The 72,089-nt window shown below is 41.6% G+C and overlaps 3 protein-coding genes across 4 annotated transcripts; 2 read left to right on the top strand and 1 right to left on the bottom strand.

Moving 5' to 3' along the window:
* The first annotated feature begins 41,956 nt into the window (after positions 1-41,956).
* LOC148027086 (annexin D5-like) lies at positions 41,957-42,878 on the top strand. The gene has a single exon (XM_087690572.1). It carries the CDS (start codon positions 42,491-42,493, stop codon positions 42,728-42,730), a length of 240 nt encoding a protein of 79 aa, XP_087546698.1. The 5' UTR covers positions 41,957-42,490; the 3' UTR covers positions 42,731-42,878.
* Positions 42,879-47,991: 5,113 nt separating this feature from the next.
* LOC148027085 (pentatricopeptide repeat-containing protein At2g33680-like) lies at positions 47,992-54,006 on the top strand. Of its 2 annotated transcripts, none has more exons than XR_015692935.1 (2): positions 47,992-52,950; positions 53,531-54,006. XR_015692935.1 is itself a non-coding variant. In XM_087691621.1 (2 exons), the coding sequence occupies exon 1, from the start codon at positions 48,329-48,331 to the stop codon at positions 51,122-51,124; it is 2,796 nt and encodes a 931-aa protein (XP_087547747.1). In that variant the 5' UTR covers positions 47,992-48,328; the 3' UTR covers positions 51,125-51,128; positions 53,518-53,659. The 2 variants fall into 2 exon arrangements, 1 of the variants encoding a protein (XP_087547747.1); XM_087691621.1 differs by having other exon boundaries at positions 47,992-51,128; positions 53,518-53,659.
* Positions 54,007-54,104: 98 nt separating this feature from the next.
* Positions 54,105-58,043, bottom strand: LOC148027084 (pentatricopeptide repeat-containing protein At3g09040, mitochondrial-like). Its single transcript, XM_087691620.1, has one exon. It carries the CDS (start codon positions 57,689-57,691, stop codon positions 54,497-54,499), a length of 3,195 nt encoding a protein of 1,064 aa, XP_087547746.1. The 5' UTR covers positions 57,692-58,043; the 3' UTR covers positions 54,105-54,496.
* Positions 58,044-72,089: the final 14,046 nt, after the last annotated feature.

The raw sequence follows: 72,089 nt of genomic DNA, 5'->3' as shown, positions 1-72,089 counted from the left end.
CCGAAGTTGGTGTTATCAAGATAATGGCACTATGACGATCCTCAGAAGAATGAGCTTTGATACCTTCAGAACTAAATATCTTCCACTTTGCAGTGGAATGAAAGCTAAATTTAGAGACGTTGAGAAGAAGAAAGTAGTAGAAATGTTGGCAAGAGAGTCCTCCAGAGATTGAAGTCTTTCTGATTTTGTTCTATTGAGTATAGACAAACTAGGTGGAGCTAACTCCCTGATGAATGAAGCAATTAAGAGGTGAGCACTAGAACGAGTCCAAACATATGTGAGAAGAAATCAAAGCTGAGAACAAGCTAGTAGTAGAAGACTCCTTTGATGCCCTTGTGGCACTCTTTATAGAAGTTCCCATGGCAACTCAAGGTCCCCTTCCTAGTCAGATCCATCCTAGAAATATTGATGATAGGCCAACGAATGTATTCTCCTTGCCCATCTTTAAGGGAAAGTATAATGACGAACCTGATCTTCATGTAGTTGACTTCATGATAGCATGTGTAGCCAACAATGCTAGGACCCTCAAGCATTGGTTTTGACGATATTCTTTGCCACTTTTAAAGGCACAACATTTTAGTGGTATGAGAGACAAGTAACATGAACTTTTGGCACATGGGACGACCTTACTCACTAAATTTAGGTGTGAAGGTTTTGAAGAGCGAATGTGAGAGGAGTTCATGAACTTAAGGCAGTCCTCTGGTGATTGGGTGGAACCATATATCTCTAGAACGGAATCCATACTAAAGAGATGGATCAACCATCACTTGGATGAAGACATCTAGAAGGGAGTTTTTCTTAGAGGCCTACAACCAGAAGTTTGTGGAATTGAGAGGACCAGACAACTTGCAAGGTGCAAGGCTGTAAGATAAAGTTGAAGGATGGCTACCAATGACCTTAGGAAGAGGAGTCTTATCTCCTCCCATGCCAAAAACGGTATACCCGCCAAATACAATCCTAGGGACTATTCCCTATCCCTACCCTCAGATGCACATAGTGGCGTAGTACAATGCACTAAATCCATAGTGACCACAAATAATAATACCTCAAATAATGGTTCAACCTTAATAACAGTGGCCTCAAATAGTTATCCCCAATGGTGACTTAACAATAATAGTGGAACCCTACCAATTGGAATCAACAACCACTAGACTCAACACGAGCTCCGAACCAGAATCAAAACAGAGGACCCTTTGGATCAACCGAACTATTCTATGCAGCGATTACAAAGGCTTCCCAATATCCTATTGCAAGTACTCTAAGAGGAGAAAATTTGAAGGGCTATGTGTACAATTTAGTTGCAAGCATCAAGAAAGAGTTGATGGATATGATTTTATAGAACAGTTGTTGACACTAAAGGTGAATACTGCCAACATATATAGTCCTGCATGAGGTGGAAGAGATGTGATATGATCTAATACATGGTGCAAAAAGTGCCATTAGGCAGGACATGTGGCCACCACTGAATATACTCAAAAACCAACTATCTCTTGGACCTTCTATTCGTACTATTTAAGGAAGAACCATACAAAAGATATTTGTTTTGTGAAGGAGATGCATAAAAAAAGGAAGAAAGAAGAGGAAGCAAGATTCAACTTGTTGGAATCCAAGATGACGACCTAGGATATAGGACCAAAGCCTAGAGAGTTCGGTCCTAATTTTGGCCCAAGAAGGTTTCCCTCTCAAAGTTATAGAGGATGACAATTTAGTGGTGGCCAGAGATCAGAAGTGGAGAAAAGGGACATATTTCACCAAATTGTCCAAATCCTCGAAGGTCCATGGACTACAAATCCTTATGCAGTTGATGCAAAGGAGAAGGCTACACTACAAAAGACTGTCACAGTCCAGCTTTTGTGAAAGCTACCACCACTGATAACCAACAGAAGACCCAAGAACCTGCCTCCAACTTGGTGAAATTGAAAGTTGCCATGATAACACATGACGAGAAAAGAGAATCCATAGTTCCAAAAGACAACGTTCGCTCTACCGAAATAGTGAAGTTCAATCTTTCAAAAGAGAAATAGAACAATATAGAATAGAATGGTATAGTACAGAGCAATCTAGTACTACAAAAGAATACAGAGACAATTACAAAGATAGGATGAGAGGTCCAAGAGATAGAGGATGTAGAAGTAACCCCAGTAATAGAAGAAGTATAGATGCTGCAACTTCTAGAGGAAATAGGAAATATAAAATGGGTGTTGTCCCACTTCCTAGCCAATTGGAGAAGCCTGTGGATCCTATCAAAGAGTATGATGGTCAAAGACCTAGACACCTTCAAACCAAACCTAACATTTCAATAGTTGCTAATGTTGTCCCTCACCTACTAAAAGAAATTTAAAAGCATATTGACAAGAATATGTGGCTTAAGGATTGCTCCTATAGCTACCACTAAGTTTAATAAAGCCCCAGAGAGAGTGTGAAAGAAGTGGATGTGGCTTATGCCTTCCTATATCCTGGTACCCCAGAGATTAGCATTTGGATTGAATGATATTTTATTCTGAATGCATTGATTGATGGAGATTCATTAGTGAATGTAATGGCGGATGTGACAATGAAGGATCTAGGTCTACAAGATATGCACCTTACACAATGGCTTATTAGACTCACAAAACAAAAAAAAATGCCAAGACAAACTCTGCCAAAGACAAGGATGAAAGTCAAGATGAAGGCAATGTAAGTGATATGGAAGAAGCTATACAACTAGAAGAGAATAATAATGAGGAGGAACTCCCAGAAGCACTTGAAGCTGAAGATTCCATTTTGTGGGATAGGATGACTCCAGTATCTTTTGGATTAGTAAATGAATCGCATCATAGGAAAAATATCCATAAGAAATGGATTAAGCAAGATAAGACTTTCTTTAGTAGTAGCTCTTGTCGCCCTAATTTACCCTTCTCAAGAAAGAATGATGATGATGCACCTTGCTAACAAACCCTAATCCTACAGTCTAAGTAGAACTCAGATGATTCCTAATATGTGATGTTCCTTGAGGCATCCTCAAAAGATGAGTCCTTGAATCAAGAGATAATGAACCCTCCCATAACATACAATCCATCAAATGAAAGATATCAACTAGATGAGAATGATTATAAGTTGTTTAATGACTTTCTCAAGTGTGTTGAGTAATCACGTGCGTGCTCAAAGTAAGCGATTTCAATTTGGAACAAGCTTTGTATTTTCTTTCTAAATAAGCTTGTTACGCTTTTTATAGTTCTTTTTCCTGTAGGAAATGGATCTTCAAGCTAGCACCTCACAAGGCTAGGACATACTCTTTGCAACTGAAGTATTGCTAGTAAAGGGTTTTTTGAAAGCTCTTCAAACTAGTCTTATGGTAAGGTACTAGGTTGACTGAAGTATGCTTTTGTTGCTAAAGTATTAAGGTGATGTATTGGGATTACATCATGGCCAAACTATATTGTATATAGTCTTTGTACTGTCTAGTCTTCTTTTGATTTTAGCTACATACTTTGTATGTGTTGTTGATGAGTGCTTGACTCAAGAGATTTGCATTTGTCTTGCATTCAGAATAATTTTGTGGCATTTTGATCTTTTGGGATTCTCCAACAACATTATGCATGGAGATAAATAGTGATGAAAGCAATGGGAGACAATATACTTATGTTCGCTTCTTTTATAGAGTGTGTTATTTTTGCGAGCTTTTGATTTCATGCTTTTGTAATTGAAATTGATTTTTCAAGCTTTTTCAAGCTTGCACAAGATGTATACTATCCAGAATTGAGGAAGCTACGGTACAAAATTCTAGAAATTTTCCAAGATTGCTACACCCAAAACTTTTGCATCACCGAAAAAGAGTGCAATATCTAGAAAGAGTATGGCAACCTTCCTCTAGTGAGAAATAATGGAGAACTTTTGTATCTCCAAAAAGAGTATATCTAGAAAATTTCCAAGATTGCTACGCCCTAATCTTCTTGCAATAAAAAAGGGCATGCCACACCCTACTGATGTGAGCATGATGAACAAGTGGGCTAAAACAATGAATGAGTTATGCTTAATTTTGGGCTTTCCACATGACAAGGTATATCTTACTAGGTGATTGTCCTAACACAAAGGCAAGGTCAAGTGGGAGTTAGTGCATATTGATGTATAACCATGTGCTCCTTAGGTCGAATGCCAAGTATATGCATGTACACATAATACATATGTTTGCAAGCAAGAAATGCCTTTTGGGTAGATTCCGTTCTTTGAAAATTAGGACAAGTGTACCTAGGATCTTCTTTGATGTGCACATCATAACAACTCTCTGTCAAGACTCAAAATACTGAATGCTGCTTCTCAAGTTTCACTATCTCCTCCAAGAAGGTTGCAACCATGCAAGCAACTGCCTCTATTCTCTTTTGCGCATCTTTGGAAATTCCATGCCTTCACTTTTGTCTCCTCCCACTTGAACCATCCTCTACAAAAGTAAAAGGTTTTCTCTTCTCATTCTATGATGGTGTTGCAAAGTAGGAAAACTTGAAACCAGCATGTTTTAGATTGCTACGCTCTTCCTTTGATATATTTGCCCCTATATTAAGTGGCCACAAAAAAGGAACTATTGGTGATACTATCACTTATTTCTACACAACATTTGTATGCATGACGTCATGATTGCAAAACCATATTCATTGTGCAATGGTCTTGTTCTTATAGGCTCTCTTGGACCAAAATCATGGTGCGACTAGCCCCACTTGCTGACTTTGTAACTTGTTGCTACAACTCTTTCTACCCTCCATGCCAAAACATTTTCTCACACAGCTAGGTGGCATCCTTCATAAAGCCCACTTCTCCTGTGCCACTTCTACCTCTTCTACATAAGTCGATGTTCCTGCATTTGGCACATTTACTCCACTTTCCAAGGGCTTGACTAGTATCTCTTCATTCTCCTCAGCATCCTGAATATATATCTCTTCCAACTCACCATCATCAAAGTGTATACTTCATGGCCTGCCCCTATTTTTTCGTTGCCTTGACTCAATCACATATCTTGACTTGTGGGAACTTGCAGCTCCCTCCTTTTTTATATGCACAGTCTCCCTATCACCTTGCATTGTAGGCTCCTCATACAAAGGACTACCAACTACAACGCCTTGCAATGCATGCACAACAGATGTAGGATTTGGGGATTTCCTTTTGCTAGCATTAGCCACCATCAAAGAGTCCATTGAAGGCCCAAATCCAATATACCTACTCCTAATATAGCCCAATCTCTTTGCACATTGGATATATGCATTCAAAACATCACTAACACATGCATAATAGAGTGATATATTTCATTTTCCACCTTCACCTGCTAACCAGCTAGCATGGTTGCTTTTCGACAAGTTTGTGCTTGGATTCTGAGCACATTACTAGGGACTTTTGTTATCCTATAGAGTCAAATCCAAGAACAAAGTTAGTAGCTCTCCATTGTGTAGCAATTCTTTTAATGAGCTAAGAAAAACATAAGACCTACATGAGATTCAATTCCTCCCCAATGGGCAATTCTTTGCTACCACCATTTTAACCACCTATCCAAAGCCTTAGTGTTATCCTTGTTTACTTTTTATGCCCATCAATCTCGGATATAGCAGAGGCATGAAGCGATGCTTGTTGACTTGTTGTTGCTAGCCTTCATGCTTCACACATTTCAATGTGATGCATTTGTTTATCTATAGTGGCTAATTTATTGGTATACATTTGTAAACTTTGCTCCCAATGAAAAAGACAAGAGCGCTCTCTCCCTTTCATTATGTTATGCGATCCTCCATTGTATACATCCCTTACTGCCAACCAATTTGCACTTGCCTCATTAGACATGAATCTAGCAAAGTCAAGAGGATCATGACCACATCGAACCATGATGAAATTCAAAGTTTCCCAAAACAAGATTTGAGACTCTTCATCCTTCTCTTTAAATTTGTTGGGGGTAAAGGTGCCTCCGCCTAGCCGCCCGTGTATTACTACACTGACAATCACCACCACTGCACACTGTAGGTGGCGGGCACCCATCACCATCACTTTATTCTTTATTCTTTTAGTGACAATTTGAATAAAGGAAGGCCCGGTCACACATTGTGACTGTTGGAGTTCCCATTTCTTATCTCTCTCTTTCTTGCTCTTGCTGTCCCGCCATAGCTCTTGAGTTGCAAGCTTCGATCCTTCTCACCTTTCAACTGGTATCAGAGCACGGCTTCCAACTCTTGAGCTTGGCTCGTGGCATTCTTAGCTTCCCATCGACTCCCCACTCACATTGGGTCTCCTTCCCAATAGCCATAGCTCATTCTCTTGAGCTCTCGTCACTCCCCGGCTTCCCGGGCTTCTTCCCACCCTATTGAGGCACCATCAAGGCATTGACATTGAGGTATTGCTTCATTATTTCAAAGATTTATCTCAGTCCATAGGTCTAGGTAAACAGGGCAGCCACCATTGAAGCTTCCAACCTTCATATCTCTTTGCCACTGGTTGTGGGCTGCTAAAGGCTTGTTCCCAGGCCTCTTTGGCTCATGTTTGAGCCCTCCAACCTCTCCAGACCTGCCACATGGATCAATAGGAGCAATAGCAACATCACACAAATCTGTGCCAGATTTTGGACAGCCACCATTCAACCACTTCAACTCCAGCTCCAGCTTGGCATTAAGCACTTGTTCGGGCTCCATTTCGGGCTTCTTGCACATGTATTGATACTTGGCATTGATCCTTTGAGATTAGGCATTGATTTGGTGGCTGAAAATAGTATTTCAAGACTGTTATAAACAGTCCACAGACATTTAATGCTAGTGCTACATTCACAGTTTATTCCTATGCTTGTTTGGGCATGACTACATAACCGGTTTGATGCCTATTGCATCTCGATTGATTTGGGGATTGAAGCTACATGTCATGCTATGATTTTGGCCTGATTGTGGGACTGGAAATACACTGTTTATAACAGTAAATGCATGCTGAATACTCTTGGGCTGAAGTTATCTTTCATGCTTTGACATATGCCTATTGGTTCCGGGTGTATGTCTTGGGTTATGCTATGATGTATTGATCATCGAGGGACGACTTCGAGCTTGTCATTGGATCCAGATGCTTTTGGAAGCTTGAGCTTATTTTAGCTTGCACTTATTGACATCGGTTTATGCTTGAAAATGGTCAGAGCTTTGACAGCTATATGCTCTTTGGGTACATGCTTACCCGACACCTACGGCTTGATGCATTTGTCTTGGCACAGTGTACCATGTATTTGTTGAGCTTTAGCGCTCTCTAAAGACTTGGCTTGGATTCTCATTTGCTATTCCGAAATTTTGCGTTGGATGTCATTTTGGTTGTCAGAGATCTTTATTGGGATGTATGTCTTGCTCATGGATGCTACCTACAGTTGCTTTGTAGCTCTCATGCTCTTGGGATGCTATTGAGGCATTGTCTTGGTTACCTGTCTTTGGTACTTTGACTTGGTTTGCTTGAGATGTTGAGCTCGTTTATCTGCCTTTTGAGTCAGTGGGAGCATCTTATATGCTTGACCGACATTGAGCAGGAGGTTTATGCTATTTGAGCATTTTGCAGATACTTGAGACTTTGGGATCTCTTACACTTACATGTTGCATGGTTCATGCACTGATATCTTGGAGTTGCTTTTGACCTGAGCTTGGTCTTTGCACTCTTGTGAGCATACACCTATTGGTGTCAGGTCTTGCCGATGTTATGTATACTTTGCCCTACTATCCAGGGGGTATGCCTACTCATCACTGTCAGATGCTTTGGTGACATGTTTGGGTGTTTGCTCAGGGTCTTGATGATTGTTTGGTGCTAATTTCTGCCCGTTTATGGTTGGTCATGTCTTGATTGTCATTTATTGACTTGGCGCAGTGATTTGGTCAGCAATTAACTCTCACAGTACCCTGCTGTCATTTATTACAGCTAGCATATAACTCGAGGCTGACATGGATTTTTCATGCTGAAATATTCTGAAATGATGTACTTTCACTAGTACTTGGTGGGCATCAGCTTTGGTTACACTTTTCTCGCCATTTTCTCTCGATTTTGGTTTTTTGGTCATTTTTTCCAATAAACATCAAGTAGTTTTAAACTATCTACAGTCTTCCAGCCTACATTAAGTCAAGTTTGTCCTTTGATCATGCTATTTTCAACATCACTAAGCTTGATGGTATGAATTACTCTTATTGGAAGAGCCAAATTTGGAAGGTGTTGGTGCAGAAATCGCAGATCAAACCTTTGAGGTTGAGCTGGCATCCACCTGCAACTATGCCAGATGAGGAATGGCTTGAGCTTGATGAGTTATGCAAGTCCACTATTGTATTATCTCTCACAGAACATGTTCATTACAATGTATTTGAGGAAGAACAAAGTGCATCGCAATTGTGGGATAAAATCAAGAATCTCTATGACAAGAAAAGTCCAGCGAGTCAAATGTATCGGTTGAAGCAACTTATGGATCTGCGCATGAAGGAGAATGTGACTATGTCTGCTCACTTGAGCCAATTCCATGCTATACTCAAGAACTTGACTTCGCAGGACATCACTTTTACAGAGGATGTCTCTCCTCTTTTCTTTCTTGGTACTCTTAATGAGTCATGGGATGTATTTTGCACTGCATTATGTGCCTCTACTGCTACCTTGAAATTATCTAATGTTGAGAGTGCTCTTTTGCAGGAAGAGGTTAACTGTAAGAATTTGGATGCCTCTCGTGTGTCGCATGCTATGACAGTTAGAGGCAGGAATGATGGATAGGGAAAGCATGGCAGTGGGGCAGTGGCCGTGGATGGGATTCTCAGAAATCTCGGTCCAAGTCTCGTGGGAAGTCACGTAGCAAATCCCATGGCAGGAATGCAGATGTTACTTGTCACCACTGTGGGAAAAAGGGACATATTAGACCACAATGCCATGAATTTCACAATGAAAGGCACAAAGATAAGGGGAAAGACAAAGTGCAAGATGAGTCTTCTGATCGCAGCATAGTGCCTGCAAAGTCTAGTGTTAAAATTGAAGAGATCAATGTTATGCAACCTGAGGATGTTGATGATGATTATATCCTTGCAGCTTCTTCTAGTGCTTCGCAGTTGACAGAGATACACTCTATGTACGCATAGTGTTGGCTCTTGGACTCAAGTGCGTCCTTTCATGTGACACCTTGCCGAGAGTGGTTTACTGTTTCGGGTTCGGTGCGCTTGGGTGATGACAGCTTTCTTGATGTTGTGGGCATTGGTGATGTTAGGCTATAGTTTCCTTCTGGCAATAGTTTTGTTATGTAAGATGTACGTCATGTACCTGCTTTGACATGCAGTATCATGTCAACTGGACAACTTGATGACGCAGGTTATCATGTCTCTTTTGGAGACTCTGCATGGAAGATCACTCGTGGCAGACTTGTGATTGCGAGAGGTGCCAAGGCTGGTAGCCTCTATCTCTTGATTCTATCCACTTCTTCCCTTGATCATGTTTTTTCTGTCGATTCTATCCCACATGTATCTCTTTGGCATGCCCATTTGGGCCATATGTCTTTGAAGGGAATGAAAATGCTTTCTGGTTTGCAGTACTTACCGCCCCTTGATTATGCATGTTTTGATTTATGTGAGCATTGTCTTTATGGTAGGCAGACTAGGTCTATGCATAAGAAGTTTGGTAGGCCACACATGAGCGCCCTTGGCATTGGTACATTCGGATGTCTGTGGGCCTATGCCTTGTCAGTCTATGGGTGGTGCAAAATATTTTTTTACTTTCACGAATGATTTTTCACAGAAAGTTTGGGCTTATCCAATTAAGCTGAAATTCGATGTCTTGGCTGTGTTTCAGAGATGGCTTGCATTGGTTGAGAACCAGTCTGGGTATAGGCTAAAATGCCTAAGGATAGATAATGGGGGTGAGTATGTCTCACGTGCTTTTGAGTAGTTATGTGATGAGAGGGATATTAAGTGTCACTTGACCACCCCCTACACCTCCCCAAAATGGTTTGGCTGAGCGGATGAATAGAACCATCCAGGAGCATGTACGGAGTATGCTTAGCCATGCAGGCCTACCACAAAGCTTTTGGGCTAAGACAATTAGTACAGCTGTGCATATCATAAATAGATCACCTTCTACTAGTTTGAATTTCTAGGTTGTAGAGGAGGTATGGATTGGAAAACCTCCCTCTTATGCGCATCTCTGTGTCTTTGGATGTGAGGCATTTGCCATGTGCCCAAGGACAAGAGAAGTAAGCTAGATCCTAAGAGTGTCAAATGAATTTTCCTTGGTTATGGGGATGCAGGCGAGATGGGTTGCCGTCTTTGGGATCCACAGGTGCGGAAAGTCATCCGTAGTCATGATGTAGTCTTCCATGAAGACAAGATGCATAGGTAGCTTGAGAGAGTTGTTGAGATCTGCAGGGTCATATTTTAGGAGGAGTCGAGAGCTCCCGCACAGCCAGTTGGACAGCCTACAGCTGCAACAGATGCTCATGGTTAGGGTGTTGGACAGGCAGTTGGGAAAGCAGCAGAGCCTACCATGAGACGGTCTACTAGAGACAGACGTCCACCTGATAGATTTTAGCCCTCGATGCATTATGTCTTGGTTACAAATGCAGGAGAGCCTTTCACTTATGATGAGACTATGCACAGGGTGACAATCACTCCTGGGAGAGGGCTATGCATTCTGAGATAGACTCCTTACATAAGAATGAGACTTGGGATTTGGTTTCCTTACCTAAGGGCAAGAAGGCTTTGCCATGCAAGTGGGTGTACAAGCTGAAAAGTACCCCTGGACACCCCAATCTGGCATACAAGGCTAGATTGGTAGCAAAGGGTTTTAAGTAGGAGCATAGTGTGGACTTTGATGAGGTCTTTTCTCCTATGGCTAAGATGACCACCCTGTGCTTAGTCTTGCCTTTGGTTGCTTAGCTTGACTTGGATTTATACCAGATGGATGTCAAGACGGCATTCTTACATGGGGACTTGCATGATGAGATTTATGTGGAGCAGCCTAAGGGCTTTGCAGAACCTGGCAGGGAGCACCTAGTGTGCAAATCGAAGAAAAGTCTTTATGGATTGAAATAGGCACCTAGGGAGTGGTATCATAAGTTTGATGCCTTTATGCAGTCACAGGGCTACAATAGGAGTGCTATGGATCCGTGTTTTTACAAGAAGAAAGCCCGTGATGGTTCTTTATTGATTTTGGTATTCTATGTGGATGATATGCGGATAGCAGGGAAAGCTCATGACGAGCTAGATGCTCTTAAGGCTTAGCTCAAGAAGAGCTTTGAGATGAAAGATCTGGGACAGGCCTCTCACATACTTGGTATGCGCATTAGACGCGACATGCATCAGGGACTCCTCTACTTGTCATAGAGGGAGTACATTCATAAAGTCCTTGAACACTTCCGCATGTAGGACGTAAAGCCTATTGGCTGTCCATTGCCTTCTTATGTGAAGGTATCACAAGCCGATTGTCCACAGACAAATGAGCATAGGGCCGAGATGGCCAAGATCCCCTATGCATCCGCAGTGGGCAGTCTTATGTATGCCATGATAGCCACTCATCCAGATATTGCCTTTGTAGTTGGTGTTGTGGTACACTATATGGCTACACCTAGCAAGAAGCATTGGGATGCTGTGAAGAGTATCATGAGGTACCTAAAGGGCATTGCAGATCTGTGCATATGCTATGGTAGCCAAGATACAGTAGTCATGGGGTACACTGACTCTGATTATGCAAGACATGTAGATAGTAGGAAGTAGGAAGTCCACTTCCGGGTATGTATTCACCTATGTTGGAGGTGCTATTTCTTGGATGTCCAGGGTGCATAAATGCTCGGTCCTTTCTACTACAAATGCCGAGTATGTTGCAGCCACTGAGGCTTGGAAGGAGGCCATTTGGTTGGGTCGTTTGGTTGCTGACCTTGGTATTGATGCTATCCCTACACTGCATTCAGATTCTATGAGTGCTATTCAACTAGCCAAGAATTCAGTCTTCCATGCAAAGATGAAACACATTGAGGTGAGGTATCACTTTATACGTGGGGTCATTGAGGACAAGTCTCTTGACCTTGTCAAGATCTCGATTGACCAGAATCCTACAGATCTGCTCACGAAAAGCCTCTCTACAGAGCGCTTTGCCTTCCTTAGGAGGTTGATGGGTGTGGGATGAGATGACGTCTTTCCTCATCCTGTTGTACATGTGTACATGTTGTACTGTCTTTTTTTTTCTTTTTTCTTTTCACTCCTCACTAGGGCAGACTCACCTTTAAGTGGGAGGTTGTTGGGGGTAAAGGCGCCTCCGCCTAGCTGCCCGTGTATTACTACACTGACAATAACTGCCATTGCACACTACAGGTGGCGGGTGCCCATTACGATCACTTTATTCTTTATTCTTTTAGTGACAGTTTGAATAAAGGAAGGCTCAGTCACACATTGTGATTGTTGGAGTTCCCATTTCTTGTCTCTCTCTTTCTTGCTCTTGCTCTCCCGCCATAGCTCTCAAGTTGCAAGCTTCGATCCTTCTCATCTTTCAAAATTCACATATTGCAATCATCTATCATGCTCTCATGCTAGTTGAAGATTGATACTTTAGCATAGTATTTGCTAGCAACAATTCAATTTTAATGTAAGCTATAATAATGTTATGTCATACCCAGGATCATAAATAGAACAAGACATTGTTGCCCATTCATCAACCCTATGGGTGTGATTGAAGTGCACCCATGCACTTTGTAGATCTCTGGTTCCTATTCGGCTCATACGATTCACTAAGTCCACCCTTGATGCTAGTCCCTTAGTGGACATTTTAAACAAGAAGCACTTCTCCTTAGCATCACCTTGCCCAAGAAATCTACTTCCATGGAAAAATGGAAAGGCACGATGTCTTTGCAAAAGAACTATGTTGTCATACCCATCACCAATGACCTGAACTTGATTAGCTCTCTCTTGTGAAACAATACCTTTGAACCTATGTGTTTGCTATATGGTTATTTCAAATCCAAGGCATACAACATTAGTACAAAGTAATGATACACAAGCTTACCCTTTATTTTGCACCAGTGGCATCATTTCTTCTAAAAAATGATTAAGATCCACCTTAGTCGCATGTGATTCATCTTCTTTTGTCAAAGATTCAAACAACATCTGGTGAGCAACTAGCATATGTATTTTTCGTGTGACTCCCTTTTCAATTTTAGGACTATGCTAACAAGGCTCCATATCTTTTCAATGGTTGCCCCCTTTGTGCCCTGTTGAACATCATAGGAAGACACATCCTTGCTTTGGCAACCCACATGCAACTCCTCCTCAATATTTGTGTCTGCATCCGTGTGTGCACACCTCTGTCATTGTATTTAGCTTTTGACATTATCACTTGGTCAATATCCTTGATATCATCTAAGGGTATATCAAGATACACTAGAGTTGACTTGCTACCAATACCACCTTTTATTGACTCAATACTATCATATTCATACACACAATTGTTTGAGTGCATGATGGAGTAGGTGGCTGATAGTGTGCTACTAATCATGTAGTGCGCATGCCCTTCATGATCCCATCTTGGAGACACATTGACCTTGTTTGCTCCACCTTCATGCTCTACGACGGCTTGCAACCCCTGAAATATTTGTGTTGGAGGAAATAGATTATGCAAGTAGTTCTCACTCAGAACAAGCTCTCCATTTCTTAATGAAACCATGTGCTCTATGTAATTACAAGCTATTCTCCAAGACAAAATGGCAAAACTTGACATGTTGTGCTCTCTGTTGGGTTGGAAGTTGATGAAAAATAAGGAAACTCTATATTGAGCTTACAATGTCGATTTGTTAAAGAGAAGGCAATAGCTCTCAAATTAAGGAAAGTGCAAAGGAAAATGGGCATCATAGAGGAAGTCTTGAGAGGGTTTGAATAACCTAAAATTTGTAGTGGTGGCTGGTCGTCATTGTAACTTGAGAAGACTAATTAATGAATTAGTAGAATCATCAAAATTTAAGAGCCACAAAAGGACTATCCATTTGTGACACATCATAGAGAATGTTTAGTAGTGATGGCTCAATAACTCTAAAACATCATTAGATTGAGTGAGAGACTTGCATGAGAGATGTAATAAAAATGACACAGAAGGACATTTGGGCTATTTGTTGGGACATTTTACACACGCATTAGTATGACCCTCTAGGACTAGTAATATAATCTCTAGAGTCACCACCAACTACCTTGGTAGTAAGAGCCCGGTATAATCCTCCTTAAGAATGTTGCTTTGCCAAAGAAGACGTCTTTCAACATGAACTCTTGATTTTTCAATGTCTTACTCTCACTGTCACTCTCACAAACCTTGTGTCTCCCCCCCTCTCTCTCTTTCTCAAACCTTAACTAATTCAATCCAAGAGACACTCTCCCCCCTCTCTCTCTCTCTCTCTCTCTCTCTCTCTCTCTCTCTCAACCTCTATGTATGTATTTCTCTCTCACTCAAGATCGTGAAGCATTGGGTCATCAAGCTGCGAGTCATCATCCTCAAGATTGTAAAGCAGTCAGGTCGACCGCGCACACGTAGATCACAGGGGAGGTGTACAGGTGAACTCACTAAGGATATTGTCCTTTGCATATGCTTCCTACCATCATTTTTGTGCACGGAGAGGATGGGTGTGGGAGCTTTCACTCAACCGCCAAGACCCACGGACTACTTATTGTTTCAAGCGTTCCAAGCCGAGCACTAATGGCTACCTCTCACATAGCCGACGTGCCATCCATACCTACGGGTGTAGTGAGCTTACCTCTGTGCCATTCGAGTTACCTCCTCTCCCGCACACTCCGGTAGCTCCATGATCCAAGTGCAAGCTTCAAGCAAGCTCAATCCTCCCGCTCCAAGCTCCATTGCCGTGAGCAAGAGAAGAGAAGAGAAGAGAAGAGAAGAAGAGAGGAGACGATGGAGAGCTTCTCCTCCTCGGTCCCTCACCCTCACACACTCACTCCCTCACACTCTCACACTCCCTCTCTCATGCACAAGCTCAAGCAAGCAACAAGAAGAAGAAGAAGAAGAAGAGGAGAGCTACTTTTGGCCACACACAAGAATGAGCTTCTCATTCACTTTTCAACTTTATATACAAAACCCTAAATCCCTTTTGGGCGGTTATCCCCCTTTTTCCCTTTTTACATGGCCGGCCATAGCCTAGGCCCTTTTTCCCATTGTCCTTCTATCTTCCTAGCTTCCTTTCCACCACCCGTCTACATTTACAAATTGCACGGGTGAGAGCCCGGCGCTCTTTTACAAGATTTCAAGGTGCGCCTTTTTATTTTAAAATGCGCCTTTCCCCTTTTGCCTTTGCCTTGGACTTTTAAGGTTGCCCTTGTGCTTTTGTCCTTTTCTCCTTTTCTTTCTTCAGTCGGGCTACCTTTTTTCCGCCTTTGCCCTGCGTCTTTTCCACTTCTTTTTTCTTTCTTCATGTTGGGGTTAACATTACCCCCTCCTAGACGAGTGCCAGTCCCATGGCACTCACCGTCATAGGTAGCACGCTGTAGCATGCACCGAAGACGTGGGTGACAAGGACGCCTATGGTTTCCGTGGGGGAGTGTTGGTGGTGGTGTGGCAGAAGGTCCTGGGGGCCTGTTGGTGGTCAAGGTGGCTGGTGGAAGGTTGTTTGAGTTGGTGGTAGGGCTATGCTGTGTTGGGGATTGCATTGATGGTCAGCACAAGTGTTGGTTTGTTGGGGATTCTGCGCATGACGATTCCTTGCAGGCTTGTCAGATGGTAAGGGACGAGAATTCAAAGTTGAGTGTTGATAGGGAGCGATTGGAATTTCGTTGGAGGCTTCAATTCCTGCAATTTGAAAACCTCTCGTGTGATCTCTCCCTAAGGGGTAGTGCTAGTCTTCTTTTTGTGCACAAGACATATTTGATTAGTTTGGGAGACAGGTCGAACTCTAAGCAAGCTGAGAGTATTGTCCTGCACTTGAGGACCCAAACTGTGCATATAGTTTGATGCAAATATTATGTGAGTGCTCATGCATACGTAGATATTACATAGTTAGAAGACTGTGGGCTAGTTGCTCATAACAATTCGTGGATGAAGCAAAGTTGTCCATGTGGAGAAGGAGTACGCGTGAAGTCGTATGAGACATCCTTTGCATTGTGACTGCATGATGTAGCATAATGGAATACAAGGATACCGCACTCTCAGTAGCTGGAAACCATTGGACTTGCTTGATGAGTACGGTGTACTTTTCATGGTCAATCGTGCAGTGCTTATCACCACTGATTGCAATGGTACGAAGGCAGAGTGCAAAAGAAAATTGTGCAAGTGGGTCAGGGTGACAGGTCTAACCCTAGGCGAGACAAGCTCCCCAGGTATGTCTTGCCCTTCATGTGCCCTAAACAATTGTGGGTGAGTGTAAGGGGCTAGGGGACTAGGGACGAAGCCGGTCGACCAAGGTCACCAGACGTACCTAATTTGAGGACCCCTAGGTGATGTGCTGTGATCGTGGGTGCTTCTTATTTTTCCATTCATTTCTTTTTTCTTTTTCTTTTTTTTTTTGCCTGAGTACAACCATTACAATCTGTTGAGGCTATCAGCCTTCCAATGGGTTGGAAAATGTCAAGCTTCGAAGGCTTAGAAAATGAATAGTACAATGATGATGGTGCCCTAGCCTCATTGTTAGAGAAGCAGTTGGCGAAAGGGGGAGATACACTTGAGATATTGCAACCCTCCTTGCAGCACATGCGATGTGGGTACAATTGAGGTAACGACTGCCGTGAGCCAACTATAGAGCTTGACCCAGAAAGGGGCGTGGCCCAGGAATGTTTTGTGGGCCATGCAATGTGGGCGATTGGCAAGGGTGCTTTCGGCAGCGTGGCTTTGCCGCGGCTCATTGTGGAGTTGTGGGTGTTGCGGTGATTTGGGCATTGAACATTTTCGCACAAGGACCTGTATTATCATGCATCCACTTGTCGCTTCATGAGAGCATATGCATTGTGTATGCCACAACTATAATAAACCAGTGCAATGCAAGGAGACTTCACTTATTTGAATTCTATGGTGTTGACTAGACATTTATCACTTGCACTTGATTAGCTTTTTTTCTTTTGCTAAAGACGTAGCATATATTAAACGCAGATATGATAAGTTCATACAAGTCAGGAACATGTCAACACTTAACAAGTCGGGAACACTTAACCATTTAAAAACAAAAAATCCTGGCCAGTCATCATGTGATAAGCCCTTCATGCATTATGGGCTACTCGATCTGTACGAGGCGGGGCGATTCTGGATGGCTGGGTGACTGGGGCTCTGCTGGTGTGGAGCTCCCACGGGGGTGAGCAGGGAACATGTCGGCCGAGGCATGAATGGTGTAATCCCGGTCCGCTACCATCTCCAGAATATCTTTGAATAACTCATTAAATTCTTCTCTTTCCCGAGCTGCCCTTTCTGCCTTTGAGTATCTGGGGCCCGAGCGGGAGCTGGGAGTGCGCACCACTAGTGCTGCCACCTATTGCGCGTTTCGAGTCTCGACTTTCTTGACTCGAGGATTCTTCGGCCTTCGCCCTGGGCAATGTCGCTTAGGGCCTCGCTTCTTGGCATACCTCCTGATGGTGGGCACATAGCGCTCTGGTGGAGGGGCGTGTGCCACATGCTCCCGCCTTGTGCGCAAAGCGTCTTTGCATGCTAGATCTCCATGATCCTCCATGCGTTCCGCCACAAAAGGAAACCTGCAAGACGCACTTCAAGGGTTAAACCTTGATACAGGGTACAACTATTTGCATGGAAGGGATTTTAGTGCGGTTTATCAAGCGCATATGACAAGAAGGGGAGGGGTGAGGCATGAGGTGTTTGTTATAGAGGAATGGCCCCCATGCTGATGTTCGCGTGGCCTCCAATCATTAGCGGATATTAGTTTATGCTAAGTTGCATGGACTGGTTGTCGTGGAGTGGGATAGGGCACATCCTCGACAGAATAGACCAAATAGGGAAGCAGGTGTGTTGGAAAGGACTACACCCTGTCTATACCATCAGAGTTGTTGGTCAAGGCCTCCTATGGCAGCAATATGGGTTGCATGCCTTTCACTTGGAGGTGGGGCTGGTCACACGACTTTCAAAAGTGTGATGAGAGGAGGACCTGAGGAGCTTAGCCTGTCCAACCCGACTCTTCTCCCTGCCCTTGACTATCATTGCTTGTGTGTGTTGATATTGTTTATACACGGTGACACAAAAATCAGTGTTTATTTATATACATATCTATGAATCCATGTCACATCACGAGGATAAGAACCAAGTGTAGAACTTGGGGTTGTACCGGAGTGTTGCACATGCATCTAGTATTCGTGGTAGCTGACTTAATACTGATAGATATTTTGCCACATCGAGTAGCATGGAACCTTGACCGAGTCTACTGGCAATATGTAACTCCTCCTCAGTGAGAACCTTATCAATCAAAGGGCCCTGAAGCCTAGTTCCAGCTAAGTCCGTACCCCGAATGTCAGTGAGTACTCGAAGGGAAGTTGGTGCCACATAGGTTGGGTCCAAGCTTAGCCTCCAACTCAGTTAAGCATTCTGCGACACTTCTATGTTCAACGCGGGCTTGCTCGGTTGCTATCTCATGCAAAGTTCTAAGAGTTTCCTTAGGCTTTAGCATGGCTGGGGGCTCAGGCCTAGATGAGCAAGATTGGTCAATGCTAGGATTTCTTATGCTCTTGGGGTTCTCACGTTTCTCCTGAGGTTTTGCTGCTATTTCGTCATGGTTCTTCTCGGATGTGACTGGTATAGATTTGTCACCCTATTGTGACAGCATTGTATCCACTCTTGATTGATCAATGTGAGTTCTATTGTCAGTGGATAGAGTGTTGCAAGCAACTATTGATGGCAACGGTTGCTTTGGTTTCTTAGAACACACAGATGTGTCTGGGGTTTCACCGCTATTAGGAGAGGCATCAGTGGGTTCATTGGTGGATGGACTCGATGCTTTATTCATCAGCTCTCCAGTGCCCTTCGTCTTAATGTTCTTTGGGTCCACAACCACCTGCATCTGTTGTTGTTTTCTCTGCTTTCTCCTCTTTTTCTTAGTCAATGAAGGTGCCTCTTTCAACAACTCAGGACCCTAGGCTATATCGACCGTTGATGTGCTTAGTCGGGCCTCAGCATTTCCCTTCTCTAGTGTGTCCTTGTGGGACATAGCCGTGGTTTGCTGAATAGCCTTGCCCGATTGTGAGGGCACAACTGCTGCCCTTTTCAGAGAGTCTATCTTTTCAACTAACTCCCCTGTGTTTAACTCCCCCGTCCTAGGCTTTAGGCACTTTGAAGGTGCTGGAGTTGTCGAGGGATTTGGTTGCGACATCTCCTCCACAGGTAAACTACTAAGGACACGTTCCACAAGGGGCATTGTCACAGCCAAGGACTGTGACTGCTGTGGTCCTTGATTGGAAATAGTAGCAGCTAGTTTAGTGGGCTGGCTACCCTTGGTGGATTGCGGTGTCAAGTCCCTAGGGCGATCAGAAGTGGTTATGTCTTTTGTTGGCCTTTGAGCACTCATCTGTGTAGATCAAACATGAGCTGATCTAGTCGCATTAGGTAGCTCAGGCATATCCTTGGGTCGAGAGCTACAGATGGCATCATGTCCCACCTCTTTGACGATTGGAAGCTTAGATGGAGATAGAGATTGGAATTGAGCAGTCGCCCTTGACAATTGCTGTGGTGCTTCCTGTGTCTGTTTGGGAGAAGAGGGCATAAGAGATCTAGGACTCTTGGGTGGACTTGGCACTCCTGAATGATCTGCTCGAGGTTACTAGACGATTGTGCCATTTGCTTTGTTGAGCGATCAGCCTTGCCTTGAGCAATGTTGTGCCTATGATGTTTGTTCTCCCCTTGGAAAATCAAAGGCTCATTGGGCACTGATGACTTTTGTGCACGCTCAATGGTTACATATGACATCTGCTTATTAAGCATGCTAGGTTGAGGCTCTTTCTTTCGAACACTCATGTCTGGTTTCTTACCTCGAGACCTAGAGTTTCTCTTAGATTTCCTCCTGTGCTTCGTTGCTTTTGATGCACTCTGGTCTTCAGTCGACCAGGGAGGTTTAGCAAGGGGTTTTGGCACCCAAATCCATCGGTTGCCTGCATAATACCCTTGAGCCCGAAGCAACGCCTTGGATACCATCGTGGCGTTTTGCTGGCTCTCCATTGACGCCTCCGTCTATAAGGCTTGGGCTTCTTTTGGGGTCTTCTACGATATTTGTAAGTCCAAAGCCCGTCCTTGGCATTGTCTCTTGACCTTCTTGTTTCCGGCATGGCCTCACTCACTGGTTCTCGTTGTTCGACCTGTGCTTGTATCAACTCTTCCAACAAGTCCTTGCCCTCGTTTGTAGGCTTGACTGTTATGTCATCACCTTCCTTGCCTTTCCCTTGAGGTTCGATGAGGTCACCCTTGCCAAAGGTGGTGACTATCCTCACACCCGGTAGTGTCAGGTGTATCCTCTGTGCTACATAGTTAGCCTCACATTTGGTTGCCCTTTTGAAGGGTCTTCCTAGGAGGGTTTCTTTCCTGTAGCTAGCACTTTTTGGAGGAACATGAAATAGGATAGGCAAGCTTTCCGTTTCAATTGTTGCAAGGATTTTGCACTTCCCTACGAGTGCTTGTGGGTGTCCCCCATAAGGGTTAAGAGTTGCACTAGTCGGTGTGAGCTCTGGTTGGCCTAGTAGGGTCCATGATTCATAGGTCAAGATGTTAAAATCTGCTCCTTCATCAATCAGAGCATCGATAGTATGCTCTCTTTTCGCAGTGAGTTTGACCCTAAGATAAGCAGGTGGTACTATGTCTTCATCTTCCGGGTCCGAGCTTGTAAATTTAAGCCTTCTGACAGATGCCCATGAGTTCTCGACTGCACGACCAGATGTGGATTCTCCACTGCTGTCTTGGATCGTCAGTGCAGTGCTATTCAAGGTACATCTCTCGTCAAGAGTGTCATGTCTAGTCATCTTCGCATTTGTAGCTTGCTGAAGTTGCATTTTGCTTTGACTAGACATGGTTTGAACACAATGTACATGTGTTCTTGTGGTGTGGCCTTTTTGCCCTGGATGGCTAGATTGGCCCGCTGAGGCTCTAGGGTCTCTGTTTCTCTCTGTCCGGGTATGGGCTTTTGGTTGCTCTTTTGCAAGTGAGAATCCATGCTCGTGTAGAGCCATTACTACACTAGGGCCCAATTTGGAGGACCTGTCACGGTGCGCATTTTCTCTCCAACCTACTCGGGGGAGGTGTGGAGCTGCGGGGGTCCGGGGGGGAGTCTCCCCCGGCTTGCAGGGCCGTTACGGTAGACGCCATATGCAATTTGGAGGACTGTTTATAGCCAAATTTTGAACTAAGTGCTCTAAATTTTAGCCCGGTTATGGATCTATGATGTGCCTTTAGCTCTACGTAGTCTTGGGGTCAATTTCGGGGTTTAGATGCATCAGAATTTGTGTTCTGGATACTTGTTCGATTTGACTTTTTTTTTTGTCCGATTATAAGATGTCCGATTTTTAGGAGTCCGATTTTGGGTTGGTCCAATCGGACCAGTGGTCCGATTTTGGTCACGTCCGATTCTAGGAGTCGGATCAAAAGTGGTCCGATTTTAAAGTGGTCCGATTCTGGGAATCGGATCGGACAAGGTGGTTCGATTCTGGCTGGTCCGAGTTTGGGACTCGGACGGCCTGGTCCGATTGTGAGTGGTCCGATTATGGACTCGTCCGAGTGTCCGAGTCAGACGGGTTGGTCCGAGCGTCCGATTCTCAAAATCGGATGGGTTGGTCCGAGTGCCACGTGACACGTCCGATTCCGAGCTAGTCCGATTCTGGGAATCGGATCAAACTAGTCCGACTCACTCACAGTTGGGCAGTCTGATTCTGGAAATCGGACGGTCCGACTCCAGAACTCGGGTGGTCCGATTCTGGGAATCGGACTACTGCGAGTTGGTCCGAGTGCGTCGGCGGGCGGGCGCGATTCCCGCGCGTTTGACCCCTCCTCACTGTCTGGTGCACACAATCACCACAGACTTTCTAGATCTGATCAGGGCACTTGTTGGAAAACACCAGACTCACTTGGAGCAGCACGAATCACTGGCGCCTAGTATTCGGGGCAGCGCTTCCTCGTCCTGTGAACCAGAAGTTCTCTCTCTCTCTCTCTCTCTCTCTCTCACACAAGGCAAACCAAGGAAATGAGGTCTGTCCTGGCCTCCCAAGCCTCTTAAGGTCCTTTCCCAACACTGCAGAACCTTACAGCTAGTTTCTTGTCCCTATCTTATCCAGAATCTTGAATCTGGTCCCCTGTTTCCTTGTTTTAGCCTGTTATACAACAACAAAAAACCCTACTGTTTGCTTTTTTTTTCTTCTTTTTTCTTTGTTTTTTCCTACCCTAAATGCATCCAAATCACAAAATAAATACCTATACTACTCCATTCCACAACATAAATCCCAGAAAGCAAAAAACCTACTTGCCAAGGAGATTGAATACCATCTTCAACCCCCTCACTTCCTACCTATCTACCTCAAGCACCGGTTCGGGGGAAACCCCTTACTTTGATGCTCGATTCGAAGCGCGCAAGCTCTCAAGGCTTGAATCCGTTGGTCCCAGCAAATGGAACCAAAATGTGGGAGCTTTCACTCAACCGCCAAGACCCACAGACCGCTTATTGTTTCAAGCATTCCAAGCCGAGCACTAATGGCTACCTCTCACATAGTCGACGCGGCATCCATACCTACGGGTGTAGTGAGCTTACCTCCGTGCCGTTCGAGTTACCTCCTCTCCCGCGCACTCCGGTAGCTCCATGATCCAAGTGCAAGCTTCAAGCAAACTCAATCCTCCCGCTCCAAGCTCCATTGCCGTGAGCAAGACAAGAGAAAAGAAGAGAAGAGAAGAAGAGAGGAGACGATGGAGAGCTTCTCCTCCTCGGTCCCTCACCCTCACACACTCACTCCCTCACACTCTCACACTCCCTCTCTCATGCACAAGCTCAAGCAAGCAACAAGAAGAAGAAGAAGAAGAAGAGGAGAGCTACTTTTGGCCACACACAAGAATGAGCTTCTCATTCACTTTTCAACTTTATATACAAAACCCTAAATCCCTTTTGGGCGGTCATCCCCTTTTTCCCTTTTTATATGGCCGGCCATAGCCTAGGCCCTTTTTCCCATTGTCTTTCTATCTTCCTAGCTTCCTTTCCACCACCCGTCTACATTTACAAATTGCATGGGTGAGAGCCCGGCGCTCTTTTACAAGATTTCAGGGTGCGCCTTTTTATTTTAAAATGCGCCTTTCCCCTTTTGCCTTTGCCTTGGACTTTTAAGATTGCCCTTGTGCTTTTGGCCTTTTCTCCTTTTCTTTCTTCAGTCGGGCTACCTTTTTTCCGCCTTTGCCCTGCATCTTTTCCACTTCTTTTTGCTTTCTTCGTGTTGGGGTTAACAATGGGGGATTGCCAACATTCATTTTTTGCACATTATGATCACATAACCATTTTAGATTAGACAATTGGCACATAGGCTAGGATACGAGAGAGAGTGTGTGTGTATGTGTATGTGTGTGCACATGTGAGTAGACATGTTTTGCTGCGGAGGATAGAATCCATTGTAAAACAATGAGGATAGACTCTTGTTGTAATAGAGAAATGTATAGAGCACGCATGATTGGGTGTAGTCCACCTTGGCCTAGATTACTCTAAATAGCATTAAATCCACCCTATCCTAGATTACTCCAAATAGCAATATCCAATTGCAAAAGCATCAGTCCACATGCACATATCCTAGGTATAAAGGAAGTTCAAGGTAGCATTAGCTTTCTATAAAAAAATAATTGTTGTATTAGCTTTCTATAAAAAATAATTGTTCAAGGTAGTTATCAGTTCTACCTTTCTATAAAAAATAGTTATATGAAGGTCATTTAATGTTCAAGGGTAAGAAAAACCAAATCATTGCTTTTAGGAACTCAAATTGGATGACCGAATGAATTTGGAGTTGCAAATTGGATGAATTTCAAGACGTGTCGTCGATTGAATGAATTTTGACCTAGATGAATTGACCACAATATCAATCAATCAAATTTGAATCTAGAGATCTTTAACTAGAATCAATCAATATGAATCACAATTAGGTTAATCTAGAGATCTTCAACTAGATGAATTTTCCATTAGACAAATTTGGATGAATTCTAATTGGAAAATTGCATTTGGAGAATCGCCAAATTTAATGGTCTTGATGGCCTTTAAGATGGACAATCAATAACTTTTCTAGCACCATGGACAATCAAATGAATTTGGAAGAGAAAGGCACACGATTGATTGTAGGTAATGAAATCTTAATGGGGTGAATATAATTGCACATTAGTCTTCTTAAGGCCTTATGGCCTCAAATGTCATAAGTGTGGGCAAGCCCTAAGGCCTTATTATTTGGTAGGTCAACTTTTGAAAGGCAAGGGCTTTTGATTATTTGATTCTTGTGAGAGAATGTGCAGAAGCAAGTGTAGGTTCATATTAAATTGACCATAGGAGCCACCAAATTATCTGTGTGGACGCAAACCAGAAGTGAGCTTAGCTCCTTGCACTCATCAGGTAATCTTGTGTTTAACTCTGGTCATTCCTGGTCATTCATTGTAAGTAAAAGGAGAAACAAATGCAAATATTACTGTCAATGCACCATACAACTGTCAGTGCACTATACAATAGGCTACGAGAGGCTACGAGAGAAACAAATGCAAATACAGATGTTACTACGGCTATGGATCAAGAGGTGTCACTGCAACATACAATAGGCTACGACAGGATCAAGAGGCATTGTGGATTGAGAGGCATCTACACCATACGACAGGTTGAGAGGCGTCCGTGCACACGGGAGAGGTGATGTGGATTGAGAGGCATCTACACAACACTTAGTTGATTTGGAAACCTCGTATCAGCCAGACAAGGCTATCAAAATCAAACTATATAATTTTGAAGCATTGTCGGGCCGATATAATTTTGAACAAGGATTGAGAGGCATATCAAGGCTATATAATCAAACATTATATCCGTAGTGGCCTTCCTGGATGCCAAAGAAGCATTGTTTCCTTGACAATCAAGGGGCTCCATGAACCTCAACCCATGCCTTGGGTTGGAAAATCCTATTGCACATAAGATACTCCTAGTGTGGACACCCTAGATGGCCCTAGTGCATGTTAATTTGTCAAGTGCATTCATCCTGTTGCCCTACTAGCCACTAGTACAAGCCATTAGATTGTGTGCATTGTAATGGCACATGTTACTGTGAAGTTTTGCAGGTACCACACCACCACAAATTTAGGCCACAATTGACTGCTGTCAAGTGGCTTAAACTATTACACTTGGATTACCATAAGGTCTTCATAGTAGATTTGCAAGTACCATTTAATGATTTATTGATGTTATCCTTTATCTTAGGGCTTCTTCCCATCATCTTCATCTAAATTCTCCTTGTCTCACTAATGCTATCATCTTTTGGGTTTGTATCCAAATTCAAGTCACTGCCTTAAGACTTTCGACCTTTTTAAGGGGATTCAAAAGATTTCTTTGACTTCTTGCTAGAACCAACCATCAAGGTTTGTTCCACTGTTAGTAGCTAGAGCCACTGACAAAGTGTGAGAGAAACCTAGAACATAAATAGAATACAATATTTTTCCAATAGGCTTAGTATTGGTAATCTTGTGGAGAAAAATGATTGTGTACATCTATATGGAATTGTTGTGTGATTTTTTATATGTGCTCACTTTTTACTATGCTAAAACAGGATTTCAACAACATTAAGCAGTACACATAATGGCATCATGAATTTTAATTTTCTTTGCGGTTTATGAGCTCAGATTGCATATTATGGCACCAAAAAGAGTGCATGGCAAGAGAAAGGAATATGTCTCACGTCATAGTAACCATCAAGTCAGCATGAAGCTATGTTTGGGATGTGCTACGTTAGCATGAAGCTACGTCAGCATGAATCATCACGTGTGAGACCTTTGGACACTCCTCCAAAGAAGAAACGATGTGGTTCAAAAATATCTATGTTCATTGACGAAAAAGCACAAGTAGATGGGGACTCATATGTTCATTTCATTTATATATCATTGACGAGATTGGTGAGCAGACATGTAGTCACTTATATGTTCATTTCATTTATATATCATTGTTGTTGTTACTCATTGTTGTTTATCATTATATATATATAATTTCTTTGCTACTATTGTTTTTTCTTGTTTTTTATTAACATCTGTGTTTATAGAGACCAATGTGCACCATGAGGATCTGAACAATAATGAAAAGATGAGTGGTGATAATGCTCAAGGGGAGGCTGAGGATGGAAAACAACAAAAGCACTCAAGGCATATGGGCAAGCAAGTCTCTCTAGGCTTGATAAAGGATGTATTGAGCCAATTTTATGTTAAGAAGAGGACGTTGCCCTACTGTGCCTCTTTGTAGATTGGTGGCTCATGAGGCAGTTAGATTTGCCACAGACGATGCTTAATGGTTGATTCCTTCCTTTGATTCTACTGGTTATCTAGAGACTATGGGACACTTCCTTGTGTTAGTTGCGGATCCTAGAGGGGAGACCATATGTGATAGCCAACAATCGAGATGACTGGGGTCCGATTTGGTGTCAAATAAATGAGGAGTTTAAGATGGCTCTTGGGAGAGAATGGCAAGATCTTAGGGGCAAGAAGTTCCTAGTTTGGGATGAAAACCATAGGCTAAAAACATGGTGGAGACACATCAAAGAAAGTAATTAATCATTTATACTTTGTCCATTATACATGTAGGCATTGAATATATGTATCCTATTCTTATGTTATTTGATTTTCAATTATAGAGTACTCCGACAATGCTCAATTTCATATTTGTGTACAGTATCAATTCATTGAGGTGTCAATGGAGAAGGAAGTAGAGCTACTACTCGCATTGGATACCACCAATGCATAAGTCTTCTTCCTTAAACTATGCTTCTCATTTGGTCATATTTATGATTGCATTGTCATATTATGCTTATGTTTGTTTCCAATAGTATTTCTACGGCACATGTTACTTCAAATATTTCTCATGAGGTGTACATGTTCCAAAATCTTGGTCTTGCAAACAAAGAATCCATTCTAGATAGATTGAGTCAAGGCATGAAGGCATTATCATGGTGCCGCTCCATGGTATAACTCTCCTTGCAGTCTAATATCTCACCTTGTATGGAAGGTGCTTTTCTATCTCTAGCTCTCTTATATGGAATGTGATTTTCTATCTTTGGTTATAATTTTATTTTTGTTTTGGCATGATAGGATGAATTCCATGCCTTTATCTCAAAAGAAACTATGAGGATTGAGGCTCTTGGTATAGATGAGGTAGAGAGGAAGAAACGATTAGATAAGTCTACAAGAACAGAAGAGAATTGCCTCAAAGATAGGGGTTACAAGTACTTATGCATCGCCAATCCCCAAAATGGGGATGATTTCTTTAAGTTGTTATTTAGCCTAAGGTGGGATGATATGAACATGCTCAAAATAACAAGAGACAAGTTGTCTTGTCTTACAAGTTCAAAAATCTCTCTGAAAATGTAATTTGTATTTACAAAGCAAGTTGCATGTGTTTTGCCTTTTTTCTTCAATGCTTTCTATTCATGCATGCTGTTGTGCTACATAGGAAAAAAATATTACTACATCTTATGAGTCTTATGAAGTCTAAAGATCCCCAATACCCTCACTTTGGTGGTTACAAGCTCTTTCGAGTTTACATGAAGAAATAGACATATTGGGATCATTTGCATTTGGAGGCCATGCTACAAATCCAAAGGATACAAGTAGAAGGTCCACAATTGCCGACTTATTTGAGGAGTCCTTCAAACTTAACTTGAAGAATCATGTCATGCAGGTTGACACAACACAATACATCCATATTGCTTTCTTGACCTTTTTATTCATGTATGTGTTAATATTAAGTTTTTGTAAAATGTTTATAGGCTTTTGTATGTCTCATGGATGGAGTGAAGTCTTTAGACACTGTAGAGAAGATGCCACTGCTTGTGCATTCATCCAAATGCATGATTTATAGGTTTATTTTGATTGTTGTGCATGAGAAGTGATCATTTCATCTCTTATGGTAAGTGCTTTGATCATTATGGAGTCATTTGGATCGAGAATGTTGCAGATGGATACTACAGTGTGTAGAAAAAAAGACATTGGATGCAACTTCAGAATTCACAAGAGAGTGGATTGATATCCATGATGAGAATACTATGTATTATCCAACATTATGTGAGAAGAACTCAAAGGCATGGGAGGCAAATGTTTGTCCTTGGTGGCTTGATTACCTTGTGAGAGTTATCCCTAAGCAAGAGAAAGATTTGCATAAGAGTAAGTACTTCAAGCCATGTAAAGCACCTTGCTACTTTTTTAGAATTACTTTTTATTCTCATGCATGAGGGTTTAAAGGTTGAATCATGCTTGTAGGGTTCATGGAGGAGGTTCTTGCTCATGATTCACTTGCCACGCCCATTGCTATAAAGGAGCAAGCAACTATAGGTATTGAGGGTGTAGAAGGAAGTACTCAGGCCATTGAATCTCACAACAATACTACACAAGCCACCCAATGTACTCATGATAATGTGCAGGCTACTCAAGCTACCATTGGGGCCATCAATTGCAAATCAATATGGAGGAACTTAAAACTCCTCATATGTTTGTAAGCTTTTCCTATAATTGGCTTTTCAATCGAGCGCGGTGCAACTGCACTTTGGAACAAAAACCAATTAATTTTTAATACAACGAATCACACTCCTTCATATACATTGGGAGTCCATTGATGAAAAGGGACCACCTACTACACCTCTTGCTAGCCTCGTTGGCAATAGAGGCAAAGGGCTTATGAGCCAACCAAGCACATCCATAGATCCATAGAGAAAAAATGTGATGCAATCATTTATGGCACTCAGCACCTCCTTTATTGTAGAGTCATCTCTTGGCTGAGAGAGTTGGGAGAGGCGACCCATAACTCGTTTAAATGAGAAGCTCTTATATCAACTTGAAATTCATTTCCTTTGTTTGGCACCCATGAGGAAGACTTACATATATTATAATTAAAAATATATTACTTGAAATAATTATTGCAAGGTTCCAATATCAAACGTACATTGATGCTTTGCTAGTGGATGTGACTTAGATTGATAGATTTGCACTTGATAGGTAAACATGGTAAGCATGTTTTGCAAGAACCTCAATTTATCTGTTGCATGTAGCATTGCATCATTGTGTACTTGGCATCAATGTCTATGTGTTTTTTTTTGAATAGCATCAACAAGTTTTTTGCAAATAGAAGACACATCTTTATAGTAAAGATGGCATTCCATGTCGAGAGATAGCTCAATTGATATTTGCAGATTTTCCTATGAGCTTGCTTGTGGATGCTCTAGGTCTCGCTTCATTGGGTAAGCTACATTCTCTCTCATACAAGGTTTACATCAAAATCACTTGCCATATGTTATGACCCTTGTGTTTCTTTTAGAGGGCATGACTATTCCCAAGTGGAATACATTCTCAAAGGGTTTGGTTACGAGTTGTATGGATCTTGCTCATGAGTATCTGGCTGACGAGGGATTCCTGGTCAGTATGTGCTTGGCAGAGCATATAGGTGAGTTCATTGTGGATGCAGCGAGAGTGGGGCTTGTGCTTCACCACACTTGGATACTCATGTGTAATTCCAAGGCTTATTGGCACCCTATTACTAGAGAGGTAGTAAGATAACAAAGTTGGATGCTCTAAACATATTGTTATATGTTGCAAACAAGGTTTGTGTTGCAAAGAAGATTTGATCACTTATTCTATTTCCACTCATGAATAGGTACTTGATCTTACAATGTGTCTTTGGCATCGTGCCGGTCATGTTGTACCTTGCTCGATAGAGGGGGTAGGGAGAAGATTTCAGAGAGGTTGTTTATCGTAGCTACATGCTTGATGATTGTGTCTTTCCCACAAATATTGATGGTGCCATTCTTAGAGGTGGGGTAGAGAGGTCTCATCTTTTTTATTGGTAAGTATTTTTGTATGTTTTTTGCTCTCAGGTTTCCTTGTATAGTTATTTCATTGTTTCTACTTGCATGGTTGCAAACATTTTGTATCTTAATTTGTGATATGGTTAGGTGGTTATTGGATACATTTACAAAGCGCTACAACTATGTTTTGGATGTATTTGTGGTGAGTTGTGGTTTGGCACATGCGAGTGCAGAGGAGATGAGACACTGCATGTGTCTAGAGCTAAATGATGTGCTCTATGGGGAATGTTTATCCACCCTTGTATCGGTACTGTGTTGAGGGAGAGAGGGGTTTTTGAGAGTCTCTAGACATCTCATTTTGTTGCTATATTTAGATGTTTATTATGTACTTCGTTGTGTGATTATGCTTTGATCTTTGAGTATGCCATGTGACTTTATGGTTGGTGGGAGTGTGCCATGCAAACTTATTACATTGTTTAGTTTGACATTATGCTTTGTGATTGGTTGTGTTGACACCATATCATTCAACTATATTGTTGGCATGTGACTATATTGGTTTTTCTTTCCCTATCATTACTTTACCCAAGGGCTCACATGCATTAGGATATTTGATTTGGTTGGTTATGTTGAGAATATGCCACATTGGTCTTGTTTTCTTGATGTGTGTTCATGTAAATACAAATTGTCATACTATTTTAGTAATAATGAAGAATTACAATTTTATTTTTATGTCACTTCATGTCTATAGTTTGTATGATTATGAATTAGTAATCGTGCTATGAATGTATGTATGCAAACCATGTATGATCGGTATGCTGCACGAAAAAGCTCGAAAAAAAGAGATTGATTGCAAAAGAACGGAAATGAAAGCTCGCAAAAATAAAATCCCTGGTTTTAAAGTCACATATGAAGATGAACCCTATAATGGTTCTAAATATTTATAAAAATTTTCAAGTGGTAGGATTGACAACGTCAAGTGCTAGGTAGTGTGAGAGTCCCACATAGGTGGGGAAAAAATTTTAGATTGTGATTTAGATGCCGAACATAGAGGAGATGCTAGGTGCCTAAGTGGGGAAGAAGAAAACAAGTATTAGAGGTTTTTTAAATGGTTGGGATTGTGGCTTGTGGTGTCACAACCCCCAAAAAATTTTCATGTGGGAGGGCTATTTTTTCAATCGAAAAAAAGGAGGAAGAAGGGGGAGTGCCAACATGAGGTGATTAAGCGAAGGAGGTAAGAGAGGCTATGGAGCATCAACATACTGATATCAATCAATCACATCATGATTATTCTCCAATTATTCACTCTCCATCACTACATGTAGATCCACAAATGGTGGCCTAATAAAAAATTTCCACTTCTAGTATTTCTCTCTCATCCCTCTCTCTCCTTTTGTGGTCTGTTGTTCTTGTGGGAATGATCAAGAGAAGATTGGGATGAGATATGGTTATTCAACTTAAACTAGATGAAGACGAGATGATGCTAATGCTGAGATGTAATGACTAGCACTGAGAATAGACCCCAAATTTAAGCCAAATTTCTAGCCATGTATGCAACTAAGAAAATATAAAAGATAAGAAATCCTAATAAGTCTCATTTTTCATGAAATTTTGGTTCTTTTTTATGTTTGATATTGGTAATGATGCATATATGGCATAAAATTTGATATGAGTGTAGTATGTGATGTGTTTAAGTGCTGCCATAAAGAAAATGTAGAATTTGACATCACATTAATAGGAAATTAATTATCCAAAATATGAAAAACACACAAAATGAAGTAGTTTTGATAATAATTGATAAAAATAGTTGAAAAAAAGTTATATGTGGATAAAATAGTGTATGCTAATTGGCATGGTTGTTCTTTGCTATCATGTGATAAAAAATTACAAAATAATGAGTATTTCTAGTAGAAATAATTAAGGAAAATTAATTAAAAATAGTACAAAATTAGAAAAAATGATTTTTAAATCCAAAAAAGAGAAAGATAGGGAGAAATGTCCAGATGTATGGTGGGCTATAGGGCATGAGTTTTAGCCTCAGTCTACATCCATTTGCATGTTAAAATGCATGTAGCAACAAGTCTTGCCTTATAAGCCGGATTGGGGTTTCCAAGCACATTCCCATCCATTTTTACATTGACTTCTCCCAGGGCTAGTAGAATTTCCAATGAGGTTAGGCCTTGAAACACATGGGACACATTGATCTCAATATTGGACTTGATTGCTGTGAGGTGCCCGCCCATCGGCGTTCCAGGCACTCTTTTAGCGGTCTATCGAGAAACAAATCTAAGCGTCGCTGCCCGGCACTCCCAAGGAATGTTCCGAGTTTTGTCGCCTAGGGTTTCCCGAATCCGCCTCGCAACGGAACGTTCACGACCGAACCCACTAGGATCGACCTGAAATTCGGGTTCTTAGTTGTCAAGGTCTCCTATTAGCATTCTAGCATCGGGTTTTGGACATCCTACTTTACGCAGAGACATCCAGTCCGAAGCAAACCCATGCCGCACTTGGTTCAAAGAGAATGGGAAACGAGAGGGATGCGCTGCTCAACCTCTCTGCCCATAGGGCATAGTCCCATTCCGGTCCCCTAAAACGGCATGAATCGGGTTCTAACCTATCAATACCTAAAGGTCGAATGACGATAAAAAAAACTTGTGAGAAGCCTCCCAATTCTCTGGGACCACCCTGCCATAGGACGGACCCGTCGGGGGTTCCGCCCACCCGCTTCCCTTAATAGCTTTAGTTTTCTAATTAGGTCCTATCACATTTATGTGTGACACTTAAAATCAGCTTCATTAATTAAGCCTTTTAGGGAACAGGGTTCGTTCGCGTAAATTATAGCACAGACACGAAAACAGGGCAAAGCAATCTATTGACAAACAAGATCAAACAAGTTCCTTAACTTATCTTCAAGTTAATCTTTGTCTCCCGCCCATACAGGAGAAATTATGTTTCGCTTCTGTCCAACAGAAGTATCCCTTCTGCCATGCAGAAGTAACTGGTCCAATTCACATGGCACCAAAAACTCAATCCTTTATCTAGAATAGGATCTCCCAACATACCCAGATGTTAGGGGCCACGGAGGTCTTCAACTCCATTCTTGACCTAGCAAGGGGTGTCCAGAGCTCCAACTGACCCACAAGCTGTCTAGGAGCGAAACATCATACCCGTGGTTGGCCTTTTCACCACTCGACCTTCGGCCCATGAATCGAGCAGTGCCCTCTCGGGTTACTACGCGGTGCGACCATGGAGGTGATCCACCCGTACAATATATCCTTCCTTAATTAAATCCTTTAAGAATCAAGCACAAACAAGGCAATCAGCCTAATATCATTTTCCAAGAAAACATTCCTTTAATCCCATGGCGACTTGTCATCACAGACCCTTGCCATGCATTTGCCATAAATCACAAGCACTTGGAATAATCATCCAAACAATAACTAACAACCAATTGAATGTAAAAACATTTAGGATGTTGTTCGATCAATCAACAAAACCAGTTGCATTCTTTCCAAACAATGCAAGAATAGACGATATAACATTTCCATCGTATATTTGCTCTCTCCCTTGGGATCTAAGAGCAATACCATGCAAACATATTCTTAACACTTCCTTCCTTCGGCTAGGGCATATGTTAAGGGTTCAAACACTATTCATGATGTAAGTTCTATAGGTCACTTACCTTGATTGATAACCCAACCTTGAATTTGGATTGGCAAAAGCCATCGTTATCCCACAGATCTCAAGACATCCTAGCTTTAACCCTTATGATCAATTTCTTGTACTAGCTCTTAGTCAAGTCATGAGGTAACTAGAAAATTATCCTCATATATCAAACATGTCATAGGCATAACGTATAAATACTTGATAAGATAAGTGTGAGATTATCTCAAGTAATTACACTTTAACATGCCTTGCCGTGAGCTAGAATATAATTCTTCTTGTAATTGCTCTATTAGCAAATAAGTCATATGTAACTAGGTGCAATTATCTTCCCTTGATATATGCACTTCACAAACTCCATCTTCCGAGTAAGCGAGATGAAATTTATCTTTTCCCATGACCTATACTCGTACAATAGTATGAGGCCTAACGTATCTCATACAAGAATCAAAGCAAGCATCTATCAAATTGAAAATACATTACTTACAACCGGAACCGCAGTTGGATTGATGGTGATGCCTTTGCTCGAAGCCTTGTTGCTAGTTGCAGGATTGTCATCCGCACGCGACATTCTTTGCTTGGAGGCCATCGTCCGCAGGTAGACTCAAGAGATTAAGAAGGTAGAATAGATTCAAGATGATAGAGGGAATTGAGCTAATTCTCTTCCTTGCAGCCTCTCGGGGTGACTCTTCTCTCTCTCTCTCTCTCTCTCAAGATCTCTTTCAAGCTCTTCCTCACAATCTCTTGGAGGAGTATCCTCCTCTCTACCTCTCTCTCGCAGCCTCTCGGGGTCTCCTTATGCTTCCTATGCCTCTCCCATGCCTCATATTTATAGTGAATTAGAGAAGAGGGCTTGTGGTTGAGGAGTGGAGCTCTTTGTGGAGGGGGATCTTGGAAAGATCAGTGATCTGATGCTCAGATCATAAATCTGATGGTTCCATTGGCTCCGAAAGGGGGGTAAAACCCCAAGACGCTTGGTTAGAAAGCTCTCAGTTCACTCCTTCTTCTTTTCTCTGTTCGAAGTGCTGTCTACTGCCTGTAAACTGCGATCGCGGCGCGCGCGATTTCGCCAGTCACTTCTCTTTATTTTTCTTTTTATAAAATCTTCAAATTAACTAAAATATCACTTGTCTTTTCTTTTTAAATGACATCCAGTTCTAAAAATCTCCATATCTTTTTCTTTTAGGATAATATCTAAAATATACTAGCTTTGCCCAAAATCTAATATTTTTGGACCTTTCAAACTATACACATGAACTTAGTGATTAATATAACTCATAAGTCTCATTCACGTTGTAATTTACGTGAAGGGCAGCTACGGTCTTTGCCAATTCGAGAAAAACATCGAATTTACGACTCTTGATTTTTCTAAATAAAATATTTGAAATTAAATAAAAATTATCAATAATTAATGTTAGTTAGTTTTTACCTTAGTTAGTCTTTAGTTAGTAATCTTACTAACTTATTAATTGACTAACTAACTTACGAACCAACCAACTAACTTTTATTGTGCGGAGATATTACAATTGCACCTAGAGCCACCACAATCACATTTGCCCCAAATGGTTTCAACTCCATCCAATTTCATACAAAATCTATTCTTCTCAACACTGCTATTGTGGTCAACTTTAAACCTTCTTGCATTGCATTCAAAACTTCATAATAATTTTGTATATCCTCACTCTAGGTCGAATCAACATATCCATCACTCTACATAGTGTCAGCCATAATTAGAAATATATCTTGTGCTTACTTAAGTTCAAAACACATGCCACATGCTCAATCACTCGAAAGCAAACTTCTTGTGACCAACTTGGTAGCTTGTGTGTGCTTGCTCCACTTCAACAAGATGACATTTCCAACTTGTTTGAGGTAGATTCTATTTTTGAAAAAATGCATGACAACGCAAGTAGGTAACAAGAGCCTATGTGAAACCTAAGGAAGATTTAGACACCCTAGGCACCTACAAGATTCCATTAGGCAAGAAGTAACTAAATGACAAGGAAAACCAGGGCCCTGACAAATAGAACTACAATTAGATGGCTTCTTCTTGCTTGTTAGACATCTCTATTTTTTGCTCATGTACCCAAGGTGCTTAGGTAAAATCCGGCATGCTACAGTAGAGTTGAGGCAAGGATGTGCTTGTGACTCTGACAACATGCATCAAGCAACTGATTGTTGAACCTAAACAGAAGCCATCCCATGTGTCCAACTTGAGAGAGAGAGAGAGAGAGAGAGAGAGGAGACACACACAAGGGGGAGATTATGTAGGGTACATGGGTATATCAAGTGATAGGGTCCTAAAGAGTGACAATATAAAGCAGCATGATATACATGGGCTGATTATGTGTAGGGAGGTGGGGGTCTCAGGGGGGTCACTCATGAATATATGTATATATAACGTGAGTTCAAAATAAGGGGTTTTTAAAACACCATTTTTATACATTTTTTACATACAAAAGGGTGTCATATAAAGGGGTTACTTACAGATTGAATAGAAAATCTTTGTGTTTTATACAAGAAAAATTCACAGATCAGTATTTTTATAAATAGGCCATGAACGCATGTTATATGGAGAATATATATATAGTAAACCCCCCGAGGTGGGGGTTAATGGGTAATGTGGAGATCAAACGTAGCATTCCCATTGTTTACCATCGATTCATAACCCACCACTCTTTTGGCTTGCCCAACCAAATATTTTAAAGCTCTTCATCATTCTTTCAATGTGATAGCTCACACAAGCATATCAAACATCACCATTTTTCTTTTGTATGCCAAGGGGGACTATGCGTTGCACATTTTTGCTTCGATAGCTCACACAAGCGCATCAAACATTACCATTTTTTGTCTATGTTCCAAGGGGACTCTGCGGCATTCTATTGGCCCCTCTCTCCTATTTATGAAAAGTGAGGTTGGTTACACACCGCCATTGCCTGCCCAATCTGCGCGCCCAGTTGGTGGGCACAAGAAAAGTTGTCTTGGGCGGTCACTTGTCTACCACCTGCTTACACACCAGGCAGCGGACATGTTTCGTAGTCAATGTGTCCGCTGTCGTCCTTGATCGTTTACACATGGGCCACCATCTATGCACCGAACACTTCCCAAATCACATGTGAATGAAGGGACGCTTTGGATCTTGATCATTATTAACATACTAATTATTATTTGAATGCTCGATTAAACACAATCATTGATGCTAGATTTTTTTAAGCGACTAATAAACTTTACAAAAGTGACTAATAAAACTAAAAAGCATTACAATACTTTTTTTAAAAAAACGTCTAATAAAACATACACAAATTAGTAATGAAAAAGAGAGCAGGGGAGTTCAGCCCCTTCACCATGCTATTAAGGCATGGCTCTACCCAACTCTCTATGGAAAGGTGGAAAGAGGGAAAATTATTCGCACACCACCCCTCTTTCGACCTTTCCACCTACAATGCAAATGCTACATAAATTTATGCACCATTGTCTTCATCATCAATCTCCTCCGTAGAGTCAGAATCACCAAAGATTGTTCTTACATTTGCATTCTCCCTCTCTCAAAACATGGCTTAAGCAATGTTGTCTCTTCGAGATGCTCCCTTAGTATGGCTTTTTCCCCCGGTGTTGGCTCTGCTCATTGAGCTCTTTATATTGCTTGTGCAGTACCTTTGTTTGTTAGCATAGCAACCTCTATTGATCCATTCCTCAAACTATTTTGCTAGTCCATATCTTGACAATGTGCATTATTTTCTCTCTCAAGTTTCACTATTGCTTCATGTATCCATGCATCATCAAAACTATCTCCATGCACAATGCATATATTATGTAGAACAAGGCATGCTTCCACCATCTTTGGGACATTTTGTAAAAGCATGTCACATCTCTTCAACAATATACAAAATCGAGCTTTAAGGATGTCGAATGCTGTTTCAACTGGCATACGAGTACTTGATTGTATATAATTCCAATAATAACATTCTAGAGTGTAACGTGCCCGCCTATCAGCTCTCCAAGCATGTTTTTAGCGATCCAAGCGACGTCACTCGGCACTCCCATGGAATGACACATGGTTTGTCGCGCCTAGGGTTTCTCGAGTCCGCCTTGCAACGGAACGTTCGTGGCCAAACCCACTAGGATCAACATAAAATCTGGGTTCCTAGAAATCAGGGTCTCTTGACAGCATTCTAGTGTCGGGTCTTGGACATCCTACTTTACGCAGAGATACCCAAGCCGAAGGACATCTATGCCGCACTTGGTTCAAAGAGAATAGGAAACGAGGGGAATGTGCTACTCAACCTCTTTGCCGTAGGCCATAGTCCCATTTCGGTCCCCTAAAACGGCATGAATTAGGTTCTGACTTAACATTACATAGAGGTTGCGAACAACGGTAAAACCTTGTGAGAAGCCTCCCAGATCTCTAGGACCATCCAAGTCTGTAGGACAATCCCATCGGGGTTCTGCCTACCCGCTTCCCTTGATAGCTTTAGTTTTCTAATCAGATCCTATCACATTTATGTGCAGCATTTAAAAACAGCTTCCTTAATTAAGCCTTTTAGGGAACATGGTTCATTTGTATAATTTATAGCACAAACACAAATACAAAGCAAACAATCCTTTTAACAACAATTTCCTTAACTTATTTTTCAATTAGTCTTTGTCTCTTGCCCATACAGGAGAATTATGTATCCCTTCTGTCCAACAGAAGTACCCAGTCCAAATCACATGGCACCATAATTTCCATCCTTTATCTAGAATAGGATCTTTCAATGCCCTAGATGTTGCCCACGGCAGTCTTCAACTTCGTTCTGGACTAGGCAAGGGGTGTCCAGAGCCCCACTGACCCCAAGCGACCTAGGAGTGAGACACAACTTTTGTGGTTGGCCTTTTCACCACTCGACCTTCGGCCCGTGAATCGAGCAGTGCCCTCTTGGGTTGAAACACGGCATGACCTTAGAGATGATCCACCTGTGCAAAATATCCTTCCATAATTAATCCAATTAAGAATCAAGCACAATCAATGCAATTAGCCTAATATCATCTTCCAAGAAAACATTCCTTTATTCCCATGGCAAGTTGTCATCATAGACCCCTACCATGCATTTACCATCAAACACAAGCACTTTGAATAATTATCCAAATCACATCCCCACAATCAGTTTAATACAAAAGCATTGTTTGATCAATCAACAAAAACAATGGTATCCTTTTTCGAACATTGTAGGAATAGTCGCGATAACCTTTTCCATTGCGTATTCACTCCCCCCCTTGGGATCAAAGAGCGATTCTATGTAAAAATTACTTAACACACCCTCTTTCGACTAAGGTATATGTTAAGGTTTCAAATATTGTACAAGGCATAAGTCCTGGTAGTCACCTACGTTGATTGATAACCCAACCTTCTTCCCAACGAATACAAAAGCATCGGTCTTTCCTTCGACTTAGGGTTTCCCAATCCCTAGAGCTCTCTACTTGCCTTTGAAGATTAGAGTTGTAGTTTGTACCTAGCCCAATTCCTGAGTAGGTTTGATATACATAGTAGTTATTGGATGAATCTCAAGGCGTCCTAGTTTTAGTCCTCAGCCCTTGTATGTCTGTTAAGCCTCGGATCAAGCAAACTTTCCCCCCTCAAGGAGTTCTCCCATTTCATCAAGAGTTAAGGCAAACAATCTGCTTTTAACTAGCAACAAAGTATATCTCACGATATTTTAACATAAACCAAAACAATTCCATTTGAATTCTTTACAAGGAATGATATAGACCATAGCCTTTTTTTCTCCCAAGGAGTGTAATTACCTTAATACCTAGGTTATAGGTTTATCAATTGGTTCCATGAATAATATTACCAATTTTGAAGCCCAGTCCAACCTACTCTAGTTATAATTATGGTCCAACCAACTTATTAAATGTGATAACTTACTTTAATGAGTTAGATAGCACCTGGAAAGCCTGCAATGCGTTTGGAACATGCATTACACTTGCATTGGATGCTTTGGGTCCGAAGTGCTTCTCTTAGGTTCCATGCCTATCCTTCTTCCCGTGCTTGATGTTAAGTGTGTTGATCATCAAACTCCTCAAGCTAGGGGCTTTAATAGCTCCAGAGACCTTTCTCTCTCTCTCCCTCGGATAGCATCCAATCCGTTTAGACCTTTTCCTTTCTCCTTACAACGGGAGGGGGGGGGGGGAATAAGCTTGCAGGGACGTGGATAAGGATAATCACGTGTGGTCACCCTCTAAGGAGGGGAAGGGAGGAATCTCCCAGAACCTTCTCTCTCTCTCTCTCTCTCTCTCTCTCTCTCCTCCTCCTCCTCCTCCTCCTCCTCCTCTTCTTCTTCTCTTCTTCTTCTCTCTCTTTCCCTCTCTCATTCTCTCTCTCCCTCTCTTCTTCTTCTTCTCCTCTTCTCTTCTTCTTCTCTCTCTCTCCCTCTCTCTTTCTCTCTCTCTCTCTCCCTCCTCTTCTTCTTCTCTTCTTCTTCTTCTCTCTCTCTCTCTCTCTCTCTCTCTCTCTCTCTCTCTCTCTCTCTCTCTCTCTCTCTCTCTCTCTCTCTTCTTCTTCTTCTTCTTCTTCTTCTCTCTCTCTCTCTCTCCCTCCTCTTCTTCTTCTTCTTCTTCTTCTTCTTCTTCTCTCTCTCTCTCTCTCTCTCTCTCTCTCTCTCTCTCTCTCTCTCTCTACAATGTCATGGCCCTCTTCCTTTATTGCGATTGGGTGGGGGGGATTATATAATGGGGGAGAAGTGGTATTACTGGGGGGGGGGGGGAGTAGCACACGTTGTCAAGCATTTTTCTGAAAACTAAAATCCCCTAGTCAAATTGTAGTTAGGTTTGATTTTTGCTAGTTTAGTTGTTGTGTGACAGTTTGTTTTGTTGTTTTGTAATTCGATTTATTGTGTTTGTCTAGCTTAGGATTTATTTCTGTCTTTTTGTTTGATTTGTTGAGGGTGAAACTTGATAGCCTTGGTCAAGTTTGGTATTTTTTTTAACAGGATAAGTTGGAGTTTGCTATTAGCTACCGAACATTAAAGAGCTAGGTATGTATTCTTGTTGCGGTTCATGCACATCACAAGGATTATGGGTTCACGAGCACTTCACATTGCACTTATTGATGCACTGCACTCGGGGGTCATCTCCTGTCCTTATCAATTATTTCCATGCCATGGGTTGGGATTAGGCACATTTTGCACCATCATTGAGCACTAGCACGGCATGAGGTCCACTGCAACTATATGCAGTAAATCTTAGATGCACGCGCACATGAGAAAGCACCTGTCATTGAGCATGCACGTTTCTTACACGCACGATATTTGGGATGCTCATCACAAAGTTAGGAACCTCTGGTTGAGAGTGTAAGGAGGTTGGGTGAGTTCGAGGGTTGTGAAGGACGCCATCAATTGTGAGAAGGGTTGTTCATGTTTGGTCAACATCTTGAGGACCACCATTTTCTAGAGTGATGTGAGATTATGGGCGGGTGGAGCGGAGTATATCATATCTTCTTATGAGATTTGAGAGGTGAGGATATGGAATTTTAAATTAATAAGGAATTTTGTTTGCATTTTGCATGACGCACGATCACATCTAGATAGGCTAGGCACGATTCTTCAATGCATACATTATTTTGTGTGTAGCATGGATTGAATGATTGCATATCATAGACCAATTGCAATTTTTTATCAAATCATGTTTGGTTGAGCACGAAGTTCCTTCCAAATCATATTTCTGCTAGGACACATTGCATGAAATAAAATTCCAAGAATGGTCTAGCTCCTAGCATTCAGAAAGATGCAGTTGCTCAGATTGAAGCAGGAATTTTGGGCACTGGTAAAATCATTACTCTCTTAGAGATTCAAAGGGACCGGCTCACTAGGATAACTCTAGAGAATTGGTTTGTTACCTTGAAGGGCGACTCAAAGCCTAAGTTCAATCAATCTCTCGTTGATGGGATTTACAGAACAGAGCTTCCTGATGCCTCTAATGCTTTATTAAACTGTGAGCATTTCATGGAGCATAGATTTATTGCAATTTTATGAAGGATTGGGAGGATGCAAAATGCCCTATATGCATGGACCACCCTCACAATGCTATTCTTCTGATATGCTCCTCAGGGTGTTGCCCATACATATGCAATACTAGTTATTGACACTCAAACTGTTTGGATCAATATTGGAAAGACCATTCAGGAGTATTGAAAAATTGTGAGTTTAGAGAGTATGCTTTGGATAACCTGCATAGGAGGGGGTTGAACTCACGAAGTAATCAAATAATAGGAAGAGGCTCCACTAGATCAAGACCTGGAGGAGCACAATATTATGATCACAGACTAGTTCCTGTTGATATCTATGAGCCACATACATCATATCATTCTAGGATTCATTCATCTCAAGAGAAAGATGATGTGAAGGGTTTGGTGTGTCCACTTTACAGGGGCAAAGTTTATGAATGAAAGGCAGTGCTACAGCAGAAGATCCAGAAGGCGGGCAGACAGACAGGGAATCTCATACACAAAGAAACAGCCAGGAAGTTGCTGCCAGATCTGAGTGTGTGGTGCCGCTGTTGGGCTTGGCAATTCAGGACATCATGACTCGTGGAAACCAAAGGAAGCGTGACCGTGAATGTGCACTGGCAAGGAATGTAAAGCAAGGCCAGTAGAAGAAAGATGATTTAACTCCAGAACAAAGGAGAGAGAGAGAGAGATGCGTTTCTATTGTCAGAATTGTGTCTGCTTGACCAAGAAAGCAAGGATACGAGAGGTAGAGCGAAGGCCTCTGGTGAGGATGTCAAGCATCATAAACCCCAAACGAGAGCTCACGCCTTCCACCGACTCTCAGGAGCTCCATTGTGCTTTCCATGGGATTGATTGCGATTCTGGAACCGTCATTGGGATACTTGCACACCGTACCTGGGAGCAACACTCCCAAACATAGAAGATTTATGCAGAGATGTACCAGGAGGACCTCTATCGGCGCTTGAAATCTGAGCTGCATTTCAATCTTAAGAAGTCTGTGCTGCTGTGGATGCTGGATCCCCCTCAAAGAGATGCCTTCATTTTGAAAGAGGCCTTCAAGGGAAGGGCTTCAAGCGCAAGACCAGTCTCAGTCTCACAGGAAGATGAAGAAGAAGAAAGTGGAGGTAATGATGGATTACGTGCCCCAAAGGAAGGTTTTCGTGTCCTCTTGTAGGCTATTTCCGTCCGGGTTTGATCCAGAGAAGTGGAAGATTTAACTCAGGGAATGGCAACGTCAATAAGTTGTAGGAAGATCAAAGAACACTGCAGTTTACCTGTGCAGCAACAGCAACAATAGCATGTCAAGAAATCCACAGACTAGATCGGGCTTACATGTTCCTTCTGGTCGCGAGGATAGCAAAGCCTGACGACAGTGGACTCCTGGCATTCAGCGTGCTTTTGGCCGGGATCCTATGTGTAATAAGGTGTCTGCGTATTCAAGGGCGAAGAATTCCTCGCCCAAAGAAAGGAAACAAATTAGAAGGAACAGAGAAGCAGATTCCACAGAAACAGATTTTGCGTGTCGGCCTGCATTTACGATTCTTCATCTTCAGCTTGAGACGAGGAGTTTTCTTACTTGGCAAATAAAACCTTGAATGATCAAAGTGTCTCAAAGAGACGGAGAGAGAGAGAGAGATATGGAGAACTCGTGCAAGCGGAAGAGGCTTTCTAATTTCTTTGTGGACCTCGCTGGCACCAAGTTCGACCATCTGAGGCGAGTGTTACGAGAATTGATTACTTGAAAACCTTGCCGAATCGATACTCTGAGCACGGAGACTGGTGCTCTAAGTCTTTAGAGACAGAATAGAGAAGAAGACTGGTGCTCTAAGTCTTTAGAGACAGAATAGAGAAGAAGAGCAACAGAGAAAGACGGAGAGATTAAACAGAGAGAAAGGGGGAAAAGGTAAACGTAGTGGAGGAGACCTTGTCTGTCAGAGTTTCAGTTTCCAAAGAAATGAACCATCTCACAAGTCAAAAGAACGCGTCAAGAAAAGCATGGAGTTTTTTATTAGTTTCAAAGGCTATATTATAAAGCTTAAATTTTTAAAGTTTAAAAAAATAGTGTGCCTTAGCGTATTAACGTTTCACCTTGTAAAAAAGCCTAAGGCTTTTTGGGAAAAGCAAACACTTCTTCAACGTAAGAGAGGATGAAAAAACTATAAAAGGAGAGGAGAGTGGAGAGTTAGGGGCCCCCTTCCCTTGTATCTTCTTGTCATCTTGTGAGAGATGTGAGAGGAGGGTCGCATGCGAGAGATCTTTGGACGTGCTATTGTGGAAAAGGAAGAAGTTAGACTTTGTGGTGCCAAGCTTCAGATCGAGGCTATCAAGGTATGAGAATAAATTTATTTGGTTGTTGTCAAAATTTTGGATATTTTCTTTGTGAGTTGTCTTGTGTGGTTGTGAGTTCCGTTGAATATTTAAATTTTCCAAGTTGAGTAGTGCATTCGACAAGGTCAAATACTTTAACCAGCACTCCTTTACATCTTGTTGTTGGGTTGTGAGAGAGGCTAGTTCTTGTTCACCGCTCGCGTAACAAGGTGTGCTCCTCCCCATCATGGTTATCATCATCGTCTCTATCTTCCTCCGCCACATCGTCAACTTCCTCCTCTCTCCACGTCATCTCGCTGCCTCCATGTCGCATCATCCAAAAGTGTGCAGGATAAGCACAATTTCCTAGTAGATAGTATTCTCCCAAAGCTTTGTTTGTGCATTGTTTTCCCAGATTTGAACGTTGAAAAACATTCCAATTGTGCATAGAACCTTCCCAGCCAACGTCATAGTCCCAAACAACACAATTGGCTGCCACACTAATTTGTAGAATAATTGAGTGGAAGCCCTTTCTATTAAAATAATCTTCGTGGTTATCTCTTACATCAATGATGGGTATATGACTACCATCTACTGCGCCAACAACATACGGTATACCTCGAAGGGCCTAAAATGCATCTACATATTTTTACATTTGTTGTGATGTTGGCCACTTTATGTACATATCATGCAATCTAGATGCAGCCAGTGTATTGCAAAAGTCCAAAATAGCCAACTGTATAAACAAAGTTGAGACTCCATACAAATTGGATATAAGTCCCAAAATTGAGCCGCTTGCCAGGCGATGCAGAGCCACACAGACCTACTTTTTGACAGGTATTGCTCTTTTATAGTTTGTATTCTTGCGTCACATTTGTGGTGCTAACTTCACGACGAGATATTCAAATGTACTCCTACTAACTCATAACCTGGTTTTAAACATTTGGATTGAATAACTCCCCAAAAGCCCTTGGTCCATAAAAGTTTGTGGTCTTGGATAGGCCCAACATGACCGTTGATCATGCCGTCATTGACCTATCCTACCTCAACGTGCAATGTAACCTTGAGCCATGCACTCCATCAAAGTATGCAATTGCATATTATCATTGTCCCCATCATCCATATCACTTAACAATAGGTGAAACATTGCCATGATAGCAACTACAATACTGATGACACATGTTATTAGAAGACTTTTGTCATCCATTCGCCTGTCAAAAGATTTAATGAAACTTTATGAGACAATTGAAGAGAGATGTATAAGTAGACTTAAAAACATTTTTTTTAAGTTTCAAATTCATCTACTGTCGAAATCATCATTTCTTTTTAAGACTTTTAATTACATCTAACAGACTAGATACAGAGGAGGAAAGTATATCCATGATAACGAGCTTGCGCTCATCAAATCCTTTCTTTTCCTTTAAGTTTGTTTTTTGGTTGGCTAACATTGATCGTGCGATGCTAGCCATGTCACTAAGAGACTCCTTTATCTTTCTACCCTTCTTATTGCATGCTCCTCGGCTGGTCGTTTGATCTTGCCTGATCTTTGGAGGCTTATTGAATACAATGTCTTCTTGGGTGTGCTCACCTGGATCATTGGAGACTAATGTAGCATTGTCTTCTGGAGAAGACAATCCACCAACAGATGAGGCATGTGCATCGCTGACAGCATTGGCACAATTCCACATATATTCATCCACAAGATCATAGCATTGACAAGTGATCTCGCGATCATTGCCTGATATGGCATTTTGTGCCTTATCCTTTCTATATGACTCATAGATGCGTTCCCAATGTTTTCTGTATGCCTCACCATCTTTGTCAAACTCTGAAAATAACAATGCTAGCTATGTGGCTACCTTGGACCATATATCCACTCCTTGCTTTGGTGGCTTTGATAACTCCGCACTCACGGATCCTTAGATGTGAATGAGTTGTACTGTCCATGCATCCTTCCACTAAGCAAATGGTTTTTTTGTGGTTGTTGAATGATCTTATGTCTCGGGTGCATCATCTTGATTCTTTCCTTTCTGTGCCCTCTTTGGTTTAGGAGGTTTTGGTGCATCAGACTTTGATGAAGTTCACAATGGATGCTGCTTGTTAGCATTCTTGGAATGTGACACCATTGGTACTTGGGTCTGAACCACATCAACCTCATCACATGTGTCTTGGATTTCATCACAGGAACTTATTGCTTGCAGTTCTTGTTGTGGTGGTGCCGAGGGGCCATGTTGAGGACTATGTGGAATTGGACGAAGAAATACATTATTGTGTATTGTTGTGGGTCCCTCTATACCTAACTGTCTTGGTCGTTGGAATGGTGTGAATTGAGGAGGACAATGATTGATCAAAGGAGGGCGATTTGGAAACACATTTATAAGAATATTGCTAGCCACATTATGTCTTGGAACACCCACACTTTGGCTCGAAAAGTACATAAAGTCATTACTGCATATTGCATCTTGGCTCATTTGGGACACGAACTGTTGAAACTCCTCCATGGGAGTGCTCTCTTGAGAATCCATCGTGCTCCCCTTACGCATGAAAATTGATCCATTATTTACAATATGTGAATGGACAGATATGTTTATTGTTCTTTACATAATTGATCCATTATTGTTCTTTGCATAACTTTACAAGATCATTCTATGCATAACTTTACAAGACACATATTCACATTCTATGCATAACTTTATTGTTCTTTACATGACTTTATGAAACAATTTGTATGCATAATTGTCGAATGCATAACTTTATGAGACAATATCAATATATGCATAATAACTACATACATAACTTTATAGGACAATCTGTATACATAATCATTGTATAATTAGGGTCGTTACACACCCGAATTTGGCCGCCCAAGTCCACCAACACAGGCCAATAGAAAGGGGCCAATACGAAAGAATGCCTTAGTATAAACATATTCAAATGAGGTTATCAATGTATAATTAGATCCTAGTCATCAATTTGGATGTAAGGTTCTACTTTGGTATGGTCAAACAATTGTATCTAGCTAAACTATGAACTATAAAGTTAAAGTTGCTTTTATGAAACTAACTACAATATGTCAAAATTTGTCAAGCAACTAGAATCCACATAGGTTTTTACAAAAACATAATTTCCTTTGTAAATAGCTAATTTGAGCTTGGCTATACCCATGATGCCACCAATCTAATCCAAACATATACTTTTGCATATGCTTTTTTAGTTTAAACTCCTTGGAACAACTATTACCTTACAAGGGATTAACCAAGTTTCATCTATTGCTTATGTACACATGCCAATCTGTATACAAGATCATTCAATGCATAACTTTACGAGACACATATTCTTGCAACAACTGTCACCTTACAAGTGGTTAACCGACTTTCATCTATTGCTTATACACACATGCTAATCAATGTACAAGATCATTCTATGCATAACTTTACAAGACAAAGGTTCTTGAAACAACTATCACCTTACAAGGGATTAACCAAGTTTCATATATTGCTTATGCACACATGCCAATCCATATATAAGATCATTTTTTTGCTGTATATTTCAAAAACCCAGATTTGAAGATCATGGGCCTGGTTTGACAAGCAATCATTGGCATTGTAGTTTACAGGTTCCATAAGCTATTCTATAACTCATGCTTTATGTACCTTCCATGTTGAAGCAACCGACGAGAGCAATGGAGGAGAGAGAGAGAGAGAGAGAGAGAGAGAGAAAGAGAGAGAGCATACACGTGATAGATGAGTGAGATCACAGTAGCACCTCTATTCGTTCGAGATCATAGCTACCCTAAACTTGCAACAAGAAGCCATGCATTAGCATGCAACCCTAAACAATGCGTGGATGGATTGCACTGGCAACAGGAAAGACTTTTTACTTGATCACAATCCATAAATAGGCATGGCAACCCTAGTAACATTTATACAGTAGCACATCTACAAAGATGACCAACAGCTCACGCAATGGAAAAGAGAGAGACCCGACCCTAAGGCCTGCTGTGATTGGTGAGCGCAATGGAGGAGCCCACACCCCAGTCCTTGGACGGAATTGGAGAGGGGAGCTTATGAAACGCCTAAACAGGGCGGGGGGAGCATTCAATACCCCCGTCGTTGTAGCTACCGAGCACCCCCAATGTGTAAGAGGGGGGCGCGCCTTTTTGTGCCTTTCGCCCCTTTGTGTTGGCCCCAACACCAAGGCTTGGGCGGCCGCGTCGTGTGTAACGGCCCTGAGAGAGAGAGGATGTACCTACGCAAAGAAAAGAGCGAGGCGACGTAGCTTCACAAAGCTAACGAAGGTGCCGCTTCTGAACTAGAGCATGACCATCTTACGGCTATGTCGTGGCAAGTTCCACCAAGCAGTGAGATTTTCGAAGACAGAGATCACTTTCGAAGACAGAAGGTGATCTTTGATCCATTTTCTCAGAATCTTCTTGAACGGGAGGGTATGCAGGCAGCTCGAAGGGATGCAGGCGGACCGGCCTGCTCTTGGCCATGGGAAGCTCATCTCCCTCCTCCAGGATTGCAGACAGAGGAAGGATCTGCACCATGCCCAGCGCTTGCTTGCTTACATGCGCCAGCAGCACCTCGACTCGCACCCCCTCCTTGGCAACTACCTGGTCCCCATTCTCACCAACTGTGGGCTCGTGGTTGATGCCCATGACATCTTCGACAGGCTGCCTCGACGCTCAGAGCACTCCTGGACTGCCCTCATATCCTGCCACATCGACTGTGGGAACATCCCCCGTGCTCTCCATCTCTACCAGAAGATGCAGGAGGAGAATTCGGCTCTTGCTTCTAGCTATACATATGTGGTGCTTCTCAATGCTTGCACCCAACTGAATGATACAGAACGTGGCCGAGGATTTCACAATCATGTAACCAAAAGAGGGTTGGATCATGACCTCTATGTGAGCGGTGCCCTGGTACATCTTTATGGCAAATGTGGCTTGCCTGTGGACGCCCATCAGGTGTTCGACAGGCTGCCAATTAAGAATCCAGTTTTGTGGACCACAATGATTGTAGGCTATGCCGAACATGGGCTTGGTATAGAGGCACTGAATTATTTTAGACAAATGCAGCTGGAAGGCGTGCCTGCAAATGTTGTGACGTTTGCACCATGCTTAAAAGTTTGTGGAACTTTAGGAGCCCCTGAGAAAGGCCAAGAATTACATAATGCTATAGCCATGAGAGGTTTTGAAACAGAGCTTTATATAGGCAGCAGCTTGGTGGATATGTATGGCAAATGTGGCTTACTTGCAGAAGCAGAAAAAGTATTTAACAGCCTTCCAGATCAAAATGTCATATCCTGGACTGCTCTTATATCAGGATACAGTCAACAAGGGCTTGGTGAGCAAGTGCTAAAGTGTTTCAACCAAATGCAGCTGGCAGGTATCAAAGCTGATGCCGTTACGTATACTCTTTGCCTTAAAGCTTGTGGCAGCATGGAAACCTTAGAAACAGGTCGAAAAGTACATGATGAAGTCAGGAAATCAGGGTTAGAAAATAATATCATGGTGGGAAACATGCTGATAGACATGTATTGCAGATGTGGCTCCTTTGCAGAAGGACATGACATTCTAAACAAGCTGCCGGTTAAAGATGCTGTCTCATGGAACTCAATAATTGCTGCATATGTGGATCAGGGACTCTCTGAGAAAGCAAGGAGGTGCTTCCAAGCAATGCAGCTTGAGGGCACAGTTCCTGATTCTATCACGTTTGTTTGCATGTTGAAAAGTTGTGGCAGCGCAGGAGCTCCAGAAACAGGCCAGCATATCCATGCCGAAATGGTCAAAAGGGGACTAGAAAATGGACATCCCATTGGCAGCACACTGGTGGATGTGTATTGCAAATGTAGCTTACTCCCTGAAGCATCACATGTGTTCGAAAAGCTGGCAAGACAAAGTGCAATGGCATGGACTGCACTGATTGCAGGATATTCTGACGCTGGGCTTCATGAGAAAGTGCTAAATCTGTTTAAGCAGATGCAACTAGAAGGTGTACATGTAGATGATGTTACATATGTTGTCTGCTTGAAAGCTTGTGGCATCATACCAGTTTTAGAAACAGCCCAGCAGATTAACTCTGAAGTAACCAAGAAGGGAATGGAGGGAGAGATTTGTGTTGGCACCACACTAGTGGATCTGTATTGCAAGTTTGGATTGCTTGCAGAAGCACAGCATGTGTTTGATCGGCTGTCAGTTCGAAATGCAGTCTTGTGGACTGCGTTGTTGGCTGGATATTTGGAGTATGGGTCTAGTGAGCAAGTGCTGAGACGTTTCAAACAGATGCAACTGGAAGGTGTGCCTGCTGATGCTATCACTTTCATTCTGTGCTTAAAGGCTTGTGGTTCTGTGGGAGCATTAGAAACGGGCCGGGAGATACATAGTGGAATAAGAAAGGCAGGACTAGATAGAGATCCTTCTGTGGGCAACATGCTGGTAGATATGTATGGTAAATGTGGCTCTCTTGCAGAAGGGCGGGAAGTGTTTGACATTCTACCAATCCAAAGCACAGTGTCTTGGACCACAATGATTAAGGCGTATGTGGAGAACATGGATAGCAACATGGCATTACATTGTTATGAAGAGATGGAAGCTCAAGGTGTAAAACCCAATGCTATCACATTTAATTGCCTCATTGCTGCATGCAGCCATGCTAGCCTAGTTTCAAAGGGGCAACATTACTTCAAGGTAATGAGAGAGGTGCACAGAATTGAACCAACAGTGGATCATTATGCTTCTATGGTGAATCTTCTTGCAAGATCAGGACAGCTTAAGGAGGCAGAGAGGTTTGTCACCGCTATGCAGTGCGCTTCATCCAATGTAATCTTAATGTCTCTGCTGAGCGCCTGTAATATGTATGGGAAAGTCAAACAGGGACAGAGTTACTTCCATCAGCTTGTGGATTTGAATCAAGAAGATGCTGCTGCCTACTTGATAATGGAAGATGTGTACACAAGTGTTGGGAGGTGGGATGATGCAAACAGAGTGGAGAAGTTGAGGAAATCTGTATGCGCAAGTAAAAAGCCCGGCAGTGCTCTGATAGAGGTGAACAAAAATTTGCGTGAGTTTGTTGTGGGTGTGAACCAGAATAAGGGCAGGTCAGGAATTTCAGAACATTTAATTTCACTTATGAAGAGTGAAGGGTTTGTACCTAACATCGATTCAGTCTCAGGATTCATAGTTGATGAAGAGGAGGCAAATTTTCACAATCATGAAGATAAATATTCGGAATTGAGATGCCACTTTTCATCAAGATAAAAGAGTATCCTACAAGTTTGAAAGTATAATTTAGGATAATGCTAGGTCGTTTCTTGTACTAGAAAGAGTGTAGCTAATTATATTGCTCAGTAGAAAACACACATGGGGCAAAAGAAGCCATGGTGGAGTGTAACACCACTAGGATTTGCTGCCCCATAGGTTGAAAAATAAGTTATGGCAACCCTAAGTGTGAAGAAACTTCTTCCCAAGCTCTTCTTGATGCTTAAGAGTCCCCCCTGAAGTTGCTCCCAGCTGCTTCCTGCTCCTAACGGAGTGAATGATGAATAACTAGAGTTCTACCAAAGTGGTATATATTGGAAGGCTTTCACCACTGGAGATCAGTTGGTAGTGGGCTTTCCAAATGTGCCATTCTGTACAGTATCAATAATATTCCACATCTCTGATCATGATGCCGATAGGCTCCACTAACTATCTGCTGCACTAAGCATCCAGGCATGCAATACACATGAATTGGCCTTAATGATGAAGATTGAAGGTTGGTTATGCCGTTGGCTGACTGCCTGCCAGCAGCAAGTACCCCAAGTGGCACACCTGAGGCTGAGCTCTACTCAATGGAGGATGTTGTAAGTAGAGGTGGAAAGACCCCTAGGCTTTTGGACTCACTATGCTGTTCATGGAAATTGTGGCCTCTAGTATAGGGGATTTCTCAATGGAACACAGATAGTGGTAGAGCCACACTTGCCCTCATACAACAAGCACACCCTGATGTAATCAACGAACCACAAGAAGCTTACCTTCCTTGAACCCCCAGGAAGTAGACTTGCCTCTTGGACCTCAAAATGATGCCAAGCTTCATACCAAGCTCCATGCCCATGCCACTTCACTCAATCGCGCCACAATGCTTCAGGCATTGGAGAAGGAGAGAAGGGAAGGGAATAAGGAGATGGAGGGGAAGCTCTTACATTGATACTCACCACCTCATCTTCTCACACTCACTCTCAACTTCTCTCCCTCACTCCACAGATACACAAGAGATGAGTGGTTTCAGTGGCAAATGGAAAGGAAAGGTGTGTACAATGTAGAATCAATACATTATATAGTCATTGGTTGTAAGGATGGTTCTGACCCAATGGAGGGGAAGTTCTTACATCGATACTCACCACCTCATCTTCTCACACTCACTCTCAACTTCTCTCCCTCACTCCACACATACACAAGAGATGCGTGGTTTCAGTGGCAAATGGAAAGGAAAGGTGTGTACAATGTAGAATCAATACATTATATAGTCATTGGTTGTAAGGGTGGTTCTGACCCAATGTTATACAATGGTAGGTAGTATATACAGGTCCTTTGTGGGTGGCCCATTGGTTAGTTGACAAGGTCCTCTTGATCTTGGTTTGAACTTTGCACTTTAGTGATTGGCTCCTTCCATCGCATCTTCATGGAGTGCACATGGTCCTTAATTTGGGTTCTCTCTCCCCCTGCTGTTGAGTGCTATTCCCTTGGTGCTTATCATCGGAGGTAGCATGCAGGGGCATGTACTATAGATGAGGAGTGCTGGAATTGTGATTTATCACATGATGATCCTTCATTATGCTATTGAATTGAGGAAAGTAGTTTCAATAGAGCATATGGGAGGGACTAAGTGGGAAGAACACTTTCAAGTTCCTGAGCACAGGTCAAGGCACAATATTTGTTATGCTAAATCAGATGACCCTTTCGTAAACTCCAAGGATTGGAGTTACGTTTGTTCTTAAGATGAGGGAGAAGAAAAAGTTGCAAGGGAAATACAGAACAGGAAAGTAGAGGGCAGCAAGCTTGAGAGAGAAGGATAAACTAGAGTTCTCCCCCAACCCATGAGGATGGTAACCCTCATTGACATAAGAAAACTCCATCAAAATGATAGAATTCACTAATAGTCTGCAAGAAGCTTCAAAATGGTCTGGAAACCTACCCAACTTCCCACTACTCTACTGCTTTACTAGCTGTCACTCACTATCCCATTCTCTCTACCATGCTTCTGCAAATTTGCCTTCTTGTACACTATACCCCATTTTTCTCCACCCCCAACAGAAGTGTGTTTTGTAAGACCTATTTCATACTGCACTCCCCTCATATGCCTTACGTTTGTGCAAACTTGATCTGCAGACATCGTGTCCTTGTGCAGTGTGGCATCCACTCACTTAGCTCCTTAACATTCGTGGCTTGTTTAGTCTCTTCTTGCCTCCAAAAGTGAAGCATTCCACTGGCCTCTTTATATTGCCCTGCCGATCAAAAAACCCTGCTGCACTGCTCCAAAGTCAACATTTCCTCATCAAACAGACGTACTATCTGCTATACAGCTTTCTCCTTTGCAGTTGCTTATCTCTTACATTGTCGTCAATAATAGAGATGGTACCTGGAGGTTTTATCCTTACAATGCAGTAATACAGAATGTGATTACAGGGTGCCCAGGATCAAGGGGTTTGCCTTGATTACTTCTCTGCAAGAGACATCAGGGGTGTGACGGCCAAGGAGCTTTATGTGAAAGCTCCATGATGATGTTGAATATAGTGGGCACAGTTCAGGAACTGCCGTCACCTCAGCATGCAGGCAAACTTGAAGAAGAGAACCAAAGTAAGCGTGACACTTGAAATGGACAGTTATCAAATTGGAAAAACTTGAGTGTGTCAAAGCAAAAAGTTCTTAACATGATTGGAAAACTAACACAAGGAGAGAACGGTAGAACGTCAGTTAGACTACAAACGCAACACGATACAAAGTGTGTGAAGATTAATTCCGTCATACACCAACTAACAAAAGTTTCTGAATTAGTTATATAGAAAATTATTGTGGACATAGTAAAGAGATTCAACCTCATTAGAGACATTGTTTGTTGGAGGGTTACGATTTGTTAGGCAGACACACATGCGAGTGCCTCATATCTACGACTTCTTCAAACACTAGTTCCAAAGACACCCTAGAAAAACTTTAGTAAAAGCCCAATAACAGGTTTAATTTATCAACAAGAATGAGATCCTCCCCAAGTATATGCAACACATCTATCTAGGTGACATGGTCTTCCTGACGACCATGAGACCTGCTTCAAAGGATATTTATTTCAGCAGAGATTTTATGCTTTTCCTTGTTAACAAGTTATTTATTTGGATTCATTTTTAGAATAAATCTTCAAAGTACCACTTAATACTTTCGCTTTAGCTGATTCCTAAGTTTGTTATCATCATAATATCCTTTCTCCACCGCAAAGTAGATCTTGTGAAATGTTAGCTCTCTATATATTTGTGTTGTTCTATCCCTCCTTGGTATCCCTAGAGTATTAGTTTTCAACTTTGCAAGTGTTTTTGAAGCTTTGCCTAATGCACCAATGACCACACATCCTATTTGTAGAAGCCACATTTCAAACCTCACATGTCAAGTAATCTCCAAGTCATTGCACAGCCCTTCAGCAGACACAAAGTTCTTTTGGCCAATTGAAGATTTTAAAGATTTATTTACAAAAGCATCAAATGCTTCCTTCTCTTCATCAATTCGTCTTAAGGTCAGATCAAGAGTTGGGATATATCCTTGGTCTTTCAAATCTGAACTCATAGCCACTATAGTTTCCAATATCTTCTCACTGTGCTTCGCACCCACAACAAAAACCTGGAGCACATTGTTCGCCTCAATTACTGCACCACCGGGTTTTTTCTTTGCCCCTAGATATTTTCTCATCTCTTCTAATTTGTTTGCATCAATCCACTTGCCAGCACTAGCATATATATCTGCCATCAACAGATATGCAGAGGCATCTTCTTCATGCAGCTCTACAAGTTGCTGAAAGCATCTCTCCGCCACATCAACTTTCCGATACATTCTACAAGCAGTAAGAAGACCCATTAACATAACACTTGACGGAGGACATTGCAAGCCAGCAATAAACCTCTCTGCCTCATTAAAAAATCCCGATCTTGCAAAGAGATCAACCATACAAACACAATGATTCAATGTGACTTCAATTTCATACTCTCCTGTCATCAGTCTGAAATACTTCTGGCCCTCCTGAACCAGGCTGGCATGGCTGCATGCTGCAAGAAGAGAGGTAAATGTTACAGAATCGGGCTTCACACCCTGCCTCAGCATATCCTCAAAACATTGCACAGCCATGTTAGCTTTATGGTTCTCACTATACATCTTTACTGCTGCATTCCATGTTACAACATCGCGAACAAGTAACCTGTCAAACACTTCACGACCTTCTACAATGGAGCCACATTTGCCATACATATCTATCAACATGTTGCCTATGAAAGGATCCTGTTCCAATCCTGATTGCCTGATTTTAGCGTGTATTTCACGGCCTGTTTCTAAAGCTCCCATGCCAGCACAAGCTTTCAAGCAGAGAATAAATGTAACATTATCTCCAGACACACCTTCTAGCTGCATCTGTCTAAAACAATTTACTACTTCATTACCATATCCTTGTTCAGCATAACCAGTAATTAATGCATCCCAAGACACAGCATTTCGAACTGGAAGCCTGTCAAACACATGGCATGCTTCTGCAATACAGCCACATTTGCAGTACATATCCAGTAGTGTGTTACCCACCACTGCACTACCAAGGAAAATGTCTCTTTCCAATCCCCTGCGTATGACTTCAAAATGTATCTCTTGACCTGTTTCTAATGCACCTACTGCTCCACAAGCTTTTAAGGTGGTAAGAAAGGTAACAGAGGTTGCACACACACCTTGCAACTGCATCTGTTTAAAACAATTCAAAACTTCTTCATAAAGCCCAAGTTCACCATATCCTGCAACTAGTGCAGTCCAGGAGACTGCATCTTGAACTGGCAGCCTTCTAAATACTTTGTGTGCTTCTGCAAGAGAGCCAGATTTGCTGTACATATCCACTAGTGCACTGCCCACAATTAGCTCCCCTTCCAAGCCCTTTTTGATGGTTTCAGCATGTACTTCCTGACCTGCTTCTAAAGCATTAACGGTTCCACAAGCTTTCAAGCAGAGGACAAATGTGGTTGCACTTGCAGGAACACCTTCGATTTGCATCTGCTTGTAACAGTCAACAGCTTCCTCCAAAAGCCCCTTGTCAGCATAACCTATAATCAGTGCATCCCATGAAACGACACTTTTAGCTGGCAGCCTGTGGAACACATGGCATGCTTCTTTGTAAGAGCCACATTTGCTATACATATGCACAAGTGTGTTACCCACCAAGGCATTGCCATTATTAAGATCCCTTTCCCATCCCTTCTGGACAATTTCAGCATGTATCCCTTGTCCTGTTTTTAGCATTGGCAAGCTATTACAAGCTTTCAAGCTGCAAACCAGGGCACCTGCATCCATAGGCACACCTTTCAGTTGCATCTGTTGGAGACATTCACACACTTCATTACCAAGGTCATGCTCAGCATATCCTTTTATTAGAGCAGTCCAGGAGACTGCATCCTGAACTGGTAAACACGTAAGCACTTGATGTGCTTCAGCAAGAGAACTGCATTTGACATACATGTCGACCAACATGCTATGTACGTTGAGATCAATGTCTAATCCCCTTAGAATAATTTTTGCATGTATTGTTTGACCTGTTTTCAATGCTCCCATAGCAGCAGATGCTTTTAAGCAGAAAATGTATGTGACAGCATTTGCAGAGACACCAGCGAGCTCCATTTGCTTCAGGCAGGTCAGTGCTTCGTCACTGTATCCATGCTCAGCATATCCTGCAATCAGGGCATCCCATGATACTTCATTTTGAAAAGGGAGCTTATCAAACACTTGGCGTGCTTCTTCAAGCCAACCATGTTTCCCATACATATCTACCAATGTGTTGCCAACCATTGCACTTCCTGAATATAGTACTCTGTCAAATCCCTTTTGAATGATTGTGTCGTGCATTTTTTGGCCTGTTTCTAATGCTCCTAGGCTGCTGCAAGCTTTCAAACAGGAGACAAACGTGACATCATCCACAACAACACCCTCCATCTGCATTCGATTGAATAGATTAAGCACTTCCTCATTCAGTCCATGCTCCACATATCCAGCAATCAGAACATTCCATGAGACCACATCACGAACAGGAAGGCAATCAAAAACTTGGCGTGCTTCTTCCAGAGAGCTGCATTTGCTGTACATATCGACCAACGAGCTGCCCACGAAAACCTCTGTTTCCAGAGCTCTCCGTACGACATCAGCATGTACTGCTCTGCCTCTTTCTGGGTCTTTGAGCCTGGCACAGGTATTGAACAGGGCCACATAAGTGAACCTGGAGGGTGGTACCAAGTTCTCCTCTTGCATCTTGCAGTAAAGATCAAATGCATGTTGGGGCTGACCAGAGGAGCTGTATCTTGAGATCAGAGATGTCCATGAGCGCTCATCGCGGTAAAGCAGCTTGTCAAAGACATGCTGGGCATCAGGCAAGGATCCACATTCTGCAAGTAGGCAAACGAGGGAGTTGCCCAACAGGGGGTGGGAATCAAGGCGTCGGAGGCGGAGGTGGGCAAGCAGACGCTGTGCCTCACAAGGGTCCTTGGTCTGTTTGCAGTGCTGCAGGATGCTGATAATGTTCACATTGCCCTTCTCTGCAGCCAGAGATGCAGGCAGCTGGACCTGCATACCCTCTCCCTCCTCTTTGCCAATGTGGGCATATGAATCTCATTGATTCGCTGCTCTTTTCGCTGCGATACTGCTACATTGACAAAAAGCCTAGGGCGTGATGCCGCTATACTGCTTCAAAGCTAAGGAGATGTTCCAACTTCTTCATAAAACCTGGAACTTGTAGCATTTTCCAGCAAAAGAATACGCCATGAGATATTCAAGACATATCTAATACAGAGCAACGCGGACGTGTACAAGGCGCAGGTGTAGGTGTTATGTAGCGTAGCGAGCACTGATGTCTTCGATGTGTTTCGAGCAATAGTACTAGCCCGCTAGAACCGGCCCTTCTTCACGGTTCTGAAGTGTTTACTCTCCCATCCCTCTACCCGGCCCCCCTCAGGACTATCTCCCCCCCTCTCTATCGAATCTTTGCAAAAAGATGCAACTTAATTATTAACTAGACGCTCCGCGCCTGGACTCGCTCCGGCACGGGCGCGATTTTCGCAGTGAGGGCGGGTGCTAGACGTGTGGCACCCGCCCCCACGTTTCTTTGTGGGGAGGTTGGGGGCTGCCATGTGGCACCCGCCTCGACCTCCCCTTAACTAATAGTAAAGATTCATATATTAGCATTCCATGCGTATTTCGCACAGCAATTGAATGTGCCATGGCTATGTCTCTTTTACAAGTTCAACTATGTGACGTTTTTGTTACAAGTATAATTGCGTTTTATTTTGTAATTATTTTTTGGGTTGTTAAAAAATAATAAATATATACCCAAAATTGAAGAATAGTTTTTTAAGAAAAACTTAAACATTTAAAAGCTTTTAGGCTTTTCAAGTTTGTAAACTACAAAGGCTTTAAAAAGCTTAGAAGAAAGCTTTGAACACCAGAAAGTCTTAAGCCTATATAAAGGAGGGAGAGTTAAGTAGTAGGGGCCATTCTCTTTATTACGACATTTGTCTCTTATTTGGGGAGAGAGGAAGGTCATACACAAGTGTATAGAGATGCATACATTAGTTCCTTGATCATTGCGTTTGCAAGCTAAAATGTTAGATTCAAATCTTCGTCATTCATCTTATTACTATATTATTTTCGTTGTAGGTTCGAAAAGCCCCGAATCTTCAAAGGGCCTCTCAAACATACCCCTTTTTCCAAACCTCCATTTTTCAATCAAAACCCCCTCCCCTTCTCTCTTTCTCAAGTGTAATCTCTCCTTTTCTCTTCCCCCTCCCTTTTTTCATTAAAAGCCCCTCCTCCTCACCTCTTTTTTTAAGTTAAAACCCCCTCTCCTCTCTCTCACTTATAATCTCTAACTTTCTTTTCCCTCTCCTCTTTTTAATTAAATTCCTCCCCCCCCCCCTCTCTCTCTCATGTATAGGCCCTATGTTCTCTCTCTTTATCTCTCTCCTTTAATTAAATTAAACTTATTCTTAAATCAAAAGTTTTTTTTTCTCTCTCTCACAGTTGCCAATCAACTAAAACCTTTTAACATGAATCTAGGCTACACTGAGTCAGAAATCGGTAGTAAGAAGCATACTATTCTTCTAAATCTTGTAAGCTATGATTGGACACACCAAGAATTCAATGAGGGTTTTGATTGGATGAAATATCATATGTTGGAGCAAGAGTACTATTCATATGGTTTTGCTCCTTATTATGTGCCACAAAGGGCAATATTATGAGTATCATAAGAACAATGGAAGTCAACAAGTTACTTGCTCACATGGTTGGCATGATTGATGTATTGGCATATGCACTTATGGATTTTGATGCAACCATGATGGCAAAATTTTTTAATTTAAAAAAAATTAAGTAAATATTTAAAAATAATAATTTTAAGTTTTTCGAATATAAATTTTCACACACTTTGAGAGAGAGAAGAATAAGAATAAGAATAAGAATAAGAAGAAGACAGGGAGAGGAAGGGGGAAAAGTGGAAAGAGAATTGTATTTTTTTAATTAAATACTTTTCTTCTCCCCCTCCCCCCTCTCTCTCCTATGTAGGGCCTAGGTTTTCTCTCTCCCTCTCTCTCTCAGTTAAATTAAACTTTTAATTTGAAATTTCTTTTTAAGTAAAAATTTTTGAAAGTTTTTTTTAATTTAAAGCTTTTTTGACATAATTTTTTACACACTTTGAGAGGGAGATAGAAGAAGAAAAATGAGAAGGATTAGAAAAAGAAGAAAGAGAAAAAGATGGAGAGAGGGAGGAAAGAGAATAGTCTTTTTTAATTAATCTTTTTTAATATAGTTTTTGACGTAAAGAGAGACAAATATGATATATATAATTTGAAAGAGAGAGAAAGGGAAAGAGAGAAAAGAGAAAAATAGAGAGAGAAGAAAAAATATAGAGAGAGAAAAGAGACTGAAAGAAAAAGGAATAGGAAAAGAAAAATAAGGAGAGAGAGAGAGAGAGAGAGAGAGAGAGAGAGAGAGAGAGAGAGAGACCCAGAGAAATATACAAAGAGCAGAAAAGAAAAAAGAGATGGTGGGAGAGAGAGGGGGAACAGAGAGAAAGAGAATTATAGAGAGAGAAAATATAAAATTTAAGAGAGAGAAAAAGAGAGAAGAAAAGCGAGGAGAGAGAGAAGATAAAATTTAAAAGAGAGAGAGGGAGATAAAAAATTTTTGGAAAAAGAGGAGGATAATAAAAGGAGGTGAAAAGAGAGAGAAATGAGAAAAAGAGAGAATTATATATAAGGAAAAGATAATATTTGCATATTTTAAGAGAGGTTGAGGGGGGGGGAAAGTGAAAGAAGAAGAAGGAGAGAGAGAGAGAGAAGGGGGGGAGGAGGGGGAGGGAATATGTAGAGAGAATTATAGAGAGATGAAAGATAAAATTTAAAGAGAAAGAGAGAGAGAGAGAATAAAAAATAGGGAGAGAGAGAGAGAGAGGAAAAGCACAGAGAGAAAAAAAGGAGAGAGAAAGAGAGAAGAAAAGCGGGGAGAGAAAAAAGAAGAGGGAGAGAGAGAGAAAGAGAGAAAATTAGACATACGGAATTTAGGGGGACGGGAGAAAAAGAGAGAGAGTGTGTGTGTGTAAAGAAAAAAATTAGAAATAGAGAGGAAAAAGAGAAGAGAGAAAGATGAGAAATCGATTGTTGAGCACGGTAACTTCGCTTTGCTGCCCCGAAGTGGCCTAGTGTTCCATGCACACGAAGTGCATGCAGAACGTTAGTTCTTTTTAGGATTAATTTAAACAAATTTATCCTTTGTCTTTTTAGTTTATTAAGGTTAGATTCAAATCTTCGTCATTCGTTCTTTTTAGGATTAGTAAATAGTAGTGAAACGAAAATAAAAGAAAACGATCTTTTGAACATATGGCGAAAAAGAAAGAGTAATGAACTTTTGAACATACTGAAAAAAAAGAAAAATGTAACATATTATTGCTTCTAGAAGAATGAGGAAAGATGAAAGTGGGTGTTGCCCCATTTCCTAGCCAATTGGAGAATCCCGTGGATCCCATCAAAGAGTATGACTTGGTTAAAGATCTAGACACCTTCAAACCAAATCTAACATTTTGATAGTTTGTTGATGCTACCCCCTAGTTGTTGAAAGAAATTTAAAAGTATACAAATAAGAAGATATAGCCTAAGGATTACCGCTACAATTGCCACTAAGCCCAATAAAGCCCAAAAGCCTATGAAAGAAGTGGATGTAATGGATGGGGGAATAGCATATTCTCCCTTAACTCTTCGGCATGCTATATAACATGTTTTCTCATTTCATGTCCTTTATCTTTTTAGTTTATTAAAGTTAGATTCAAATCTTCATCATTCGTTTTTTTTAGGATTAGTAAATAGTAGTGAAACAAAAATGAAAGAAAACAATATTTTATACATATGGCAAAAACAAAAGCGTAATGAACTTTCAAACATACTGAAAAAAATGAAAACATAAAACTTTAACAAATTGGATATTTTGAATGGAAGGGTGAATGGCATCTTCTCCCATAATTATTTAATTACGAAGAGATTTGTGCCAACTCTGTGAAGCATTATATAACATGTTTTCTCATTTCATTTTGATTTTATTAGTTTTTTAAGTATTGTTATTGTTTATTGATTTTATTTATTTATTTTATTAGAATTACCATTAAGAAGACAAAAATCATCTTTGCACGTCGAAAAAATAAACTATATTTAAAAAAAATAAGATTACAAAGTATATCATGTTTTTCCATGAACAAGTGTATCTCAACCTTATGATAAAAACATATTGTTCTCATCAACATCAATGGACGCTACGAAGAAATAAAGTCACAAGGCATCCTTCAAGACTTCTAGAAAAAGGAAATCGATGGCTACTAGAAAACCATCACTAAAACCATTTGCTACAACTTGGTACGACATAGAAAAATTTGAATCATCTTGGGCAATAGAATGTGAAAACATCATTGGAAGACTAACAATGTGCACATCCTGCGATATAGTCAAAATGCAACATCATGCTATCAACTCACAAAAAAATGATCTATCTACATAAGAAATATAAGTTACAACGACTTTGTCAATCACTATTCTCATCCTTACATGCCAACAACACATAGTCAACATGATGATAACTAAATGCCAACCATGTCTTGCAAAGAAAGAGATAAACAAATACATGGTGCCACTCTTACCAGACTACACAAAATGAATTATCAATGCAAAACTATTACAGCTTCAACTATTGAGTATCATTGATACATCCATCTTGGTCTACAAAATGATAAGAGCGATTGCTAACGGAACCTTAGACCCTTGATCTATTCTCGATAACCCTCTAGTCTCTTGGATTGATGGATCTCTTCTTCCTCCTCTCTCTCTCTCTCTCTCTCTCTCTTTCTCTCTCTCTCTCTCTCTCTCTCTCTCTCTCTCTCTCGATTTTTTTCTGTCTCTCTCTCTATATCTTAAACTCTCTCTCTCTTGTCAAATTTCTTCTCGTTCGCTCCCCCCTCTCTCTGTTACCAAATTTATTCTCATCGCCTCATCCCCTCTCTCTCTCTCTCCATGTGTCTCTCTCCATTTTTCCTCTCTCTCTCCCTCCATTTTCCTCTCTCTTCAAATTTATTCTCACTCACTTCCCTTCTCCTCTCTCTTCCCCCTACAATTTTATTATGCCCTTCAATTGTAACTTAAAACCCTAAATTTTCTTAGCTAAAATTTCTCTCGCACACTCTCTCTCCAAAGATAAGATTTTAGAAACCTTTTTTGGTTTTAAAATCTCTCTCCAAATATCTTCTTTCTCACTCCCCTCTCTTTCTCTCCCTTACCAAATGCATCCCACATAGGACATGTCATATAACACATAATGCATAGTTGTGAGTCGCATATAAAATAATGTCAGAATAGTTGCAATGCATGGAAAGGATTTATGAACTTGCAAATTGCATGCAAAGATGGTTACATTTTAGATTGGGTTAAGTCAATGATTGGGTTAAGTGCTAAAGGAAGGATTAAGTCAATAATGAACTTGCAAATTGCATGGGAAGATGATTATATTTTAGATTGGGTTAAGTGCTAAAGGAAGGATTAAGTCAATGATGGACCCATGGCATTCGCTCATGCGTGGAGTTCTTTATCAAAGTTTGAATGCATCTTCATTAAAAATATTAAAGCTCTGATTTCGATGTATCATTTTCTCTCTCCATATCATCTGGAATAGAAGCTTGGAAGCTTCTTTTGGAAGCTTCCATTAAAGGCCTCCATAAGCCTTGTTCACACCCGTGTTCCCCAAGGCCTAACTCTCGTACTGCGAGGGAGATCCCGAATGGAAAGCAATTTTAGAAATCGAAAAGGGGGACCAAGGGTGAGTTGTTGAGCCGAGATTAAATTCGTCTCAATGGCTCCCAAGCAAAAGACGTAGGAGCACACGCGGGAGCTTCCAACCCGAGTACGCGAGTGGACAACACCCCGAATCTTAACGCCCAGGTTTCGATAAAATTCTTGCATGAAAAGGATGCATTTTAGCATGTCTTTAATTCTTGCTTGCACTTCCTTGGTCAAGTTGCAAATCCTGAACGCATGATGCATAAGTAAATAGACAGAATTGTGCAAAGGTACCTTTGTTGCATCGCACATAGGACATGTCATATAACACATAATGCATAGTTGCGAGTCGCATATAAAATAATGTCTGAATAGTTGCAATGCATGGAAAGGAATTATGAACTTGCAAATTGCATGCGAAGATGGTTACATTTTAGATTGGGTTAAGTCAATGATTGGGTTAAGTGCTAAAGGAAGGATTAAGTCAATTATGAACTTGAAAATTGCATGCGAAGCTGATTACATTTTAGATTGGGTTAAGTGCTAAAGGAAGGATTAAGTCAATGATGGACCCATGGCATTTACTCATGCGTGGAGTTCTTTATCAAAGTTTGAATGCATCTTCATTAAAAATATTAAAGCTCTGATTTCGTTGCATCATTATAGTTTAGGGCAAGGAAAAGAAAAGTTCATTGTAAATCTTATAGCTGCATAGAAGGAAAAGGTCTATAGTCTTGAAATCACAAATTTGCATGGAATGATACATCGCATACATCTTGCAGTTCCTTGCATCTTTTAGGGAAAAATACTTGCTAATTTAGAAGGAAGTATTTGCATCTTTAAAAGGGATGATTGTCTCTAATTGTGGGTTAGTTAAATCAACTAAGTAATTCGTGTATAGTTGAGTTGCTCGCATGAAAATCATAAAGGTACGATTAGATTGCATATGAGGATCACCTTAAAGTGCTAGGTAGGGTTAAGTTACGTTAAAATTCTGCCTAGTATCGCACTTGGGATGCCGATTTAAGACTTTCGATCCCAACGATCCCACCCACATTCTCGAAAATGTTAGGGTTATCTAAACGCCCGTGCAAGAATGATCTAGGGTTCTCACTCCTAGTGATTGGATGACCAAATGCTAGACTTCCGCAAGGAAACTAGGAACCCTAGGGCCAAAGCGTTAAGTAGGGTTAGGGTTGGGTTGGGTCAAGAAGACTCCCAAGCCCTTATCTTGATCAAGGAAGACCGTACGACAAAAGATATAATCCCACAAGTTTAGGTGCTGACGCCTATCTCATGCCACAAGTTGCAACGTTGCATGGTTTTGTGTCGAAATCACAAATTAGTATTGCTACTCCTTAGAACAAGGTTGGCAAGTTCTAAGTACAAGACTAATTTTTCTAGAGGATGAATAGTCATCCTACTGCATCACCCTTCCGTGGGGCTGATTTGCCAAGTTAGGAAAATTATGAATTGCCCAGCAAGCAATTGACCAACCAAGTTAGGACAACAGGGTTGCCCAGGATTTATTGACCATAATATATGGAAACCTAAAGTATTAATAATTTGGGTTAACAGGGTATAAACCCTAACCCAAGGATAAAGGGTAAACATGCAACTTAGCCTATGAGACCCTTGGGATCTTGCCAAGTCACAATTGATCCCGGATCGAATGCTGGATGTATTTGGAAAGAAAGATTTACACCTTAGTAGTTGGTCGTATAAACAACCACTGGAGTGTTTGTGTTTGTACACTTAGGAGCACCATTTATACTTCTTTGCTCAAGGAACTAATGCTGGAAAATAACTAATGCTTCAGGTTGAAAGCCTGGAGGGAGAGGCAGCATTAGTTACCCCCGACTGTCTGCCTGACCCTATCCAAGGGGGTTGTTAGCCGCACCAAGTACGTGGACTGAACCCGCCGCGAGAGGTCTCTCCATGGGTGCTACTTGGAGCAGGAGGACGCTTGGGTACCAAGGGGAGCTTTGGCCGTAAATCCCTTGTCTCCGGATCCTGCACAAGAGGCCAACATGACTCGAGATGGGATCTCGAGGCCCGCATACTAGTCTACAGGCGGAACTTGGAATAGCGATCCTTGAGGATTGTTGGAATAGCCTTTGGGCGGATTATATGATGTATTCCAAAGACTAATAAATAAAGATCAAATGTTGAAAAATGAACTTGCTTGACATTGTTTTTCTATGTCAGTGCCTAAGTTACGTGAAGGAACCAGTGTTTAATTGGTTAATTAAGGAAGCTGTTTTTACTTGTCAAACTAAATGTGGTAGGTAATTAGATAACTAAAGCAACCCGAGGAAAGTGCGGTGGATGTGACCCTGGGTTCGTCCTACGAAAGGGTCCTAGTTTGGCCGTGAACTTTTCTCAATAGAATTGACAGCAAGGTAACAATGACCTAGGATCTAGAGTGCTAGAATCCTGATTTATACTGTTTTAGGGGAACGGAATGGGACTATGCCTTATGGGCAGAGAGGTCGAGCTTTGCATCCCTCTCATTTCCCATTCTCCTTGAACCAAGTGCAGTATAAATTCGCTTCAACCCTGATGTTTCTGCACAAGTAGTTGTTACCTTCTCGGAACTTGACCATTAGGAAAACCTTGATTCAGGTTGGTCCTAAGTGGGAACGATCGGAATGCTTCTGCTTCGTGGCAGACTCAGGAAGACCTAGATCGCAAACCCCATGACATTCCTTGGGAGTGCCGGGCGGCACTTTCTAGACTCTCTTCCCGATGGGCTGCTAAGACGTGTCCTACAAGCGGACAGGGGGACACGTTACAAAAGGAACATGGGGGAGTATTTGGCTGGGGTCTGAGTTGCACAGGGAGCACATGAGGCAAGGATGAATTGCATGACATGCCTAGAAGCTGCATGTCATTTGGCCCATCACAAGAGATCCATGTCTCTTACATCAAGTACCCTCACCCTCTTTGTGCTACATACCTTTGGAGAGAGAGGATGAGAGTATCGACCATGATTGGACTGGCAAGCTGGAGCACCTAGACAACACGTGATGACTTGATGGGTTGCATCAAATCGTCATGCCGATAAAGTGAGGGCCATTTCCCTCGTAGCAATTACCTTCAAGCCTCTATTGCCCAGATCTACCCTTGTCATATGTAAGAAAGGAAAGCAAGCTTCAGATGCATCCATACATGCCATGCCCACTTGAACTTTTAGGCCCTTTGTGGCCAAATTAAACTATGCGGTCCATGTCAAAGCTAGATGAGTCTGATTCATAGCATCAAACCTTCTGGCTTGCATCATGAGGGCCATGTCCCCTACTGTATTTCCTTTGAACTGGCTCTCAAACAATGGCACAAGAAGGCATCCATACTCTTGAGCAACTCTAGATGGGGGTTCCCCATGCCTCGCTTTGCTCTATGAGTGGGCCTCCACATGCCTGGATTCATGTTGACTATCTCAACGAGAGTTAAGCCTTCATGCCTTACCCTCTCCTTCATCACTTGATTTGTGAGATGAGCCAGATCCTCTTGGAATACTCTTGAGGGTGAAGCCTCCTTGCTTCCACCTTGGTTTGATCTCGTAGACAACCAACTACCTTGACTTCCCCAAGTAGGTTGCATCCCTTTGGCCTAGAGACCAGAATGGGCTTGATTGCACACACGGGCCTTGCTGACTCTCATGAACCTCCCTAAAATTCACCCTGTTGAGCACCGGGCCCCATCTCGTCCCATAACTCAGTCACTTGGATTCCATTCATGAAGATCCACTCGCCATGGGGTCAAACCACACTCAGAGCACCCCAAAACTCCCTATCATATCGCTGTGCGAAGGCCTATCACCTTTGAATTGGCCATTGCTCTACTTGCATACTCATTGTATGAGAGCCTTTCACTAGTCAGCTATTGAAGCACAAGTTGACTCTTCATCAAGCTCATAGTTGTATGACCTCACTTCTTCATAGAAGCTAACTCATTCTTGCCTATTTGTTGACTCGGACTTTGGTGGCATCAAATTTGACTCCTTTGTCTCATCCTCTGCCCCAGTGATAGACAATAAATTCTTAGGTTTCCAAATTTTCATTCTCTTTGGGTAGCCCTTCCTAGCTCCCATATTCTCACCTCTACCTTCCTCTCCATCACACTCTTCATCAACACACTTGGCTATTTGTTTATACTCGTGTCTACACGAGTCTTCATCAACAAGGTTGCCCATTCTTTCATCCTCTCAATGCAAGGAGTCTTCCACACACACATCACTACTCATCTCTTCAACACGCGTGGCCATTTTTTTATACTCTTGGCTCAAGGAGTCTTCCATACACACATCTCCGCTCAACTCTTCAATACACACGGCCATTCTTTTATACTCCTGGCTCAAGGAGTCTTCCATACACACATCTACGCTCAACTCTTCAATCCACACAACCATTCTTTTATACTCCTGGCTTAAGGAGAATTCAACACATATATCTCTACTCAATTCTTCAGCACATATGGCCATTCTTTTATCCTCCCTGCTCAAGGAGTCATCCACGCACACATCTCCGCTCACTTCATTCTCTTCACATGGCTCATCACTTGCAGTATCAACACAAGGCGTATATGGTTTTAGTTCATTTAAGCTCACTGGGTCGAATGAGCACTCCAAACGTCTACACCTGCACACATCACTTCTTTCTTCTCTTTCAACTCAACATTTGGCCCATCGGCCTCATTAGCACAAGAATCATCAAGTGGTCGCAGTTCATGTAGGCTCATATGGTCGAACGAAAACTCCCTATCCTCTACATCTCACATCATCGCTTTGTTCCTATCCAACTTAGCATTTGGCCCATTGGCCTCATTAGCATAAGGATGAATACATGATCCTAGTTCATTTAGGCTTGCTAGGCCAAATTGAAAGGGAAGTACAGCCCAGGAGGAAGAAGCTTGGCAGTGAGAGCTATGGCGGATGGAGAGCAAGAGCAAAACAGAGAGAGACTCAAAAGTGGGAACTCCAACAACCACAATGTGTGGCCGGGCCTTCCTTTATTCAAAAAATTGTCACTAAAAGAATAAAGAATAAGTGATTGTGACAGGAACTGTCTGGACTCAATTTATCTAGAATGGATTCTTTTTTTGCAAGACCAAAATTTTGGAACATGTACACCTCATGAGCAATATTTGAAGTAACATGTGCCCTAGAAATACTATTGGAAACAAACATAAGCATAATATGACAATGCAATCATAAATATGACAAAATGAGAAGTATAGTTTAAGGAAGAAGACTTATGCATTGGTGGTATCCAATGCGAGTAGTAGCTCTGCTTCCTTCTCCATTGACACCTCAATGAATTGATACCGTACACAAATATGAAATTGAGCATTGTTGGAGTACTCTATAATTGAAATCAGATAACATAAGAATAGGATACATATATTCAATGCCTACATGTATAATGGACAAAGTATAAATGATTAATTACTTTCTTTGATGTGTCTCCACCATGTTTTTAGCCAATGGTTTCCATCCCAAACTAGGAACTTCTTGCCCCTAAGATCTTGCCATTCTCTCCTAAGAGCCATCTTAAACTCCTTATTTCTTTGACGCCAAATCAGACCCCAGTCATCTAGATTGTTGGCTATCACAGGTATGGTCTCCCCTCTAGGACCCGTAACTAACACAAGGAAGTGTCCCATAGTCTCTAGGTAACTAGTAGAATCAAAGGAAGGAATCAACCATTGAGCATCCTCTATGGCAAATCTAACTGCCTCATGAGCCACCAATCTACAAAGAGGCACAATAGGGCAACGTCTTCTTCTTGACATAAAATTGGCTCAACATATCCTTCATCAAGCCTAGAGAGACTTGCTTGCCCATATGCCTTGAGTGCTTTTGTTGTTTTCCATCCTTAGCCTCCCCTTGAGCATTATCACCACTCATCTTTTCATTATTGTTCAGACCCTCATGGTGCACATTGGTCTCTATAAACACAAATGTTGATAAACAACAATAAAAAACAATAGTAGCAAAGAAATTATATATATAATGATAAACAACAATGAGTAACAATAAGCAATAATTATATATAAATGAAATGAACATATAAGTGACTACATGTCTGCTCAGCAATCTCGTCAATGATATATAAATGAAATGAACATATGAGTCTCCATCTACTTGTGCTTTTTCGTCAATGAACATACATATTTCTGAACCACATCCTTTCTTCTTTGGAGGAGTGTCCAAAGGTCTCACACGTGATGATTCATGCTAACGTAGCTTCATGCTAACATAACACATCCCAAACATAGCTTCATGCTGACTTGATGGTTACTATGATGTGAGACATATTCCTTTCTCTTGCCATGCATCTTTTTGGTGCCATAATATGCAATCTGAGCTCATAAACCGCAAATAAAATTAAAATTCATGATGCCATTATGTGTACTGCTTAATGTTGTTGAAATCCTCTTTTAACATAGTAAAAAGTGAGCACATATAAGACTCACACAACAATTCCATATAGACATGCACAATCATTTTTCTCCACAAGATTACCAATACTAAGCCTATTGGAAAAATATTGTATTCTATTTATGTTCTAGGTTTCTCTCACACTTTGTCGGTGGCTCTAGCTACTAACAGTGGAACAAACCTTGATGGTTGGTTCTAGCAAGAAGTCAAAGAAATATTTTGAATCCCCTTAAAAAGATCAAAAGTCTTAGGGCAGTGACTTGAATTTGCCAAAAGATGATAGCAATAGTGAGACAAGGAGAATTTAGATGAGGATGATGGGAAGAAGCCCTATGATAAAGGATAACATCAATAAATCATTAAATGCTACTTGCAAATCTACTATGAAGACCTTATGGTATTCCAAGTGTAATAGCTTAAGCCACTTGATAGCAGCAGATTGTGGCCTAAATTTGTGGTGGTGTGGTACCTGCAAAACTTCACACTAACATGCGCCATTACAATGCACACAATCTAATGGACCGTACTAGTGGCTAGTAGGGCAACGGGATGAATGCACTTGACAAATTAACATGCACTAGGGCCATCTAGGGTGTCTGCACTAGGAGTATCTTATGTGCAATAGGATTTTCCAACCCAAGGCATGGGTCGAGGTTCATGGAGCCCCTTGATTATCAAGGAAACAATGCTTATTTGGTATCTAGGAAGGCCACTACGGATATAATGTTTGATTATATAGCCTTGATATGCCTCTCGATCCTTGTTCAAATTATATCGGCCCGGAAATGCTTTAAAATTATATAGTTTGATTTTGATAGTGTTGTCGGACCGATATGAGGTTTCCAAATTAGCTAAGTGTTGTGCAGATGCCTCTCACTCCATAGCACCTCTCTCGTGTGCACGGACGCCTCTCAACCTATCGTATGGTGTAGACGCCTCTCAATCCACAGTGCCTCTTGATCCTGTCGTACCTTACTGTATGGTGCAGTGACACCTCTTGATCCACATCAGTAGTAACATCTGTATTTGCATTTGTTTCTCTTGTAGCCTATCGTAGCCTCCCGTAGTCTGTTGTATAGTGCATTGATAGTTGTATGGTGCATTGACAGTAAATTTTGCATTTTTTTCTCCTTTTACTTGCAATGAATGACCAGGAATGACCAGAGTTAAACACAAGATTACTTGATGAGTGCAAGAAGCTAAGCTCACTTCTGGTTTGCATCCATGCAGACAATTTGGTGGCTCTTGTGGTCAATTTAATATGAACCTGCACCTGCTTCTGCACATTCTCTCACAAGAATCAAATAATCAAAAGCCCTTGCCTTTCAAAAGTTGACCTAACAAATAATAAGGCCTTAGGGCCTACCCACACTTATGAGGACATTTGAGGCCACAAGGCTTTAAGAAGACTAATGTGCAATTATATTCACCCCATTAATATTTCATTACCTACAATCAATCGTGTGCCTTTCTCTTCCAAATTCATTTGATTCTCCATTGTGCTAGAAAAGTTCTTGATTGTCCATTGTAAAGGCCATCAAGACCATTAAATTTGGCAATTCTCCAAATGCAATTTTCCAATTAGAATTCATCCAAATTTGTCTAATGGAAAATTCATCTAGTTAAAGATCTCTAGATTCACCTAATTGTGATTCATATTGACCGATTCTAGTTAAAGATCTCTAGATTCAAATTTGATTGATATATATTGTGGTCAATTCATCTAAGTCAAAATTCATTCAATCCAATTAACAACCTCCAAATTCATTCGGTCATCCAATTTGAGAGTTCCTAAAAGCAATGATTTGGTTTTTCTTACCCTTGAACATTAAATGACCAAGTAGGGACCGAAGGATTAGGAAATTCATCCAATTTGCAACCTCCAAATTCATTCGGTCATCCAATTTGAGACTTTCTAAAAGCAATGATTTGGTTTTTCTTACCCTTGAACATTAAATGACCAAGTAGGGACCGAAGGATTAGGAAATACACATTTGTCCCAGACTACTCAAGCTCGTGCATAGCAACAAAATGAAGGTTCTTCCAACAAGAGATATTATAATCCAAACCTTCATATAACTATTTTTATAATAACTACCTTGAACAATTATTTTTTATAGAAAGCTAATACAATAATTATTTTTTTATAGAAAGCTAATGCTACCTTGAACTTCCTTTAAACCTAGGATATGTGCATGTGGATTGATGCTTTTGCAACTGGATA

Source organism: Lygodium microphyllum, chromosome 13, assembly GCF_053477565.2.
Source record: "Lygodium microphyllum isolate KBCC chromosome 13, Lygodium_microphyllum_v1.1.10, whole genome shotgun sequence".
Lineage (NCBI taxonomy): Eukaryota > Viridiplantae > Streptophyta > Polypodiopsida > Schizaeales > Lygodiaceae > Lygodium > Lygodium microphyllum.
This window is presented reverse-complemented; position numbering and strand designations above follow the sequence as displayed.

Bases quoted from the DNA above. Each gene is read 5' to 3' on its own strand.
- LOC148027084 (XM_087691620.1), bottom strand. From the start codon at position 57,691: ATGCAGGTCCAGCTGCCTGCATCTCTGGCTGCAGAGAAGGGCAATGTG.
- LOC148027085 (XM_087691621.1), top strand. From the start codon at position 48,329: ATGCAGGCGGACCGGCCTGCTCTTGGCCATGGGAAGCTCATCTCCCTC.
- LOC148027086 (XM_087690572.1), top strand. From the start codon at position 42,491: ATGTACCAGGAGGACCTCTATCGGCGCTTGAAATCTGAGCTGCATTTC.